The following is a 72,089-nucleotide window of genomic DNA, read 5'->3' as shown; positions in this document are numbered from 1 at the left end:
GTTTTCAGAGGACGGAGGTATCAGGAGGGGCCCGGAATAAGCTCCCTGGATCATCACAGATCATTTATCACCTGAAACACTGAGCACAAATTATCATCAGCCAGCATATGCCCCTTAGGAGAACTCATCTCTTCTCCTGAAGTCATTGAGGAGATGCCAGATTTGAGTAGAAGAGCTGAAAAGTATTCCTGATTTCTGTAGATGTTCTATACTTACTCAGTGACTCAGTATATTGTTCATTAGCAAGGGAATTCTGACAAAAGTAAAGTTTACTGTTTTTTTCCAGATAGATTTCTACATTCCCTTTTAATTCAGTAGTAGTTATCTGGAAGTAAAGAAGAAAATTCTTAAATTTAGCTTCATAGGTCTGCATCACCTCAAAGAAAGGAACCAGTGACTGAACTCTATTTGCTCCTTTGCCATACAGACAATGTGATGTTGTTGGCCTCCTAAAAAAACCCTCTATGTAAGAGTGAACGACACACTTAAAACAAAATAACGTTCTGCAGGAAATCTTGTATGATCTTATTCCCAGACTAAGAAATCAGATAATCTTTGGACAGGTTGTGGGGTGTGATTTTTCTGTTGTTCTTACTATTGCTGGCTTTTAGTCTAACGTAGTCATCACTGATGTCACTCCTCCCTGAAGCGTAGCAAAACTTCTAGTATATGGGAATGTGTCATAGGCCAGAAAATCATCCATAATTAAAAAAGCCTTGATAAAATGTTGTGATAAAAAGCAGACTGAATTTTGCACAGATTTGCATAAATAGTAGCTTTATCACACAGAAAAAAATACTGTTGTCTAGATGAGAACTTTGCTTCCACTTTGATACTGAGATTGCATAGAGCTTTTCTGTTTGAAAATATATTATGCTATTTTAAAATGTCATTGACTTAGGAAAGTGAATTATAGAAGGAGAAGACAAATATGAAGTTTTCCAACTTGTTTTAGTTTTTATGAAAACGCATGTTAAGCAGACATCTGGGTCATCTTGTGACCTCCCTGTGGGGATTATGTGAGGAGCATGCTTACCTTGCAGTGAATGAAGACAGATGGGTTTATTCAGAACATGGCTCCTGGGTGGCCTGAATCACTTTCTAGAGCCATGTCCTTTCATGGTCTATAGATGTAAACAGTGGCAACCATGCTCCATGCTCCTAGCCAAGGAGTCCCAGCCAGGTGCTGGAAGCCGGAGGGATGGAACTGAGACACAGGCCTGGCTGGTTGGCTGGCTGGCTGGACAGATGGAGGTTTACAATGACTTGACAAAACAGTCAGATTAAGCTGGAAAACATTTGCAGAAGGAAGTGAAGTACCACAAAGTTTAATACTTGCAAGTCCGGTACAAGTGAGATCCCTCTAAAACACTATAATGTCCTTTGCAGCATTATATGTTGTCATGAAGTAAATGTCACCTGTTTAAATGGAACAAGGAGAGCTGTGACTCCCTTGAAGACAGCTCTGAGGAAGACATGATGGACCACAGAGCCCAGAACTGAAACTGAGTCTGCCTTCAACATTTTAAGAGTCCTGTTTACCTTGATTATCTTGGTCGAGGAGTATTGAGTTTGAGATCATTTAGGCAAACTTGACATCCACAAATCCATAGGTCCATCCATGGGATGTACCCATGAGTGCTCAGGGAACTTGCAGATGTTATTGCTAGGCCATTCTCAATCATCTTTGAAAGGTCATGGAGATCAGGAGAGGTGCCTGAGGACTGGAGGAAAGCCAATGTCACTCCAGTCTTCAAAAAGGGCAAGAAGGAGGACGCGGGAAACTACAGGCCAGTCAGCCTTACCTCCATCCCTGGAAAGGTGATGGAACAGCTCATTCTGGGGGTCATCTCTAAGCATGTGGAAGAAAAGGTTATCGGGTGTGGTCAACATGGATTCACCTAGGAGAAATTATCCTTGACCAATCTGATAGCCTTCTATGATGGCATGACTGGCTGGGTGGATGAAGGGAGAGCAGTAGATGTTGTCTACCTCGATTTCAGTAAGGCTTTTGACACTGTCTCCTATAACATCCTCATAGATAAGCTTAGGAAGAAAGGGTTAGATGAGCAGACAGTGAGGTGGATTGAGAACTGGCTGAATGGCAGGGCTCAGAGGGTTGTGATAAGCTGTGCAGAGTCTAGTTGGAGGCCTGCAGCTAGCGGTGTGCCCAGGGGTCAGTACTGGGTCTGGTCTTATTCAACATATTCATCAGAGACCTGGATGAGGGGACAGAGTGTACCCTCAGCAAGTTTGCTGATAATACAAAACTGGGAGGAGCAGCTGACACACCTTGCTGCCATTCAGCAAGACCTGGACAGACGAGAGAGTTGGTGGAGAGGAACCTAATGAAATTCAGCAAAGGCACATGTAGGGTCCTGCACCTAGGAAGGACTAACCCCATGCACCAGTCCAGGTTGAGGGTTGACCTGCTGGAAGGCAGCTCTGCAGATAAGGACCTGGGAGTCCTTGTGGACAACAAGTTGAGCATGAGACAGCAATGTGCCCTCGTGGCCAAAGCGGCCAATGGTATCCTGGGGTGCATTAAGAAGAGCATAGCCGACAGATTGAGGGAGGTTATCCTCCCCCTCTACTCTGCCCTCGTGAGGCCACATCTGGAGTTCTGTGTCCAGTTCTGGGCTCCCCAGTTCAAGAAAGACAAGGAACTCCTGAAGAAAGTTCAGCAGAGGGCTATGAGGATGATGAGGGGACTGGAGCATCTCTTGTATGAGGAAAGGCTGAGAGAGCTGGGTCTGTTTAGCCTGCAGAAGAGAAGACTGAGGGGGGGATCTTGTCAATGCTTATAAATATCTAAAGGGTGGGTGTCAAGAGGAAGGGGCCAGACTCTTTTCAGTGGTGCCCAGTGACAGGACAAGGGGCAACGGGCACAAACTGGAACACAGGAAGTTCCAGCTGAACATGAGGAAAAACTTCTTTACTTTGAGGGTGACAGAGCAGTGGAACAGGCTGCCCAGAGAGGTTGTGGAGTCTCCTTCTCTGGAGAGATTCAAAACCCATCCAGATGCGATCCTGTGCAACCTAGGTGATCCTGCTCTAGCAGGGGAGTTGGACTAGATGATCTCCAGAGGTCCCTTCCAACCCCTACCATTCTCTGATTCTGTAATTCTGTGATTCAGTCTACTGCTCATCCTTTATGTAGCTTCCAGAGATAGACTATAAACTTTTGTAACTTCCAGATGATAAACTTTTGTTACTTGGACTATATTTACATAAATTTGCTCTCACTTTGCTTATTAGCACTGGAATGATATTCTCCTTTTTTGGTCAAATCCCATGCTCCTACTTCCTGTAAAAAACATTCCTCAGCTCTGTGTGAAATTTCTCCTTGGTGGATCCACTTTTACAAGGTTCAGACTAGAAGGGTACCAGCAAAGCAAATGTGAGCAGGGCAGCAGATAGAGATAAGCAGTGTGAAAAGGTTTTTTGACATAGCCACAGACGTTCTACTATGGTTATGTTTTGAATTTTGTAAGTCTGTTGCTCCCAAATTCTTAAACTGTCATTCATTGAAGCATTGTGGCACACCAAAATTGTTTGTTACATAGAATAATGTGTTAGCTTGTGCCTTCTGCAGGACTGGAATTTGTTCCATTTAGTCCAAGTTAAATTATAACCTTGCCCATACTTTCTACACATTTGCAAAGCATGTTTGCATGTACATTCCTATCGCTTTATAAATAATTATGTTCAGTGTGTGATAGAAAATTTCCAGGGAAAGCACCAGGATTATTATTGAAAAAAACTTGGAAAGGATTAAGAATAAATTAATTGGGTCTGATTTACAAATATTTGCTTGTATTTTTATAAGCTCTGTGGAGGCATAGGGAGTATGCTAGGTATGTCTAGTACTGCAAATACAGAGTGCTTTCACTGTATTATTTTTGCCACTGAGTGGTGAGAGGCAACATTAAAATGATTTAGTAAAATTTAGAAACTTGCAGAATCTCAGTTAATGAGATCTCTGTTCATTATTCTTGGCCATGGCTCAGTTTACTATATGATGTGCCTTGTATCATGAGACTATGATCTAATTATTGAAGTCACCAGGCATCAATTTCAATTTGGCCTGATCTCTTGTTTTTTCAGGAAGATGGACTCTGAATTAATAGATCTTTGCTTAATCAGTTTGGTATCCTTAACTCCACACCTATAGCAGAAGACATGTGCTGTATCTAACCTAATATTCTAGTGAGCATTTCCTCTGCAATAGACCCCAGTCTTTTTTTTATGCTTTTGTACTTGCAAATGTAGTTATTAATTAATCTTATTAGTGAATGATTTTATTAACAGATCCTGCAATAAGCCTTACAAAAGCTCTATCAGCCTTTTCCTTTTCCCCTTGAAGTCGTGCCACAACTTCAAAGAGAGAAGAAAACAGGATTTTATGCATTTGTAATAGCTAATACCACAGCATTGGATCAGCACAGAAGCTAGTGAAGATATCTGAAAAATACAGAGGGACCCTCTTTCTATGAATATGCATTAGATCACTGATTTCCTAGGTGTTCATTTTTACTTCTGTCAACTGTATTACCTCTATATTTGTAGGCCTCCGCTGCAAGAAGTGGGAAAGGATGAAAACAGCCAGCTTGGGTATTAACCCAACATGGGTATTAACCATGATGCTCTACTTCAAAAGATGTCAAGATGGTTCTGTAAATTGCAAAACTTGTAGGACCAGCTGCTTTATGAAAAACCAGATCCTCCCAAATATTATTAATTCTGTAATATTTTCACAACACTGTTTAATTTATTACTAAAGGAAGGAATGTGATATTTTACTAGCATTTACTTAAAGCAGCATGATTTTTTTTATGGCAACAGCTGGAATATAGTAAGTAACAGCCTTCTATCATGCTTTTCAACAGCCCAGTGCTAGCTTTGCACGAAAGAGAACTTTGAATATAAACTGTGTATATCATACTTACATGTCTATCTTTGGCTCTTCTTGCTATGTTATGCTTTGCAGGTTCAAGAGGATGTGGGTAATGAAAGCTGACACTGAGATCAAACAAAGGTGAGCCAGATTCAATGTATAAAATTGATCAGTGACTGTGGTTAATTTATATACATTTTCTAAGAGGCGCAATGGACCTCTCAGTTTTACCCAAACTCAGAGATGCTTTTGGGCACAATGCCTGTCCTGGGGAGTGGAAGGAGCTAGTAAAGTATAGTGTAGTATAGTATAGTATATGGTATGGTATGGTACTGTATTATACAATAGAGTAGTCCTGCCATCCTCTATGGTTTAAATCCACCAGAGTAAATCTTCTACAGGTTAAATCCTGTTTTCTGGATAGTTTGTGACAAACATAGCCAGAGCTGAGTATTGAAGGTAAATAAATAGCATGAATGTGCTTCAGTGAAAATCTGCTCAACTGAGCATAATGTAAGAGTAGTTTAACTTTAAACCAGGTCAAACAATCTGCAGTGGTTACACTGAGCAGATGAAAAGTCTCTAATGAGGCAGCTAAAAGACATTGCAGGAATATTCTCCAGTACCCAATAAAAACATGTAGGAAACATAGGAATGTGATTCCCCCCCCCCGTTCCTTGCTCTAAAGAATTAGATGATGATGTAACAGAGGTTTTGATCCATGCCCCTTCCCCCCCCCCCCCCCCCCCCAACCAAGAATTCTTAAAATGGGAAATCAGCAATCAGTTTACCAAAGAGTTATAAAATGGGCTCCTCTGAATTTTGGGTGGGTTTTTTTTGTATATGCTTCACATGAGAGGAAGATGGTGGTGCACCTGGCAAATTACTAAGTCAGCTGTCTACCCTATGGCAAGTCACTACCATACAGATCTGTATTGCATTGAGTTGCATGTATCACCATGCTTGTGTATAGCTCTAGAGCTCTTCTAAGAAACCAGCATCCACTCAGATAATATAATCTAAACATCATATGCTTTTTTCAAGTCATTCTCCAAAGACAGAATATTTTCAAAATTTGGATTTGTTCTTTTTGCTCTTCTCAATACCCCAGAAAATCATGAGCTGTTCCCAGCAATGATGAATATATAGCCATGCAGCTGACAGGAACTCAAAACAGGTCCCTCCCTGAAAAAAACCCACAAAAACTAACCAAATGAAAACACTCATATAAATCTCAGGCAAACCGTATCAGTGATACAAGAAAACACATCAAGAGCTCATGAATACCTGGTGAACACCAGAAAAACCACATCAAGCATATGTACATAGCATGAGAGATGTCAGACAAGGGGCAGGGAGGTTTTGAGCCATGGTTATATGGTGTCAATGTAGACATCCAGAGCTCGGTAGTGAAACAGTGAGGTTTAGTCATGCTAAGTATATACTTATGAATTCCTTTAAGGCAAAGTTTTGAAACTCCCTGTGGCATATTTATTTATCTTAATATTTGGAAATGCTTTTACTGACTACTGATAAGAAAAATATGGATTTCCGAGGAAAACACAACAGAAATAGTGATTAATTTTTAAACATGTTTACTACTGGGAGATAATTCAGGAAAGAACTTAAATGGATTGCCCACATACATGCTTGTTATCTGTAAGATAATGTTATCTATGCTTCAGCTGCTCAGGGATGTCACAGTAAATTAACACCATTAAATCTATGAAATGCTTAAGACTAGAGTCTAAAGCTCTTTAGTAAAGAGGAGTATTAATGCAGCATTAGGTATGATTCCCACTTTAGGGAACTGTACCTAACAACAGTGATTTCTGTGCTTATAACACAAATACTAATACCCCTCCCTGTCCTACTGGAACCTGATAGGGTGCCTGCAGCCCTAATACATGCTATCCAGCAGGATTTGTCTTGGGATTTCTGCCGTGATATTCAGGGAAAAGTGTAATAAGGGTGTGTTGAAATCCCTGCCTCAAATATTGGCTTCTTGTTTCCTCTTGTGCTATTGTCTGTCCATTTCCTTGGAATATAAACGGACACAGGAACACTCTTTACTCTCTGTTTGTATTGCACGTACCACAGGGACACAACACTCTGGGCAGGTAAACGTTCTTTTATTTTTATTCTGTTTTTATTCTTTTTCATTTTTTTGTTGTTACTTATTTAAACAACTATTATAAAGTAGACAACTAAAACAACTATTATAAAGTACATATGGCTGCAGTTGGATTTGTTTCTATACAGAAAAGACTGGAAGACAAATCTCCCATCTGTTCCACTGACAGAGCCCATATGTAGCTGCCATGATAGTCCATTATCAATTAAAAAAATGCCAGCTCTATTTGTTAAAATACAAAGAGCTCCTCTAATGCAGAACTTTGCAGTTTGATTGGTGGCCTAGCAACCCTCTTAGTTTTTCCTTTTAATTGTTTATTCATGTACTTTTAGAGATGGCTCTTGCTACATATGTGTGACTACATTTTCTATCCTCCTCCTCCCATTTAACAAAAATAGAAGCATTATAAATGTCATACTAAAGATAAACATTGTTCTACTTCATGAGGAGTTGACCATCAATGTGAGGACACATAATCATGCAACAGAGTTGGCTTGGTAAGCTTAAACGTCAATTGAGACCCCAGGAAACTGCTGTGCCTGAGTTCGTGAGGTGAGGAGCCCTGGAGACTGCTTGCTTGACAAAATAAGACACCTTAGGGATGGAATAGCGCTATTTCTGTGCTCCTCAGCACCTGGACATTACTTTGACACAGGACCGTGGGATCATATGGGCATTTTGTCAGTGCTGGATAGGAACAATGGGAAGGTGAGAGGGCAACTGAAGAGCAGGTCACCTACTTTGCGGTGGGCAAGTGAAGATGGAAGCCAGGGCAAGGGCAGCTGGAGCAAGAAGGGAAGGTGTGGGTAAGGAAGAGAATTGTTCCTTTTCGCTGGGCTTAAAATTCCAGCTTGGTTTTAGCAACCACAGGGATTTACTGCCCTTTCAGTTGGTGGGATGAAACCCAGTTGGTGTCCTCTGGTGACCCACTTTTGGGTCATGCCCCAATGCTTGTACGCTGTTGGTCTGACAGATCTCAGCAATAGGAAGTTTATTCTGATGTGGTTCTTGAATGGTTTAGGAGATGTTTTGGAGGGAGTTTTGATGTAGGTCATGGAGCACTGATGTGGTCTGTCTGTGTTTTTCCATCTGTTTTTGTTCAGGGAGGGACCTAGTTTGAGTTCCTTTCACCACATGGCAAGCTCCTCATTGCACAGATTTTTGCATGATCCCCCTGCATTTTAGGAATGTCTAAAAGCCAGACTTGACAAAGAGTAGGAAGTGTCTGATCCTGAAGAGCTGCTGGAAAAGTCTCGCCCAAGATTGCATGCCACCACCACCAGCATTGGCACACCAGCAGCTAGACTTCAGAAGGTGTTGTGTAACCAAACTGTTCCTTGCGTTTTCAGAAATACTTAAGCCTTTGACCTGTTTCAGTATGTTTGAAATTTCTATTGGTTGCTTTTTGGGCACCACCGAAGTGAAATTCAGTGCATCAAAGCCGGGACCCTGCTCCATTACCTTGGAGCAGGCATAACCGGGGAGCTGGATGCCAGGTGATCAGAAGTATCTACCATTTTCTTTCGGTAGAGGTAGACACCCTCTGGAAGCAGACTGACTTCCTGAACAGGGAACGGGGAGGGGAGCACTGAAAGGAGGCTGTGTGGGTCTAAATACCTGCAAATGCATCTGTCTCTTTCCAGCAACTGAATAAAGAGGATGAGCATCTCTACTCAACCTCACCAGACCCTTTTGAAAATCTGATCTTAGTTCACTAAAGGACAATTGAACTTTCTATCTATTTCCTTCAGTATAAGATTCGTTGATCTCTGCAGAAGAAATATTTTTAAAGGATTTCTTTTTTTTTTCTTTTTTTTTTCTTTTTTTCTACTGTTCCCTCTTCTATTTGTTCCTGAATGAAAAAACACAGTGCATCCTAACTTAGAAAATTTCACATTAGTGTAAAATACAGCACAAAAGCCACTTCTGGTATACTGTCAGGAAACTGTCAGGTTCACTGTAAAGATGAAGTCTACAAAATGTTGTATCCTGTAATAACAAACAGGAGACAAAAATAAAGTTACAGACAGTAAGCCTTTTGTAACTTTTTGGACAGCAGCTGCTGTCCTCATAGTGGGGCTGTGAAACTGGGAGAGGAGCTAGATAGGGTAGTATGTGGTAGCAGAAGAAAGGGATGAAGTAACTAAGATAATTATGATATCCCATTTCCTTGGTGAGTGACTCAAGAACTCATGACTCGTGCTTTCCGTGATGAACCTAACAGCATGTACTGACTTTTCCTAAACTTATGTGTAGGCACACATAGTGAACATAGGGATTCTTGTGTTTGTTTTTTTATTTCCACTTGTACCTGTGTATACAATCACATTGCCTCCTTTTCCATAGACCACATAATTGACCTATGGCTAACACCAGCTGTGGTAGATCTCTCATAGATTGGCTGGTAGCAGAGTAAAGAGCTGGAGAGGAAAGACAAAAGATCTAATGATAGCTTGCCAACCAGATCAGTAGTTCAACTCATAATTCAGCCTCTTTCTTGTAGCGTAACAGTAACATTTCAGTGGCAAATAAAAATGATTATACCAAGAAAAATATTAGGAGATAGGCAGGGACTTTCTTTTCCAAGGTCTGGAGATACTAAAATTGTGTTAGAGTTTTGATATAGTTTAGTGTGTTTGGGGATGGAAGGCTGAGCAGGTAACTGAGAAGTTCTTTGATCTATATAGATAAAAAGCATCGTATGTTGTGGCAGTGACAACATATAGCTTAGTGTAGATGGTTGTGTTGGGTTTGCATGGCAAGGTTTTGGTAGTGGGGGGGGCTACAGGGGTGGCTTCTGTGAGAAGCTGCTAGAAGCTTCCCCTGTGTCTGACAGAGCCAATGCCAGCCGGCTACAAGACAGACCCACCGCTGGCCAAGGCCAAGCCAATCAGCGCCTCTGTGATAACATATTGAAGAAAGAAAAAAAACAGTTAGGGAGAGCTTTTGCAGCCAGAGAGAGGAGTGAGAAGATGTAAGAAACTCTGCAGACACCAAGGTCAGTGCAGAAGGAGGGAGAGGAGGTGCTCCAGGCGCCGGAGCAGAGATCACCCTGCAGCCCCTGGTGAAGACCATGGGGAAGCAGGCTGTCCCCCTGCAGCCCATGGAGGAAGGATGAGGGGGTGTAGAGATTCCACCTGCAGCCCGTGGAGGACCCCACGCCAGAGCAGGTGGAGGCACCTGAAGGAGGCTGTGACCCTGTGGGAAGCCCACACTGGAGCAAGCTCCTGGCAGGACCTGTGGACCTGTGGAGAGAGGAGCCCAGGCCAGGGCAGGTTTGCTGGCAGGACTTGTGACCCCATGGGGGACCCACGCTGGAGCAGTTTGCTCCTGCAGGTCTGCACCCCGTGGGAGAGACTCACGTTGGAGAAGTTCGTGAAGGACTGTCTCCCATGAGAGGGACTCCATGCTGGAGCAGGGGAACGCTGAGAGGAGTCCTCTCCCTGAGGATGAAGAAGCAGCAGAAACAATGTGTGATGAACTGACCGTAACCCCCATTCCCCGTCCCCCTGTGCCGCTGGGGGGGGGAGGAGGTTGAAGCTGGGAGTGAAGTTGAGCCCAGGAAGATGGGAGGGGTGGGGGGAGGTGTTTTAAGATTTGATTTTATTTCTCATTCCTCTACTCTGTTTTGCTTGGTAGTAAATTAGATGAATTCCCTCTCTCAGTTCAGTCTCTTTTGCTCGTGATGATAATTAGTGAGTGATCTCTCCCTGTCCTTATCTCGACCCATAAGCTTTTTGTTACACTTTTTCTCCCCTGTCTAGTGAATGAGGGGAGTGATAGAGCGGCTCTGGTGGGCACCTGGCCCCCAGCCAGGGTCAACCCACCACAATGGTGTAAATTTAAGACTATCATTATTATTTCTCTACTGGGCATTGCCATTTCTCTACTAAAAATTACTAGGTTCATGCAGCACAATAAATAAATAAATCCCTAAATACTGAAATAATCCAAGAAAATCTTGAGCATTCTGGCATGTTTGCACAGCAGGCTTTTGGCCCATTTGTGGTGTCACCAGTCTTAAAGATTTTGTAGACTTGCAACACAAAAGGAAAAGATTTTTAACACTAGAGCCTTGAGGTTTTGCAGGTAACTGGTGTTGTAAACCACCAAAGGGACAACAGTTGCTTGCTGAGCCAGAATGAACTGTGCTAAGTTATACATAGCTGGATGTTGTTGTTGTACACTGGCACAGTAACAGTAAACAGAAAGCAGTACTCAGAAGCCATTTACCTGACCGCAGAATCAGTACAATGTGTGACAGGAAAGAATGGCTTGGCAACCAGACTTGAACCATTTGTCAAGAGCAAAACGGAGACCAACCATGATTCCAAATGATGACTGTATAGAGGCTTTTTTTTGAAAACAAAGGGTATGTATTACAAATAATTTTCTGCTGATCCTTCTTCTTTTATGCAAGATTATGTTTAAAGTTGAATCTAAAAGGGAAAAAAAAAAAGGCATGTTCACAAAAACAAGCTGAAAATAAAGTGGTTTTGATTTTGTTAACCACTGCTTAGAATGGTCCTTGTCATGACACACAGTGTAATTGCTGCTATAGGTAGTTGTACTGAGGTCTTCATTTCACACACTATTTTTGAAAGGGGTAGAGAACTAGATGTAACAAAAATTTTCCCTTCCTAACTCAGATGTCTGGGAGAAAAACCCGTCAAGGATGATGTCAATAGAAAGATAGCATTTTTGATTCAAGAGGTGCCTGACCACAAACTGTCATAGGGTGGCAGATTTTTATAGGAAAATATCTCTGTTTTCTTCCTCTGCTTTTATACTTTTCTGTGTTCATCTGCATTGACCGCTGTTGGAGAAGAACATTGGCTATATTGACCTTTGTTCTGACTCGTATGTGTCTCCTTAAGTTCTGTCCTCATTCTGATACAGGAAGTGCAGTAGTAAGAGGCATGATGCAAAACATCGCTGCTTTAGTTTTCACAAACTGAAATACTGGTAGTACTTATATCTTTTCAAGCATATAGAAAAAAAATTGACCTTTTCTAACCTCAGAGAAATACAAAATGTGTATTACAGCTGTGGAAACAGAGCCAAAATACTGTCGATAGCCTGGAAGAAATGGTGAAGTGATACCTCCTTAACAATAGAAGATGTTCACATCTGACCATAGCAGTGGGTCTTTCCTTTTGTAAAGCTGATCAAAATGAGAGATTGTTATTAGTTACCCAGTAATCTTATGAAGTGGGTGACATTTCTCACCAGCGTCTGACAACAGAGGGGGCATGCATGGTGGCCGTGTTGTTTGGATTTGGGCTAAAACATGGCAAAGCAGCATGTAGAAACTAAGTTTAGCATTCTGTACTGTGGCAGTTTCATCTTTGTTGTCATATAATCTTCATCTAGTTTATGAGCATTTTTAACCCATGAGGAAAAGGGTTTGGTAGTGAACTTTCCTCCTTAAAGGAACCCCAGCTACTGTTATGTTTCCCTAAGTAAGTGGCTAGTAAGTTCACATACACCTAGTAGGTTCACATACAATTGGTGAAGGTACTTTTTTGAGGCTACATGTTGTCTTGTCATTATTCATACCCTACTTCTGCTCCAGCAGGATGCAGAGGTGTCAGTCATATGCACTGGTCCAAAGCCCACCTGTGGAGGAGAAGCACAAACATTGAAACTGCCCTTCCCTGAAAATCTATGGCCATTTTTAGTGGGATTCTCTTGAACAGAAGGAGGGACAAATGCTAATTTAAAACCAGGTACAACAATTGTATATGGTGAGCTGCTATGATCATGAACTTAGACTGTGTTAAAGCGTGTAAGCCTCAAATGTTGAAAAACGTGCATTTGCAATGATTGCAACTCCCCTGCCTACACTACCTTTTCAGAAAGCTTTTTGCCAATTTTTCTTCCTTCTTAAAAGAAATAGCTATTGTGATTTCCCCTCTGTATTATTTCATAATTCCTGGGCAAGTTGCATTGATAGAACATTGCAGAAAAGGTAGAAAATGGAGAAGGAGCAAGAAGTGGAGTACAGGACAAAATGGGGAAAGAAGTGTTGTGAACTGAGATGAGGAGAGTAAGTAATATCTGAGAATTTCAGCAAAAATATTTCCTAGCCACAGTGGGAGGTCTCAGAGAGGGTTGAGAGCCTTGCATGTTTGATGGAGGTTGCAGGAAAGACATATCTTCACTCCAAAAAAGATATGTCAAATCCTGTAGGTTGAAACAATGCTGAACTGCACATGCTAGCAGACTACCTAAATCTCAGGGCAGTGGAAAAGCCAAGAGAAACATCAGGGAGTCCATACCTCTTTTAGGGAAAAGCTTTTAGAATTTAATGAAGTACTACAAGAATGATGTAGGGATTTCCATAATTCACAATTAAATCCTGGAAGGATATTTTGAATACCTGGTAGAGATGGTATTGTTTTCAGTTACATTCTGAAGTCTTTAAGCTCAGATGCAGGGAGGATCAGGCAAACTCTCCATGAGAGACAATGCAGCAAGAAATTAAACTCTATGGACATTTCCAAGCTGACACTGTGTGTGCTCTATTGCTATATATTTCCATCCATTTCATTAGGCTGCTCACAGCAAACATACAATATCTTGAACAAGTTTCTGCTTCCTCCATCAGCACTTCATGGGTAAATCAAATTTAGGCTAGTAAGAATACAATTAACAACATCTGAGGTACTACTCCAGCTAGGATTTGATTATGACTGATTATGTTGCACACGTCAAGATCACTGCTAATCTTTGGCATGAGGAACTGATTAAAAGGGATTTTTTTTTTACATCAATTAAATTTTTCTTTAAAAACTTCCCACAAGCAATCTGTTGGCGTAACAACATGTTTTCTAATCGTTGATGGAGGTTGGGCTGAAGGAAATGTTTTGAGTGAAAAGATGCCAGAAGTTTTCCTAAGTATGATGACATTCAGCTAATTATATGCAATCTTCTTTTCCAGTCTGTAAGAAGGATAGGTAATGCCCTGTCAAAACACTCACCCATATGCTCTTTGCACTTTTCTGGAAAGATGATCATACTCATACTTGCTCTCACAGTCCCAAAGATGCTGAATTTATTTCAAAGACAAAAAACTTAAGAGGAAAATTGGCAATTCCTCTGCTGCTGCTTGTTTTCCAAGTGGATTGTCATAAGGCAGAGCCAGGTTTGTTACAAACAACCTTGCTTTTCCCTGTTCCTTGGTCACAGATAGGCCCCGGCCCAAGAGTCAGGGATAGTTTTGCCAGCCACCACACCACTCACCTTATGTAGATTTAACACTGGTAGTTGGAAGCTCTCAGCCTTCAGGGATAGGGTTTTGTACTACTTTTGCATAATGGAGAAGAGAGCATCTATGGTCTGAACCTCATGGTGAGAAAGGGAATGAATTAGAGCAGTGGCATCTTGTTTTTGCTGTAGGAACACAGAGGTGTCACAAGGGCTCAGGCACAGCTCCAGATAGGTCCCATCATTTTTTGGTAGACTCTTGCCCTAAAAAGGAATTATTCTGAAATGAAAAATCTAAGTCAAATTTCTTGGTTTTGCTCCTATCTTTGAGGTTTTTGACCACCTTTATAGGCTTCCTCCCTCCTCTTTGTCTAAGCCACCTGCTGCAGTCTGAATAAACCGTTGACAAGTCTATGTCGCAGACTTGCTTGGGAGACTTCCTGCCACAGCATGCGGTGAGTCCAATGTTCCTTTTATGGCAAATGTTTTTTTCACAGAATCAAATGATCATCACTGAGCTACAGGGTTCACCTGAATATTTGTGTGAACATTGTCATACATATGCATGTTCATTTCTAATTTCATTTTTTAGGGACAGCCATTTTACAAGTTTCTCCAGCTCCAATATGCTAGAGTTGATTGAACTTCTGTTCTTTGAAAAAAATGCTAATTTGATGCCATAGCTCAGTTTTGCACAGTTACCTTTCTTTTGCCAATTTATTCCTGCTAGGGAAAAAAAAAAAAGTCTTCCTAAAAAGTTTATTCAAAAACATTAATTTCATTAAGAAATTAAACAAGTCTTAAAAGTACTCAAATGCTTAAACATGGAGTAGTTTTATCTTTCAAAACATTCGAAATATTTTATTTGACTTAACATGAACTTCATTTACCTTTTTTATTTGTCAAATGTTTCACATATTGATTTTTTTCATTTTGGTTTTACTAAAAAATATTGGGTTTGTTTGTATTTAATTCCAAGGGACTTACTTACAAATCAATTATGCATGATGTATTGGAAATAATAAATCAGACAATCTGTTTAGTGCCTTCACTGCTAAAATAAACACAGCTAATTAGATACAGGTGATGACAGCAACTCTTCTAAAGCTAAATATTAATCCATTGAAAAGGATGGTTTTGTGATATCACCACTTTGTCAGGGATTGTGAAATCTAAGTTCGATTCCCAGTTTTGCTAGGCACATAATCTCATTTAAGTTATTTCATCCCACTTAAGCTCATCACCCTGGCACAAATAGACACTCCCAAAGCTGAATCATCTTTCTTGTGCCAGATGCCTGTCTAGGATAAGACCCCAGGGGGTGGCTATTTCTCTGTACTGACTACAAAACTACTGAGATGAATCCCTCTTTTTCTGGCTTTGGCAAGTCCTTTATACTCGAGAGAAGGGAGTCTTTGGACAAAGATCTATTTTTCTTCATTACCTTCCAAAGGTGGCTAAGGTATTCTGCTCCCTGTCCAAAACTATACCAGAGTTTGCAAAGGGCAATGATGTGGGTTAGTGCCAAAGGGTATCAGTGTCATTATGACGGAATGGCCTATCCATCTAGAGAATGAAGATACAAGTCTCAAAAAAATTGTCTAGCGAAGCTGAAAAAACTTGCTGTTTCCCCTTCTATGCTTAAAATAATGTGGCCGCTGTGGACAGAACCATGCCTACCTCAGCTGTAGGACTTTACTTCCTTATCCATTTTATTCAGATGCCTTGGTTAGACCATTGTATGGCCCAGGCAGTTAGCACGAGCAATTGTAATTGATAGGAAGATCTGCACTTAAGGTATGGAAGAAGACATGGGTCTTTGGGAGCTACATGCACAGTGACAATGAAATTGCACCAAAAAAAAATAAAAAATCATATGCAGTTAACTACAGTGCGAACAATGGGACTTCAGCACTGATAAGCACTGATATTTTGGGGGGTTCCTTCCATGGGGATACTGCGCAGGAGACTAAAGACCTGTGGTCTCTCATGAGAAGGAGCGAGGCAACATCTCACGGGACTGGACGAGATCACAGCCTCATTTTACTAGACACAGCCTGCCTGTTTACCAGCTCATCTCCTCAGCCCATCCCAGGGGCAAAGGCCAAATATCAGCAAGAAGCAAGTCTATACTTCTGGATTGTAACCTTTAGGGCCACAGCATGTAAGAGCAATTATTCTTCCATCAACCAAAGCCAAAGTGTTTAACACAGGCAGAAATAAAACTGCAGTCTATGCACAGGTTCTGGAGTGAATACTCAGTATCCTCTCCTGGGAGGTGGAAAAGGAGAACTTTAGTCAGGATACTTAAAAGATAAGTATCCTGTCTAACCTAGTTGTCTAGGTGCTATTGAGTGGAGAATGATTGACACCTACAAGGAAAACGCATCATATCCTAAAATAGGTGTCACCAAGAAGTCTTTCGTACAGTCTAAATATAGACTTGCCTCTCTTCATTGATGACAGAGGAAACATAAATGACCAATTTAGACTAAATCTGTTCCTTGAAGATGGCTGAAGTTAGGTGAGATGCATCCTACTTCCAACAGTCTCAACCCACACAGAAAGTCTCCACTTTATTCTCCACGGTTACAAAATGCAGTTTCAAGACATTTTTCTAAAATGTCCTCCCTCAAAAATGCTCTTGGTTTCAACATTTCAAGCTGTTGCTGCCCAGGGCTCATTAGTCTGGGAAAAGCGATCCTAGCACTTCTCATAGATCTGGGCAGAATTCCCACAGATCATTGTTCTTTCCAGTCATTATTTCATGAGCTGCTCTTGAGTCAGAGTCTGCCTTCATAGATCACACATGAACTAATTCAGAGTATCTTGCCTGCATTACAGGGCAGAACAGTTACCATGAAAGTAGTAAAAGCGGCATGCGACATACTTAAGTACTAAACAGATTACTGATTTTTGGCATCATTACTGATTAAGAGAAATTTTGGATTTGGGGAGAAGTTTGTAATTTGGCATTTTCCTACTTAAATCCTAAGCTAACCCATGGTGGTTATATGGTACCCTTGCTACTCAAGCAATTGGAACTTCATTTTATTCAAAATGGCAGCTGTCTGAACATGGTCTGCATAAATTGGCACAATGACAAATTAGTACACTCAATGTAGGTGCAATTGAAGGAAGACACATACTGAGATTCCCAGTACCCGAACTGCTCAAAACTAACTGCTATCATTCTTAGCAATTTTTGCTATTGTCATTGTTCACATCCAAAACCGCATCAGGCATCTCTTCCTCTAGAACAACTCTCTTGGCAGCTTCAGCAAAGGAGCCAAGAGTTGAATTGCCACAGAAACTGGACTGTCTTCTCATAGCTAAGGATGTTTCCACAAGAACAGATGGGAGGTATGTTGGTAGTATGAGAAAGCATTGCTACTGCAAGTGCTTTTACTATTCTGGGAATTTATAAAGGACTTAATGCCTACCACTTCAGTCTTATTCCTGAGCACAACATTCACTTTAAATTATGCGTATACCCACAAGTATGTATTTGCCTACTGAACAGAACTATTCTTATTGCTTAGAAAGGGGTAATGTAGTTCAGGAAAAATAAGAATTGCTCCAGAGGTCAAACATTGAAGTTTGGAACATGTATATAACCACGTAACTAATACCAGTTGTAGTAGTAATAATAATGATGATGATGATAAAATATATCATATGTTGCATCCATCTGTCTGTTGTCAACCAGTTACATGAATATTCAAACACTCCAGTAACTCTTTTTGTATAATTTCTGAGCTGGCTGAGACAGAAGATCCCTGGAACACATTCAGGAAATCCAGATCTGATGAAAATGTCTGCCTATTTCAAAACCAGGGAGGCTTGTTAAATGCATCTAAGCTTTTGGATGCTTAACCAAAACAGAACTTCTTCTGCAGTATGCCCGTTAATGATTGATACCATCTGAAATTGTCATTGTGAAATTCAGAAGTATGAAAAACTCATCTGGTTTTACTATAAAGTTTAAATTCAACCCTATTACATTGAAAAACTTATGTTCACATTCTTGTTTACCCCTAACACTCAGGGGAAATTATACCTCCTGACACATGTAACACCAACTAGGAGAGTTCCTCATCAAGGTGAAAGTGTTCCAGCAAAATCAGATTCAAAATCTAAACACAAAGTCTTTTTTAAGTCTTTTTTTTTTTTTTTTTTCCTAGAGGAATGGCAAGGTAGACAGATGGGAGCAGTGAAATATGAAAATAAGATTTACATGAAATGCTGAATGCTGAATATTGCGATCCCAGTGCCTCTCTTCTTTCTACAGACAGCTTTAACCTATTTTCACTTACTGACATTTTTCAACATCAGCAATGCTTGCAATATTTGCATGAGTCAGATCATGGGTGGTCTTTGTCTTGTTCTCATTAACTGGAGGTCAACAAGAACTCAGTGGTGGAGATTATAATTGAGATGGGTCCTCAGAATAAGGGAGAAGCTGTTGACCATTACAGAAGAGAGTAGGAACAAAAGAGAGCAAGTTCTCAAATAAAACAAGGAATGTGAAACAGTGTTGTTTCCTGGAGTCTCACATTGGTGCTGCTTCTAAGCTGGAGTTGGATTCCTTGCACTCCCACATCTCTTCCAGGAGCATCCTGTGCATCACTTCCCCATATCCTGGCACTTCAGGAACACCCTGAAGGTCTGATAAGTTCCCACAGATCAGACAATCTCTTTGTCTTAAATTTCTTCTCCCTGCTGAGGTCCTCTCTGCTTCCTTCTTCTCTGGTCCCTGCCATGAGAGGCAGCCTGGGTCTCTCACACGTTTACACCCCTCAGCATCCTCTGCGTGTCAGTGGGTTAACGTGTTTTGGGAAGACAGTCAGATGTGAGATGGGAAAACTGAAATGCATGAAGATGTTAACAGCTGCTGTAAATCGGTTTTGCTAGAGACAATACTAAGCTACATTGGAAGCTGGTACCAGTACTAACTGCATGACTTCCTTGCTTGCCTCTCTTGGCTTTCACCAAACCCATTTGAGTTCATCCCACTGACATTCAGATTATTCTCTGAGATTTTGGAATTGATTCCACTTACTGAAATACAGAAGTGTTAAGAAATGGAGATTAGGGCTTAATTGCCTTCAGCCAGTGATTATTTCAGAATTTATAGGACTAACGGAGACCTCACAAGGACTGAGTAAGACCATGGCTCCCACAAAGGCTCTTAATATACCCCGCTGTATATTGAGCTTGCAGGATCTTCCTTCTACCTCTTATCTTAAAACTAAAAATTTATATTTATATCCATTCTAGGTTTCTCAGGATGTTGTCTCTGTGGCTAATAGCTCAGCTTAGCCTCAGCAGTACCTCTTCAGTAGCGGATCCAGGCTGGGTTCCATTCCAACTGGGAAGGCCAGCCTGAAGGTCCCCCTAGGGCCCTAAAAATGTTTTGAAGGGACTCATTATCTTCCCAAAAGTGCCTACATGGCCTACCACCCCCTTCAAGTTCTGTTTCTACCAGTGCAAAATGGTTATCCTGTATTTTGTACACAGGTTTCTCTTCTAATAAATGATCAGGCAAGATGCACAGCAAGAAGCTGGGCCTCTGGAGCAGAGGGTTACCTTGGTGGTAGTCTGTCCCTGGTTTCACTTCAAATGCCCTAAATCACCCAGAAGGTTTTGGAGGAAAATTATCTTGGTTTCACAACCCACAGAGGGTGTGACATTTCTCTTCTTCACAGTCATGTTGTGAGGCGAGTTGAGCAACTCTTATCCAGTACTTTGGGAGTTACAGTGGAAAGTATTCCTATAAATGTTTCCACAATATTTTTCCTTAATTAAACATTTCACTTCTCATACTAAGAAATTCCCTCGGCATTAAACAATAGAAAGAACCTGAATGTAACTTTGGTCGTGGGCAGAAAAATACTGTAAAAAAGACAAGATGTTCTAACCTTTTTTTTTTTTTTTTTGGTCACTTCCCACTCTTTAAGCACAAGATGGAAGTGAGTGTTGAATATCCCAGCAGATCACCAGCAGGTTTATATGTTAGCTGCTACCCTCAACTGCGGCAAACATGTCATTCTGACATCTTGTGGGTGAGAATGATGACGTTTTAGTGACCAAGTGTTTCCCTTGCTTTCCCTTCTCGGTTTGTGATTTCCTTGGTGGGGCAGCCGAGTACAAACGCAGACAGATGAACACTAGATGGAGACAGATGCTCCTGCCATTGGGTGTAGAAGATTTCCTGTGGAGAGCTGACATTTCCTATCAAACAAAGAGCTAAGGCTAATGAGGTGCTGACTGTTCTGAAGCAGCAGGAGGATTTAAGCATTAGAGAGGTTTTACTCCCCCCACGTCATCTCAGACCTCAGCAAGCAGCTTTTTAAGGGCTAAATTTGAGCTTTGCTGTCATGTGAATGTCGCATTAGTTCATAGCAGAGAGGCAGGGTATATGGGATGTTGCATAAATCATGTGATTTCAAAGGGGTGAATCCAAGGAAAGGGTAACTTTCATTAATCTCTTTCTATTTTGTCTATGCCTGCAATCAGAGGTCTTTGCTAAAACCAGAATTGTATTTGTCTTTTGTGACCTACCTTCACTTTTTCATCATATATCCTGAAGATACATACTCACTGCAGCACTGGAAACAAATCATATGAAAGAAGAGGTGGGTGAAAGGTTTGGAGTTGGGAAGAGATCAACATCTTGAAGCTTAGAGCTTTTTCAGAATGTATCAAACTGTCCACCTCCCTGAAACTTTCAGCCATCTTGGGGTAAAAACCCCATGTGTAAGCAAGGCATGACAAATGGACATATGTTAATAATTCTGGGTTAGAGATATCTTGTTCTCCAGATGAGCGTCCATGAACTTTTTGTTTTGAAATTCAGATCTGGGTTTGAATACTATAGTTAGTACTTGATAAAAAAAATAAAAAAATAAAAAATTAGTTATTACTAGAAACTAACAACCAAGCACTTCTAATATCAAGGGGATGTCCAGTTTCCAGAAGAGTCCCAAAGACTACGCTTGTTTGTTTGGGGTTTTTTTTAAAATCATCTCTGATTGTGATCATTGACAAAAAAACTGAAAGAGAAAATGGTCTCACCTGGAATTGCACAAGAGCTGGTCTGTGGGATGCAACAGAGCCTGGTAGGGGAAAACAGGGATGGTGCAGGACATGAGCCCCCAACTGAGTGGGTGTGAGTGACACACCACTGCAGCTCCAGCAGCAGTCTTTCACCCTGAGGTCACTGGGAAGTAGCTGACGCCTACATGAAAAAAAGGCAGATATATTGCCAGGCAAGGATGTAAAGTGAATAGATGTCGTCTACCAGCTTACACGGTCTGTCACCCAACAAGGTCTGTGTGCCCATACCTGAGACTCAGCTCTGAGCTGTGCTCTGGCCCTGACCAACAATGTGACTTTGAGGAAATCTTTTCATCAAGGTGAGCCTTCACTTGCCCAGAACTAGAAAAAACATAGTAAAAAAAAAGTCAGTTCTGCCTGAATAAAAATGAAATAAAAACAGTATAAGGATTTCTCCTGAGGAAAATGAAACCTCATGAAATGTGGTAGACAATGATGTACCTCATGATGACAGATAAGAGAAGGGCATACAACAGAAGGGAAGAATTCACAAAGTTGAATCTTTCTTTCGCAAATTATTTGTTTTTCCAGACTCCTCTCCTTTCCTTTCCTTTCCTTTCCTTTCCTTTCCTTTCCTTTCCTTTCCTTTCCTTTCCTTTCCTTTCCTTTCCTTTCCTTTCCTTTCCTTTCCTTTCCTTTCCTTTCCTTTCCTTTCCTTTCCTTTCCTTTCCTTTCCTTTCCTTCCCTTCCCTTCCCTTCCCTTCCCTTCCCTTCCCTCCCCTTCCCCTTCCCCTTCCCCTTCCCCTTCCCCTTCCCTCCCCTCCCCTCCCCTTCCCCTTCCCTTCCCTTCCCTTCCCTTCCCTTCCCTTCCCTTCCCTTCCCTTCCCTTCCCTTCCCTTCCCTTCCCTTCCCTTCCCTTCCCTTCCCCTTCCCCTTCCCCTTCCCCTTCCCTTCCCTTCCCTTCCCCTGTCCGGAGGAAGGTGATGGCATGAGTATGCATTTCTGTAAGCATGCCTGAGCCACAAGATTTTGCAAGTCTGTCTTTTCACAAACAAGTATAGCTACAATAATCACCAGCTAAGAAGAAAATGATGCAATGGGGAACAGCTGATATCAGAACTGGTCACATCATTGAAACCAGCACGTTTCATGGAAACAAGACCAATGAAGAAAAATGGCCTGGTTGTAAACAAATTATCCAGATATGCCAGGGTTGAAGTCCATTCTCTGCCTGATTTGAAAGCATTTGGGATGAAAAACTAAATGAAGGTTCGATTCAAACAAAATCAAAGACTGGAACAACTCCGTTTTGTCAGAAATATGGGGAAGATTTTGCTATCTTTCTGCTGCAGAATAAAAACCAGTTTCTGCTATATAATTAGACATGATATCTTCTGAACAGCTCTGTATGTTTTTGACTCACTTACCCCTTACCTCCCCCATTCCTTGACCTTATGAGCAAAGAAAGCATGGTGAAGCTGTCAAGAAAACACATTAATTCTTTGGAAGGAGCACTCCAGTCCACGCAAACACCTGCAGCTCAGCTCTGAATTTCATTCATGCACTCAGTAAACAACTTCTCTAGCACTTGTGTAGTGAGGTAGGTTGCTCTGACAAAGCAGCAAAGTAAGGGAACTGCACTGAACGTAGAAGTAAATGTAGAATCAGAGGCTCTGAGGTAAAATCCTTCACAGTTGATTAGTACTAGCAGGAGAAAAGTAAATGGAGCACTGGCTTTCTCAAAAAGCTGTCATGTTTGCCTCTCTTTGGCTTTTTAGGCACTGAGAAAGATGTGATTTCTCCTAAGAAAAGGCTCCAAGAGAAAGTAGAAGGGAAGCATTATTGTTGCCCATGTTATATAATTTTAGATACAGTGCAGTGAGAGTTGGGGCCTGCACTTCTGATTTCGGAAAGGACAGGTTCATGTATGGGCAGTCACCTGCAACTCTAATACTTAACCCTATAGAATATAATGTTTGTTATGACCATATCTTCAAAAGCAGGGACTTATTCTATTAAATAAGGCATCCTATCTTTTTTTTTTAAAATGTATTGATAAACCTTTTTTTTCCTTTTTTTTTTTTATTCATAGTAATTCTCTGCCTTGGCAAATTGCATAAACCCAGCTGCATTGGCTTTAGTTCAAGGGATTAATTAGTTCCAATAGAGGCAGTTGAAAGTTTTCCGAAGTTTGTCTTAGATAAGTATTCAAATGACTGATGCTTATTCAAAAGTTGTCCAAACTATGTGAACCTGTTTGGCACAGAAATACTGAAAGATTAAACCTGAGAGCTTTTCACAACATCCTGGAATGACTGTCCTTCTTGTAATGAGAGATGCCTGATTGCTGCAAACACAGAGTTGGAGAATATTTGTTCACATTCCAGCATACAATTTGTCTGTAATTCTCTCCCTTGACCATAGTCACACAGAGAATATTTTTTTTTTTTTTTCATGTCACTGTTTGAGAAGTGTCAGTTCTTCACTTGTATCTGTAACTGAAAAAGGGTGCTTAAGCACCAATAATTAATTTGCTTAGAAACTTTCAGCAGTCTGGTCAGAGACCCAAATGTAGAGAACAGATCCCACCCCCTGAATAATGAATGCTGAACAGGCAAAACCAGTATTCCTGAAAATTCAAATACCAGCAAGACTATCAGCATTTGAACTGCTATTGCTAAATACATATGCTGCAACAGATTTTTGGCCAAAACGTTTAAATATGCCAGATAATTATTTTTTTTATGTTTTTTTGCCATCTTTGGTAATGCAGACCTACTTTAGCTCTTCTCTGAACCTGAGAGTGTCAAGAGTTACTGATGATGGAAGTTTATGTTGTTGTTAGTGATGTTGACCATCACTAAAGTATAGTTCCTCTAGCTTTTAGATCGCACTGCAGAACACCATTCTTTGCTCTTATGCTTTATTTTGGGTTTTCAAAGTAAATTCATATTTTAAAAACTGATTATCTCTGCCAGTTTTGCTGAGTCAGGAAGGGCCTTCTCTGACCTTACCATATCAAATCCTTAGAGAAACATCGGGGAAAAGTGTTGAGCCACAGCTCGTCAGCTTTAATTGCAACAGCATAGAAAGACAGGTACCAAATGTAAAGTTTCTTTACAGCACCTCAAAAGCAAAATAATCCATGGTGAAAATACTCAAATTTCCACAAATTCAACTTATATCAGAAATTTGGACCACTTAATGGGCCAGTTGTTGGAGTTTTGAGGAAACCTTGCATGATGTTGCTGTTTTTTGGGAAAGAAGGTAGTGTTAGGGAAATAACAGTTTGCAAAACACCACCCCTCCATGGGCCAGATGTACTCTGTACTCAGGATACAGTGCTACCTGCTTAAGGACAGGGCCACCACAACACTCTTCTTGTTCACAGAAGGACTAAGGAAACCACTGTCTCCCTGAATCCCAGTGTCTTTTAGGACCAGTCCTGGGGTGATGCACACAGTCCTCTGCCCAGGACAGTGGCTAAACACGTAAAGTGCAAGTAGGACAGACAGAAGACAAACACAAGTTGTGTAAGCAACAATCAGCACTTATTCATAAGTAAGTTTGTTTTTTCTTACAGATTTCCCCCTCTTTAATGTGCAATTAGACACAAGTTATTTGGCAGAGAAGAGGGGGGAGCATGGTTTGTAAATCAGAGAACCTGCTTCCTCTGTCAAGCCATGCGTCATTGCCTTGGGGGACTGTTACCATAACCGAGCTCTGAGCGAGTCAGTCCTGTTGTCTAGCCACAAAAGCTTTTTAATACAAACACTGCTGAACCCTGCTCCTGGGCATGGCAGATGTCTGCAATCAGCTATTGACTGACTACTGTGTTTGTCTCGTGGGCTGGCCAGTACTTTTGGTTAACAGTAGATATCTAGGCTATGAAGTAATGCTGCTGAGAAGCAGCATATAGACATGGAGATTGGTACTGTCTCACAGGAGTTTACTAATTCTTTGTAGCACAGTCAGAGACAGCAGACATGAAATCAGCAGTAGGAGCAAGCTCTGGAAGATTTGGTTATGATTAATCTTTCATGGGGGATGAGCGTCTTCCTGTAGCTCCTTTGCTTCTGTGTAGTTTTGATAAAAACTTCATAGACATGTTATAGTGTTCCCCAACAACCTGATAGGCTATTTCCAGCTCTCATAGCTTTAAGCAAAATACCAGGCACCTTATCCAGTTTCCACTTAAACTTCCTTTGGAGTCAAGAGAAGTTTGTCTGAATGAGAACAAAGAATCTGAGTATCTCACTCTCCTCATCCGGGGGCTGTCACCACTGGCACCTGTGAGTGACCGTAATGTCACTGATAGCAGACAGCTTAAGTTCAAAACCCCTCTCCCCTTCCAACTCAACTGCTTTTCCCATTAATCCCTGCTCTCACTAACATACTGAGCTTTGTATTGCAAGGACATTGTGCAAACAGTGGCAGAGCAAACACAGGTTGCTCGGGTGGCAGGTGCGGGGATTTTTGCAGCACCCAACTTACATCAGCAGCCGTCAGGCAGACGTCACTTGGTGCTTGTTTCAGCGTTGCTCAGTAGTACCAAGCCAGATTCCTCTGTGTCCTCTATGTCTTACATGTATTTCAGTAGCTCCTGAAGGTCCCAGTTAGGGTCCAGGCCCTGCTGTGTTGCAGCAAGGCACATGGCCACAGTCTTTATACTGCAGAGATTACTCTAATTTGTGGTTACTATCCGTGTTTCCACTCACCGTATTTTTCTCGGCTGACTGACTGAGTAGCTTAGTGCCTTTGTTTTGTAGTGGAGCAGTTCAAGTGATATAAACCTTTGCCTGATGGAAACTATCACCACTTCTTCACAAAAGGTACATTTCTGTAACTTTTTATAGGCAATGAAAGCCTTGTAACTAAGGTACGGCTGTATTTCCATGCAATGGCTTGTGTTCCATCTTAGGAAGAAATTAAAGCTGTCTGACTTACTCCAGTTTCATCTAGTTTCTAAAACTAAGTTATTCATTGCAGCAACTGAAGTAATATCACAGGATTTAGCTAACCAAGAGGCGATTTATTAATAGCAAATGCTGAAAGCAATGTATTTCCAAGGAATATATTATGTAACCTATGAATTCACCTTGTAGCTTAAATAATAGGCTTGCTGATGAAATGGAAGCCTCCCTTAGGCAACTTGTAAATAGACAATAGTGTTAGATCAAATAGATCAATAATTTGCCCAGCCACTGCAGAAAATTATTAGAGACACAGGAAGGGGACAATATTATATTTTCAGCTGGTTACGTTTCTCTTAGTTGTTACACAATTATACTACTGTTATACATTTTTATATTACTATTATACTATTATACCACTATACCACTATTATATTTTGAGAAGAACAGAGTGTGCTCTTTGGCTCCAGCTGCCTTCTGAGGCAATTGTAATCCTGAGTGCTCTGTGCAACCAGCAGACCATGGAAGCAGAGACAGCGCAGACCCTCTTGCTCCAAATACGGGCTGTTCCTTTAATATGCTTACTGATGCAAATCAACAGGTCACAGCTGACTCCCATATATGCAGCCCGTGTATATGTATCCCACAGAAATAGTGAAAGTGTTGAGAGTAAGCTGTAAGGCTATTGATACAACTGCACCTATGAAGATCTTGTAGCTCTGCATTATGACACAGTGTGTTTTAAAAAAAAAAGATGAAATGTGGAATTATTAATTGGAATTACTAATGTTGATATTAGGAATAAAAAGCAGAGGATACTTGTTTGACCTAGCATTTCCCAATTACCACTTTGCTTCCCTACCGCCAATCTCACCTCCCTAAAATCTACTCCTTTTTATGTTTTAGGTGTCATTTTTTGATTAGCATAGAAGTGCACAGCTATCACCACAGTGCTGTACAGACATCTTGTTTGATGTATTGAGTACATAGGAGCAGAAAGCCTCTTCCTGCCAGAAGTACCAGAGAAAAAATGAAATAAGTGAATTGCCTCACAGGTTAAACACTGTGCAATATATATCCAGTAGCTCCTTCTGGGTCTTTCCACTTGCACAGCATGTTGTGCAGGCAATGGTAAGAGGGAGGAAGAAAACAATAAAGGTGGTCAAATGTATGTAAAGTGAAATATCAAAATTAGGGCTAGCATGAAGAAGGCAGAAAATTGAGAAGAGAGGGAAAGGAAAGGAGTAGTTTTTCAGGCAAAATGCTTTTGGGAAAGAATCTTTTGAACAGTGAGCAAATGCTGGTTTATCCTGCTTTGCCCATCTCCATAATCAAATTTTCTTTCTGCTGGGATCCATCCGCAAGTTAGGAGGAACTTCTGAGTTGTTAGACTAACTTTGCAAGTCAAGAGGGGTAACAGTATGTTCTCAGCATGCTGCATCCTTTTCTGCCTTTTGCCTCATTAGCAACCAAATCTTTTAGAGCACACTGCCTAGGAGACCTCTTAACTTCTTAATGTATCCATTGCCTTTTGTGCAGTATTTCCCATGCTGAAAACATGCCAGAGAGATTTCTGAGAAATCTCCATCTGTCGCTTGACATGCCGAACGCCACGAGGTAGCTAAATCCCTTATCCAGTCTGACTTGCCAGTGAGATGACTCTGCAGACAAGATGTGAAACTGTGTAGGCTGGATTTCTCCTGCAGGCACATTTCCGCTGACAGGAAGTTGCTTTTAGATGAACATGGGTCCCTGGGATGGCAGAGAGACAGTTCCTCCTCGAATCCTTGTCTTTGCACTGTCCACGACCTGGGTTCACACTGGGCAGTCTGGTAGCAGACGGTTTTTTCCTCTCGGGGAAAAGTTTTACAAGATGAACTGGAAGAGTTAAAAATTCCAGATTTCCCTGGATGGGAACAACTATTTTTCTGCAGGAGAAAACTGCCTCTCAATACTTAATACTTGCTTGCCCATCAGCTGGTAGAAGAGGACTCTGAGCCAAATCAAGGACTTTGGAGTGCTACTACTAGTAATCAGTAGTCACATAATCTCCCAATTATGAAAACAGTGAGACACAGCTGTCCTGTGTCTTTGAAAGGTGGGTAAGATGTTATCTTTGAAAGGTGGTACCAAGCAGATGTTAACAGGGATCTATCAGATTAATTGTTCTCTGAAAAATCACAGCCCTGACACATCTTAAACCAGATTTTTGCTTGCCTAAATACAGGTAGAGAGGTTTGAAAATGTTGGCCTGGATACCGTCAAGTTCTGCATATTAAAGACTATGTGAGATACAAAAACCACTCAAGATCTGCTGCTATCATGCAGATGACTTCCAGAAAACCCAAGTGAAAATATAGCCTTGTATCTCACATTTTAGTATGTCTTATTCTTTCCTTCTCCAGCTGAGTGGCTGTCTCACACAAATGCCAAGAAATGAAGTACAGTACATACTGTACCTGTAGTTTATACATCTATTATTTGTGCAGATTTTTTCCAGGAGTAGATCATTTTGGCCAGGAATTGGTTGCCAGTTAGGAAAGGAGAGAAAGAAAAACAAAATAATGATGTCCCTTAGGGTGGGTGGTACTAGGAAGCAGAACATTATTGGTCTGTGCAGGCAGCAGGATCTTGGTTTGGTGGTGTCACTAACATCTTCTCTGAGCATGGCAATAGAGGAGAACTATTATGGGACCCACAAGTCCAGCATGCAATTAGGGTTAGGTAAAGGGATTGAGTAATCCTGCAATGGTTGCTGTTATATAACTTGTAAGACTGTGCCCAGGGAACAGAGATGTAACTTAATACTACAGCAGCAATTCTTAACACTGTGACTGCCAAGGGTCAATTGCTATTGCTATTCCCATTAAAAACCTTGTTTTGCAGCTAATTTAGAACCCAGACACTTTAAATCACAGCAGGCTAAAGCTTGGCATACACACTGGGGTTTTTTCCACTGTGAAATCTTAAATTAATTAGATGACAATAAAAATAGAATATAATTATAACTATTGTTATCATTAATTTAGACCCAGACCATTCAAAACAGTGAAAGGAGCTTGATGGTTTTAGACTTGTATTTTCTTCACTTAGTACAGGTTCAATTTCTATCTCAAAGCATACATTAAGTCAGTCACTGTACTGGAAGGCTTTTCATTTGCAGTCTGTCTACTGTTCTGCTTAATATACATTAAATTTACATCCTATTAATTTATATTTAATCTGATACGTTAGTTCTGGTTCTCAATATCTAATAGTGGAACATGTGAAAGAAGCACTAATTTTGCTTTTTAAGCCTTATTTTTGTCTTTCTTGTTCTACAGAGTATTTTCCATTCAGGTTATTTTGTTAGCAGTGTTAACCATTACTTTAGAGCAAGATCTTTCATTTTTTAATTGTCATCTACCTAGAGATTTTTGCTACATTGCCACTCAATTGTAAAAATTCTAAGTACATGGAAAGACTTAATTTGAGCCCCAACTGAATTTATACTTCTTATAAATTACTTCATTACTTTATCATTTACCTCTGTGGCATCTAGCCAACAGTAAAAATATGAACTTTCCTGAACTTGGCAATCTTGTGTAAAGCAACAAAATCGCCAACACACAACAGAAGATTTGTTTGATTAAGATGACAGAACTGGATACATTAGATAATGACTTAATTCAGACAGATTACACACAGCCTATGGTCCTGAGCAAAGCTGCACAGTCTCAGGGGAAGTCTACAGGGTGGTGTGCTCCACAGCTCATCCCCAAAGGAAGGCTGTAGTATTCTGTGGGTGTACAATACATACCTCGTGATAACAGATCATCTACCAGAGTGTAACACCATGGGAGCTGGAAGCCAAAGTTTTAACCCGTCTCTACTCCCACTGCATCATTTGGGAAGATCAGGTATGGTGAAGGCATAGGCTAAGGGATGCTTTGTGCTACTCTTCTCAAAATAGCCACGAACCTGGACACAGAAAATAAAGACCAAGGACATGGCTCATTAATCCTATATTATTGCTAAACTATGGGACTGCAAGGAAAACACTTGAAAAACATGGAAATGCAAAAATTCATCAGTCTACCACAAAGAAGTACACTTTTCTCCTCTTTCTCAGATAGCCTCATTAGGCTCAGCAGCACTTTTTTCAGAAAACATATGGAGTAGGACCATAGTCTCTCTATGGCAACGGTACCAAGATGGGCTTGTAAATTAGAGGTCATAATCACACATACAATTTTTCAGCTGAGTTCGGGTGGGTAATTTTATTCTCAGTGTTAGCTCTTGTCCTTGAGAATTGTTAAAAACAAAATGAGCTTTGTAAACATGACTGTTGAACATCACAGAGTGCAAAATGTTTTACTAATCAGATTTTTCTTTAACTGCTCTGCATGTTTACACTTAATATTCTGTGAATTTACAGAAAAAGGAAAACCAGGCACTCAAAACCTAAGAAACGGGCTTTGATTGCTAGGTGGCAAATAGCAAGGGGAGAAATAAAGCGAAGAAAGTTAGTCAAAACCTGTTGTAACCATTTGGCCCCAGGAGACACTTAATTTGTTTTTTGTTCCTATTCCAATGTATTATAACATTATTGGAGTTGACTTCATAGGTCAAGTGTCACTAAGACACTGCGTATTTTATTTAGCATTATGGGTTTCAAACCTGCCAGAGAGTCAATATTTATCAGGGACACTCCGTTTAATATTTTGGTTTTCTACATAGCCCAATCCACACTCTAAAATTGAGAACTTAGGCAGTGGTCTGCTCAGTCTACCTCTATCTGTAACTGCTGGCTGCCAAAAGCAAGACAGAACTAGAGTCTTATTAACTTACTATTAAATGTTGTGATTTTTGCAGTTATTGGACTATCCATGACCAAATTCAAGTTTTGGTGGTGGTTCTGGTGCTATTTTGGGACTGTCAGTCCAGGAAATGAAGAATTTACATGTGTTTTTTAATATGCATTATTAAGAAAAAAAAAAATTGAAACTGTTCCATCTGTTTCATGACTATAATCAGGTGAATTCTATTTATTTGCTCAGTCACAGAAATATCAATGGCACTTCCTTTTAAATCTACCACAATTTTGAAATTATTTATTTTTTAGGGGTAGCAAAATGTTTTTAGAAAGAACAAGAATCTAAATTCAGCACCATTCTGATTTGCCTTCATCTTGGTTTTCATTAGCTGCTCCATTTCTTGGGTTTAAGTTGTATTAAAAATGCCAGAAAAGGCCAAGATGATAGAACCTAGTTCTGAGATTTCCAAGTGACCAGATGGAAGAACTAGAAATCTCACCAAAATGCCTGTCCCTTGCCCAACTAATTTTGCAGACTATCTCTTGCCAATACTTACCCAAACTCAGCTGAAATTCCACCTGAAGTCTTTGAAGTCCTTCTGGAAAAGTAATTAAAAAGAGTGACTTGTTAATCACTCATTAACTCACAAGTAACTACTTGAAACCTTATATTGTCACTTGGTTGAATGGTCAATAGGGCTGTTTTCATCTTCCTTGACGTTAGTGTTTTGACATTTGGGATTCTCAGAACCCAACATCAAGATCTAAATTTAAATAACTGTTCTTGGGGTATTTTTCCTCCTGATGAAACAGTCATGTATTTTGACTTCACGATGTTCAGACTTAAAAACATTTGGAGTTCAGCAACTGCATGTCAGAGCTATCTTTGATTGTGCAATGGCAGAACAGCAAGGGCTTTTAGGAAATGGACACAGCACAGAAGCAGGGGAAGCAAAGCCAGTATGGAACTGCCCTGATCCAACCCTTTCGTTGATGGTTTCTTTCAGTGACATGCTGCCCAAAGGAGAGAGAGAGTCTTTGTTATGAAGAGCCATAAGCTTCAAGAGCCCTTTTTTTTTTTTTTTTTGGCTTTGTTTTTAATAGATGTTATCTGATACCACTCAAATATAAGAGGTGAGGGCAGGCAGGAAAAGAGGGTATAAGGATGAGTCATCAGGCAAACATGCCAGCCTTCCTGCCGATCAGAAGAATTCCTCTGAGGTCAGCCACAGAAACCCTCCATCTGTATCAACAGCCCAAGAGAGAGCCAAGAGCACATGAAAAGGGCACAGGAAGGACCTGCAAATTGCAAATGGTTCCTTTTGAGACCTGTCAATACCTTCTCACACAAAACACCATGTGGAAAGGAATCCACAACTGGTGACAGCAGTTGTTAGAGGCAGCATCTTCCATACGCAGCATTGAGGAGAGCAAGAATGCTAAGCAGATGTGATGGTGGTTTTCAAAATATGGGAAGTTATAGAAAAAGCATGTGGGCTCTCATATTTAGCCTTTTTCATAATACAAGAAAGATGATGTGCTGATGAAATCGAAAGGCAGCAGATATGAAAAAAATGGACATATTTTCAGAGTTCCTGATTAACTTGAGGAACTCACTGTCACTACACATCACTGACGTCAGCAGCTTAAACCCAGGCAAATTAGAAAAAAAGTGAAAAACCTGGTAGCTACTCTCATGTCTAGCTCCAGGGACTCCCCATTCTGCAGAATGCATCTGCTCTGCTGAGTGTTTGAACAGCAAATTAGTTAAGATGTTCCTCATAATGTAAGTAAGCAAGGTCATGCTTGCAGAATGGGATCCTCAAGTAGGATTAAAAACTCACTTTAAAAATTGTTATAAAAATGGCGAAGTTATCTGTGAAGACTTCTTTTAGCACTTTGCTACCAAACATTCATTGGACATTGCTGTTGGAAACTTTATTCTGATTTCCTAGGGCAGCCCTTGCCTTCCTATGCTGTTGGATTTCAGGTAGAGGAGGAGTGCTTCTGCTGCTCCTTGCGTGAGTCTAGATGAACAGGCTGGCTAACTGCACAGACATTTACTAAAATCTTAAGAAAAACAAGAGCTGAAATCTATGTTTAATGTTCCAGCTGTGTGCAGATTGAAGAATAAAGTAAAAATTTAAATGAGCTCACCAAAATAATGAAGTCTGGCTGAAAACCAGCTGGGCAAGAACAGTTTAAAATCTGGAGTTACTCTGAGTACTGAATCTGATTCCAGTAAAGCTTTAGTATGATTCCAGCAAAAATCCAATTTCCCTGCTGTTGTTTTCTCTGGGAACTACTTTTTAAAACCAGTTGTACCCATGCCATCCCTTCCAGAAAATGGTTTGAAGTGGATATAAATAAGGATAAGATTTTTACTACCATTTTCCTTTTTGAATGTCCTGATAATTGGTGCAAGCTTTACAAGCACAAGACAGAGTTGATCCCCCCACCCCTGCAATTGCTTTTATTTATCCAAAAACTCCTATCAATCAAAAGAAATGAAAACAATTACTGGTATCTAAAAACCAATCTAAATATAACACTCCTCTGCAAAACAGAACAACAGGGGGTTGTGTTTGAGTCAAATTTGGGCCTCCAGATCACAGTAAGTAGGCACTGCCCTAAGATTAGGCACGTTTCAGAAGGAGCACAGGTGCTGACTTACCTGAAATGTTTGGCATTGGTTTGAAATGAAGGATATATACAAACAGGTGAGTTCTATGCAGTTAATGTGGATTTATGCACCAGAATAACTTGACTAGGACAAAGCTGAATGTCAAATCCACAGTGTACTAAAAATACTTGGATACATCAGGGGTACTTAAAAACATACTGCGTGTAAAACCCCTGATTTACCTATGCAGAAGAAAAAGTTCTTTGTAAAGTGAGTTGATGCAATAGATACTTCTGCCAAGAGGATCCCTGAGCTAAGATTGAGCAACAGATTGGTCTCAAGAAAGTCCCATTAACATGATAAAGAACTCATTTTTGATGTCCACAGTACATGAAACTGCAAGGAAATATCCCCCCAATAACTTCAAATCAGTATATTGTTCAGTAGTGATTACAGGGTGATATGAAGCATTCCAATAAATTGTGAAAATGTTGGCAGACATAAAAGTGTATTAAACAGAAAAGCGAAAAAAGAAGAAGGGAAAAGTCTTCTTTTTAATGTTGTGATCACAGAGCCGACAGAGCAGTGCAATAAAACTTTCAGTAATAACAACCAATGAAACGTTTGTGAAAAACTATTTGACATGTTGTAGGTCAAATGACAAAGACAACACAGAGCACAGGAAAAGAAATGCCCGATCTGTGACGTTAGAAGAATGTTGTTACAGTTTGTAAAGCAAGAACAAATAGGGGGTGGAATAAATTAGCCACACTGGAAAGGAAGAAAATCCCATACAGCAAATGGCTTTGAAATATGGAATTATTGTGACTGTCGCCAAGTCAAAGAAAAGGTGACACGGAGTTATTGCATAGCCGGTGCAGAAGTGGGAGTTCTCCTGAAAGCACACTTAGATATGAGCTGACTAGAGAATTCATTTTATTCCAAACTAAATGAATGCCTAGTACAACATAAAAGACTACGAAAATGAAGCCCTTTTGATAAATCACCAGTGCATGTTGTTGGTAGATTAGACCATATGCTCACATGAAGGAAAAACATTGCCCAGAACTATTTAAATTGCTACCATTACATCAGCCCCAAATTATAAAAATAGCAGAGAACTCTTTATAGATAAAGTCATTCTTAATTCAGCATAAGGAAAATGGATTGCACAAAAAAATTATTGCAACAGAAAACGGGCTTTTATTGCCCCCCCAAGGTCTCGGGATATTAGCAGGGGCTTAGTGAATGCAATCATGGAACAAAAATGCAAGCAATATATTTGCCAGGAAGCATCCCATTGACATTGCTACCAAATTTGGAGATGGCCTTGGAGCAAGAGCTGGAAAATTGAAAATAAATAAAAAGGAAACGTCATTCTTAAAAAGAAAATGTCTGAAAATACGCAACTGATTGGAGCCATTGAAAACACTCAGAACATCACAAAATGGTCACATGAGAAAGCCAAGGTTAGTTTCGATACTTCAACATTTTAGAGAAAGAGATGCTCTTTTACACAAAGAGGCAGTGATGACACAAAAATCAAATGATACTACATTCGAATACAATAGAGATAGTGATTTTAGTCACATTTTCCACAGAGAAGTGAAACAGAGTTGGAATGAAAACAGTCCAAAAATGGGCCATTTAAAAAAAAAAAATAGTTTTTGCATCCATTTTATATTTATTTTTTCATAAAATAGCCAATGACATTTTAAACATTATTTACATTTTTCCTTTAAAAATTTTCATAACTTTTAGAATATTAAATTATTTATTGGAAGGGTAGTTTTCATCTCAGAAAAAATAATTTTTGGCTGCACAAAATGTTAAAGAATTTTGGAGATAATTTCAGGAGCCATGTAGACAAATATTTCATACAATGTTATGGGGAAATAAAATGGGTCATTTAAGTAGTAGGAAATAGGGAACAACTTTATCACTGCTCTTTTCCATGAAATATTCAAGGAACTCTAGCAGACAAACAAGAGGTGCATTCTGTTCTCAAAATATTACTCTGTTCCCAAAGTTTCAATAAGTCAAATCGTCACTCTGTGATTACTTCTTCCCCCACCTCTTGTCTGCGTTCTCGATATGGATCATATGCTCTGAGACAAGATTTGATCCTTATGAAATTATACGATATCTGTCACAGAAACCCTCCAATATTAAGTGCAAACTAAAAAGATGACAGCAAAAGAGAGTCATAAAAACACCTTCTTCCGTATGCCAAATGCCAGGTGTGCAATGACAAACATGAAAATTTCCATTGGCTAGTATTGTATTGCAGTTGCCCTCATGACAAATTCCCCAAAACCCTGTAAAATATGCAGAAAATAGCCAGTGCCTTAGTAAATAACTCAGTGTAAACACTTTCATTTGTGAAAAGCAGATGTGTTTCTCACAATTGGCATCATGGAAGAATAATATCAGACACCTAGCCATGAAGTGGAATTTCTTCAGGGTTTATCAAGGCAATTGGAAAGAAGCAGCTTTTAGAGTAGGACATCAGAGCGGGCAGTAAGATGAGATCACAGGGGAAAACAGGTATTTCACTGCATTTTCTGCAGGGCACGTGTGCAGAAAACAATTTGAGGAGTATGAGCCTCAGGACAGAAGGAGGCAAGAGGCTGGGTACTGCTCTCTTCATTGCCAGTGAGGGAACAGAAAATAACCAAAAGTAATTGAAAATACTTATGTTAATACACAGCAAACCCTGAGAGCTTTTTGTAGTCTAGTATTTATCAAAAGAATAACCCCATGTGCTTTGCCATTTTGGCTTCTCTGCCAAGTTTAGCTGAAGCTAGTCCAGAAAAGCTAGGGAAGCTCATATCTAGTACTTCTAGCTGTCTTTCTTGACGATGAAAGAGCAAAAACAAGAGCAATGTTCTGACATCAAGAAAGGCTTTTTTATTTATAGACTTGTTTGTTTGTTCCACAGGTGCTACTCATGTAGCCATGTCTCATCATCAGAAAAAAAATATGAGAAAGGAAAAAAGGACTCCTACTGATGAAAATAATATTTTTTCCCTTGCAGTAGCTGATTTTCTCTGAGGTCAGCCAGGTATGTGGGACTTTTTGTTTTTCCCACAGTACTGTGATTTGCTTCCCGTTGACAGGAAATGTTAACTTTTGTAGTAGAAATACAATTTTGCTTTGGAAATTGTAATATAACTAGTGCCCTGAATCAGATTTTGTTTGAATTGGTGTAAATCTGGAATAGTCCCAGAAATAAAAGGCTGAAAAAAAATTACAGAGAAAAACATATTTGCTACAATTTGGAAGTCTCACCTCATAATTTGTTAATTATGTGCAGTAGTTATGCCATGTGCAGTAACCTGAGCTATAAGTCAAAAGCAAATAGTACTTTTTCAAGAGCAAATAGTGCTTTTAAAACCATGCATAGGGACTTAGTTTAGTAATCTTGACGGTAGAGAGGCTCTAAAATATTCACCACCTCCATAAACTAAATGCATATTTAACAAACAGGTTCTACAAATATCAGTAAGTAATCATGTTCAAATGAAGGGAACAAAATAGATTAGATTTATCAGGATTTAATAAAGAATGCATAGCGTAGAAAGCTGATGGTTTTCCAGAGCCAGCCAGCTACCGTGTATCCTTGATGTCTGTCTAACCAGCGCCATTATAAAAAAAGCTACAGTCTCATCTTCAAGAATTTAGTGGGAATGTGTCAAGAAAATTTCTCAGGTGTTCCAGCCACGCAATGCTCTGAAAAGATCTTTCCTGGCAGTCTGGAAACACAAACAGGAAGGTATTTGTGAGAGAATGGGATAGCTGCTGGTTTGTTTTTTTTAAAACTCTCTTTACTGCACATGTTCAGTTTCCAATTTGTGAAGCCAGCAGCAGACAATAGAGGAGCTACTCTACTCTACAGAAACAGAAAGGAAAGATCCCAGGTGCTAAAATGGGCATAATGGAAACCAGAAACATTCACGTTCCCAGATATGGTAATTTCTCTAGCAGAGGTGGCATCTCTATCAGAGCAAACAGATCGATTGTAAAAACAAGGCCTCTCTTTAGGTTGCTGCACCTGGTGGTCATATATTTTCTTCCACACATTATGCTGGTCAGTACTTTCATTCCACACAGTCATTATTTTCATCACACACTGCAGTTTTTTTCCAGGGTGGCTAGGCAAGGTGTTAGTTGGGACACATTATCAAACATTTTAGACTAATACATATTTAACATATTTTTCATTAGTCATTGGAAGAGATCAGTAAAGATCAGTAATTTGGAAGGCATGTTTTTACTGTGAAAATAAAAGAAGATATTCCATGCACAGGAAAAGCATGTTCAAACCTTTGCCTTGGACTTCCCCATGCTACCTTGAAGCCCCCTCTTCTCAGATGCTTCTACCCCTCATTGAGCCTCCTTGGCGGCCCCTCTTCTCCCTTTGTCCTCCTGTAAGCAAGGTAGCTTTTCTCTGCAAGTTCCCAGCAGCTGACTTATTTTTTTGGCACAATTCCTGCTACTGATTTCACTCAACAGCTATTCTGCACTCTTGTTGCAGACACAATGGGCATGTCTCAAGTGAATTTAAACTTGCAATGGTTCCTGAAGCACCTAGGGCTTAATTGGTTCCCTATTTGAAACCCTCAAGAGGACAGAGCACATTATGAATCACCTCAAGATGTCCATTGCTCTGATCCTCAGCCTAGGGCTGCACAAATCCTCCACGTGAAGCTCTCCTGAAATAGAAAGACAGTTTTCTGTGCAAGGCGAGCCACACAAAACCCAAGGAACATATCACCACAGTCATTGATTTCTTTGGCATACAAGAAAAACTTTTCTCCTGTATCTGTACAGTTCTCAACATCCTAGTAGCTTTATAAGACTTTTTTCCTTTTTGCGGGAGACTGTAGTCTACAGAGAGAATTTAATATAATGCTGTCAGGTTTTTACTAATGAAAACAAAATAGTGAAGCAGCCCTTCCTCCATCTTCGTCACTCAATGATTTTTTTATACCTAAATGCCAAGGTGAACGCGTCTGAGATTAGGTTATTTTGTTGTTGTCATTAGTTGACTACCACTTCATTTTGTCTATAACCCCTATCCAATTTGCTTCTGTCCCAACTGTGCTTCACCAGTCAGACGCTCTCTGCTAGTGAAGACTTCTCAGCCAACACAAGCAGTCTGCAGGGTCATGTTTAATATGCTTGCCCTGGTCTGCTTCTCATTACCCAGGGAAAGTAGTTCAGGATAACTGCTCTGTGATGCATCCCAACAGGAACCGGCTACATATTTGTGCTTCAGCTCACGATCTTAATTTCACCATTTTAAATATATTGTGCTAATATTCATTCCCTGAAGACTTGTTAAGTTGCCCTCCAAAGTTTCAAACTACTGCTATATTAGATTGTTCAAAATTACATGAAGTTCGTATTTCAGATACTTCAGGGTTTTTTATATATTTAATGTAATTAGCACAAAGAAAAAGAGTGAAAATACATCTCTGGAGAGTTTAAAGCAGTTACACCAGAGATGAATTTAGGCCCAATTTCTCCAGGGAAAACTGGTGATGAGCAGACAAAGAGTGTGTTCCTTATACAAATTCTTTGACGTTTCACTGAACAGTCAGCTATATGGTTCAGAATGCAATTCCTGTTTAAAGACTAACACCAAATCCTATTCTGTCCTGTAAAAAGGTGAGGTTTTTTGCAAAATTTTCCTGAAATCTAGAGATATTAGTAGAAAACGAGCCATTTAAGCATTTGTGTAGCAGTCATACATATGCAATATGTATACAGAAAATACCATGTATGTATTCTGAGGGAGACAAATTGTGTTTTCTGCTTTAAAATAATCTCTCCAACATTTTTGACATGCCAGGATGTTAAAAAGTGTTGCTTTTTCTGATGAGCAAGGGAAAGTACTAAATGGATGCAATGCCCTTCTCCTAACTGTTGATCCCATTTATTTTGTGCATAAGGTAGAAAGAAACCTGTTTTCAGAAAATGATAACAGCTTTGGAATGGAGTTCAGCTGCTAGTCATGCTTACCGGCTGAAAGAGTTTTCAGTCCATTTGATACAACAATAATAGTCAAAGTTAGGGAACCATTTTTCTCTCTCCTAAATATGTCCTAGCACCAGCATGATTTTAACAAGACAGCTCTTCGTTTTTATTTCTTTCACTCATTCCTTGGGTTTGTTGCCAAGAGCAACACAAAGAATGCACCAGGGTGTCATAATAATCCTCCATTAAATCCCTAGTATTTAAATTTTAATGCTATAATTCAACAGCTGACAAAAGCCCATTGAGCAGGTCTAAGGAGAGGAAAAGAGCTGGTCCCATTTTCTCAGGGGGTGATGCTATAGCAACATGGAATGAATTTGGGGTCAGGGAACAAGCTGTCTCCAAGCTTTGTTTGCATTTCCTGGCTAAAAGTAGAATCTGGTGTTATAAATTTTACCAAAATAAGTGGTTATTTGGAGCTGCATGAAGATCGTTCACTCTGTAAAAACCTTTGCCTTGCAAAAAAAGAGCGGAGACAACAAAACCAGCAGCCAGAAGGACAACAAACTAACAGACTATTTTAGAAAGTGCCAGCCTAAGAATTATTTCACAGTCCCTCTTCCTTCTCCGGTTTCCCTACCTTCCAGTGCAAACCCTGCACCAGAACTTGAAATGATGCAACACACTAAGTCCATTTTAAAGGAATAACACAAAGACAGCAAAGTCAATAACGGTGGAACAGAGACCTCTTATAATCATCAAAGACCTCGGGAAGTCTGGTATGTCATTTGTTATGCTTAGCTGTCCCCACACTGAAGGCTTTTGTGCTCTGGGGAATGTTGTTTGGTGGAGACAAATGAATACACCTGGAAGACAATTGTCCATTGTGCAAAAGGCTGCTCCTCGGCACCCCGCCGCTCTCCCCTCCCAACACCCTCCTCTTTGCTCAGAGCCCACATTGCTGTGCGGCAGTTTTCAAAGTTGGTTTTAGTGGGGATTAGAGCTCAGGGTGTCTGTAGGTAATACTGTATACTGGCAATTTCTGTGGGTTTCACTGTATTGTGAGGTAGATTTTAAAAAAGAGGGCTGATGCATTCTTCTTCTCATTTAAAATAATCAGAGATTCATTAAATAATAGTGATATAATGAGATATAAAAGATTAGAAATAACGAGACATACAATTCTCTGTGTGGCGATACAGATTTTGTCACTGAAGAAAACTATCAATGTTTTATTGTATTTGAGATCATTGAGCTTCTTTCTCTGTTTTTCCACTTTGAAATCCATTGCTGATCACCTGTACCCAGCCAGCTCCCTGGCTGCTCCGCTGCTGGAGCTTGCTGCAAGGACCTCTCAGCTCTGGCACTTGTTCAGGCTGTGAGATAAAGGACACGTCAGCACGGGGAGTACGGATGTTAACAGCCTGATGTAAGGTGGGTGGAGTGTGTTTGGTAGGTGAAGTGATGTGATGCGGCCGGGGTGGATGAAGGAGGAACTGCTGTGACAGTAGGGAGGAGAAGCGAGATAGATGGTTTTGAGGCCTTTGAGAGGCATGTCTATAGGAAAGAGCAGGATGAGTAGGAACTGGCGGAGCAGCAGCCCCGCTTGCAGCTGGTGTGTCTGATAGCTGCTTGGTCCCGCCGGTGTTGGCGGTGGAGTACAAGACACCTGGAGTAGGGGGGAGACTGCCTTGAACCGCAGTGCCTGCACATCTTACCGATGGAGTGGCATTTTCTATCTTTCATGCAGATCCCTCTGATGAGGGTTTCATGCACAGTGAGAGGGTTAGGAAGCCTTTCTCCTTCCACCCGCCACCTCCAGAGCTCAGTAGCAAAGGCTTTCTACAAGAAAAACAGGGCTATGTAACATCTTCCTCTGTGATTCCCAACCTTTCCTCCTGCCTGCTTCCAGATGGGGGAAGCCACCGGGGAGTCAGTGAACCACTCCTCTCTTCAGCATACCTCTGTGACAAAACAGTATCTCCCTTATTTTGTCTATCAACAAATTCATTACATCAAATTATTGTTTCTCCAAGACTGCATTTCAGACTTACATAGGCCAAACTTGCATTACAGGTGCTACATGCAATGCATGTGACTGTCACTAGGCTGTCTGTAAGTGGTACATCTGTTTCTGATCTGCACAGTGTACACATCCATTTTTTGTCCACTGTTTTACCAATATTATTAAGCTGCTCACTCACAGTCATTTAAAAACAGAGCACCTTGTGCCTGCATTTTCTTTCCCATGTCTGTGAATTGCTTTCTAGTTTGGTTTTGCTGTATCTAAGATGAACAGATTTTATGAAAATTCCATTCTTTCAGCCTATAAAGAACTGTGTTTCAATAGAAAAGCTGTGAGCACTGGAGCCCCACTCCAAAAGAGTTCAGCTCACTTGACTTCAGGGTCTTTAGAGCAGGAATGATTCCTGTCAGCCTGCTGGATCTAAAAGGGAAGCAGTTCATGTGCAAACAGCTTTCCATCATTATCCTGGGAAGAATCCCACTGGGAGAATAAAGAGTAGCCATAGGAGAAAATTTTTGCAGTAATGGCATGTCATTCCCTTGACTCTCTGCTGAAGTGTTCACTTCTGTTATAGCTCAGGCAAGAAATATGATATCTTATTGTCTGAGATTTCCAGGCAAGCATTCCTGAATGGAGTGCAGTTTTCATTGGGTAATAATCTATGGGACTATCCAAGAGAAAACAAAAAATTCCACTGTCATAACTTTAAAGCCTGGCAAACTATAAACCGTGAAGATCTTTTGTTATATATTTTTTATTTAATGTCCTTTGTGTGACTGAACTGATCTACATAGAGACCTTACTGGATTTATATATTACCCTCACTGATTTCGGTAATTCCAAGCAATGAAGAAGAGAGGCAGAGTTTTGGAAGGTTTACCAAGGCTTTGGAGCACCTTTTCTGTTCTGGAATTGTGGATTCTGTGGATAAAATGAAAGTCTCTCAGTCTGAATCAGGGAGCCCCTGATCTTCTGCAGTAATCACCTGTTGCTCTGAAATTACCCCATCGCAGTATAAATGCTGCCACAATGTGACTAAACCTGGGATTCACTCCGAGTCAATTCTTCACTGAACAGCATTTCACTATTTAAGTGCAGATGCTGGTCTGCTAGTCTTGGTGCACAACAAGGTGCTTGGAGGAGCGGCGTGCTCAGGCCTCCAGGATGCCGAACACACATATGAAACACTTACTGAAAATGCCAGCAATCAACCCTTAGAAAAATGCTGCTTGAAGACTTCCTTATTCTACAGCACTGCTGTTGGCAATAGCTTGTAGTATCAGCAAATACAAATGGCTTCAGTATAAACCAGATATACAGGTGTTGAAGAAGGAGAGTTGAAACTGAAACAGAATGGACCAAGATGAATCAACACCGAAAACAGGGCTCACTGCATTTATGACACTGGCTGTGTCTATTAACGGCTTTAAACTAAAAGAGAGTAGATTTAGATTAGATATAAGGGAAAAATTCTTCACTGTGAGGGCGGTGAGGCACTGGAACAGGTTGCCCAGAGAAGCTGTGGCTGCCCCTGGAAGTGTTCAAGGCCAGGTTGGATGGGGTTTTGGGCAACCTGGTCTAGTGGAGGGTGTCCCTGCCCATGGCAGGGGGGTTGGAACTAGATGGGCTTTGAGGTCCCTTCCAATCCAAATCATTCCATGATTCTGTGATTCTATGCTCGTTTTACACACCAGGATTTGTTATGGCGAGACATGCATCAGCCTCAGTCTAAAGGGACCTAATTTTGGCAGTACAATATTAGACTCGTGCTGAGCTGTAGGTGCAGAGCTGAGCTCTGAAACTGCAGTGGCTGTATTTCAATTACCTCCACTTCCAGTTTGTGCAGGGTACAAATATCCTTTCATGCTAAAGACAAGTCTGCTCCTCACTGTCTGTGGAAGTCCCTTTTCCCATCCCATGTGTATTAATTTTAGTTCTGTTTAAGATCTCCTTTACCCTTTTTTAAAGGTATCAAGATTTGGCTAGGGAAATGAAGTGGCCATAGCTGTAAAAATTTTTTCTGTGGCTTTATCCAGGAAATTTTATCAAGTAATTCACTGTGAGGATTTAAAAGAGAAATAGAAAGATCTGTTAGAACTAATCAAGAATATGTAGGAGCTCTTCTTCCTCAATAGTATTAATAATTTCAGTGTCAAAGAACAGTGAGCTCACTGTCACAGATCAGTCTCTCTTGTGTAGGTACATAAGCATTAATAAGAACATACTAAAAATGGAGAAGTAGAAGACGTAAGACAGTTCCCGGTGTAATGCTTGGTCGTATAGAAGGCTGGCATTAGGGCTCACAGTTACTGTGACTGCAACACTGCTGATTTCTGCAAATGACAAAGTCCAAGTACTAAAAAGTCTAGAACTGTTGTACTAGAACTCAAAGGAAAAAAATCTTATTATTCTTTGAACATTTTCTTCAGTGCTCACATACAGCTTCAGAAGAAAATCGTGCATTTATGAAGCATTTCCAAAACTCCTGTCATGGTTCCATGATACTGACCCGTTCTTTGGCTGCTCCTATGAGGTGTTAGCTCTGGGTCTAATTATTCCCAAAGGTGTTCCCATCAAAATAACTGATTTCTCTTTTTGAAAGACCCAATCTCTTTAAGAGAAAACAAGTCGTAGGGAAGACAATGGATAGTATACATGTAAAGAAAATGATGCCCAGAATGAGGGCGGCTCGGAGTTCACAGTCAAGGGCTCTCAGAATCTACCTAAGTGGCTTCCTTCAAGTTTTCCATGGTCCACTACATATGGTTATCAGAGAAAAGAATCCTCTTGCTAACAAAGGCCAACTAGAATCAAATCTGTAATCACAAATATATCCTTGTGCTTTCTGTTCTTTATTTCCAATCTCCATGACAAGCTGACTTACTTCTTTGGGCAAACAAGTGTGAAAATCTAGCTGGGAGACAGAAAGAGACCTCCTTCACTCTGAAGGTGCTGCTGAAGCATGTGGATGTTCCCAAAGAAAGACTATTCTCCTTGTAAGTTCATGTGAGAGTGGCTCTGTGCTCTGACCCTCCCCAGATTCCCATAAAGAAAACTGACCGAGTCTAACTAATAGAGATCAGAAGGTATCAATAATATCTTTCTAAATTAGAGAAAGCAAGGAGGCTGGTGAGATTAGAGGCAGGACATTTACCTGGTGGCACATAATCAATAAACATGTGGTGCTACTTTGCTCAGGAAGTCTGACCTACTCTTTAACATGTGGACCAGCTGAGAAAAATCCATAGTGAGAGTGATTTGGGGTCTTCTAAAAATGCCAGAGGTGAGAAGTCTGGAAATTCATAGTCACATAGCTTGCAGAACAGAAGATTGAGAGGAGATATGATAAAAATCTTCAAACAAATCTCAAGTTATTGTAGAGAGGAAGGGGATATTCAGTTGTCCATGCCATTGCTAGGCTGAAAAAAAATCTGTGACTTCAACTGCAGCAAGGGAGTCCATACTGGAGATACACTGAATATTCTTACAATAAGGCTAATGAAGGACTAAACCAGATTATCTGGGAAGTTTTGGGAATCTCCATTAGTGGAGGTCTTAGAAAACATAATACTCAGACATTTGCCAGGTGGGACATAAGCATACCTGATCCTGCCTTGAGGCTGGACCAGGTGAATTCTCTTCCTATGATTCTATGCTGTTGTGGGTCTTTTTAACCTCAGCATTGAATAGGTGTTTATATGGTCTGCATTGTTTAATGGCAGGCTTGTAGCTTAGAGTACCTCATGCCTTTATTCAAACAGCAGAGCCTTTCTCTAATCATTTTCTTACTATTCTTCTGTTTTAACTCAGTTCCTCCTGGTTAAGGCTGGAAACAACATTACTGTACTTTCACCATCTTGGTGGTTACATAAATTTTTACATTTCGGGAATGAATTTGGGACCTTCCCGTAGCCTGTGGATGTGAAATACATAATCCTGATCCACTTCCTAAGCCATCAGAGACCATTTTTCAGGGGAAATATGTACAAATTTTTCCCAACTAGAGATGAATGATGGCAAAGGAATAGGGTATAAAATATCTCAAAGAGAACAAGAAGCATATTACCCCCTTTTTTTCAGTTTGTTTGGAATTTGTTGGTGATAACTGTGGCCAGTTAAACAGCAGTCTCCTGATGTTACTTTTCTGTCAAAGAAAAAGAAAGTTATTTCCCATTATGAAATGAACAGATGCAAGTTGCACCCTGGAAACTGAACCTCAGGTCAAACAAGTACTTCTTCAGAGTAAGCAGTACAAAAATTAAATAACAATAACTTAAATTACATTCCTGCTTCAACAAAGCTGGGATTTTTTTACCCTTTTCTCAGAGCCAATGCATTTGTTAGCTGACAGTAAGTTTCTATGAGGAAGATGCGAAGTTTTTGCAGTATTGCAGGCACGTAATATTTTGCTATGTGTTAGCCCTGTTAATGAAAGCTGATTTGGTTCCCTGTCTGTATACTAAGGGCAATCATGGACTCAAATCACTCCTAACAATGACTACTCCTGTGTGGCTACAGAAAGTGCTCCCATATTTCCATCTGGGAAATCCTGGACTGGGATATATGCACGCATGCACTGCGCAGATGGCTAACAAATGCAGTCAGAAAGGGGTTTGGCTTCATCAGACTAGACGCAAAGATTGACTCCTTAGAGTATGTGCAGTGACCCCAGGGTGTCTGTAGAGTCAACTCACACCAGTGCTCCAGCCACTGGTCCAAGACCTCTGTTATTGGCTGGATGGTTGCACTCAAAGAGTTGTGGTCAATGACTCAATGTCCAAGTGGAGAACGGCGATGAGTAGTGTTCCCCAGGGGTCAGTACTGGGACCAGCACTGTTCAACATCTTTGTCAGCGACATGGACAGTGGGATTGAGTGCACCCTCAGCAAGTTTGCCAATGACACCAAGCTGTGTGGTGTGGTCAACGTGCTGGAGGGAAGGGATGCCATCCAGACGGACCTTGACAGGCTGGAGAGGTGTGCCCATGCAAACCGCATGAAGTTCAACAAGGCCAAGTGCAAGGTCCTGCACATGGGTTGGCGCAAAACCAAGCATGACTATAGGCTGGGTGAGGAATGGATTGAAAGCAGCCCTGAGGAGAAGGACTTGGGGGTATTGATTGATGAGAAGCTCAACATGAGCCAGCAGTGTGTGCTTGCAGCCCAGAAAGCCAACCGTGTCCTGGGCTGCATCCAAAGAGGTATGACCAGCAGGTTGAGGGAGGTGATCCTGCCCCTCTACTCTGCTCTTGTGAGACCCCACCTGGAGTACTGCATCCAGTTCTGGGGGCCCCAGTACAGGAGAGACATGGAGCTGTTGGAGAGAGTCCAGAGGAGGGCCACGAAGCTGATCAGAAAGCTGGAGCACCTCTCCTGTGGGGACAGGCTGAGAGAGTTGGGGTTGTTCAGCCTGGAGAAAAGAAGGCTCCAGGGAGATCTAATTGCGGCTTTCCAGTACCTGAAGGGGCCTACAGGAAAGATGGTGAGGGACTGTTTATCAGGGAGTGTAGTGACAGGACAAGGGGTAATGGGTTTAAGCTGAAGGAGGGTCGATTTAGATTAGATGTTAGAAAGAAATTCTTTACTGTTGGGGTGGTGAGGCACTGGAACAGGTTGCCCAGAGAGGTTGTGGAGGCCCCCTCCCTGGAAGTGTTCAAGGCCAGGTTGGATGAGGCTTTGGGCAACATGGTCTAGTGGAGGGTGTCCCTGGCTGCAGCAGGGAGGCTGGAACTAGATGATCTTTGAGGTCCCTTCCAACCCAAGCCATTCTGTGATTCTGTGATTCTATGACACACAGCAACCTACCAAGAGCTACTGCTGTTATCTGGTCTTGTGGCCAGACACTCCCTAGACCCTCTGGACAAATGACCACATCCCTTTTTCCCAATCAAATTACATTTTGGGCTGTGTTAAAAGAGGGAACATGTCAGACAAAGCAGGGATAGCTAGTTGCCCTAGACAAAGAGGGGAAAAAAATGTCTGAATTCCTGCTTGACTGTATGTGTCTCAGCCTACACAGTAATTAACTGTCACAGGGCCAAAAAAAAAAGTTCCTATTTTCACATCATTGCACAAATGTCCACATAAATCATGTATTACTTGGTTTTCTTTGGAGTATCCTTTTAGAGATCAATTAACTGTTTTTAAAGAGAACTGATCAGAATAAACATTCTCATCTTAAATGGTGAGCATGTCTTCATAACAAGACCTGAAACTAGTAAGGAATAATATAACATTGTCAGCTGAAAATGACAGTCTTTAACTTAATTTCTAACAGTAGCTCCCATTCTCCCCATCTCGTCTAGAGGCAGAAAAAGAACTGGGGTCTTGCCCTCCCTTTAACTCATCTCCATTTGTAGAAGTACTGCTGGAGCATAATAAACATCCTACTTAAGTTCAGTAGGAAAACTAGTTTTCTGTGCTTTATATTGAAAAAGTCATTGTGACAGTGTGAACAAGCAAATGAACCTGCCAGAAACCTAAGAGAGTCTGTTGCTGTGATGTTGCAACCTTTAAAGCCAAGTGATATGTTTTTCTTCAGCTTGGTCAGTCCAATTATCAGATTTTAGGAAGTCTTCAGATTTTAGTTTTTCAGCTGCTGTCCAAGCTTTGCATGTTTATCCTTACATAGAGACAGTTGAACCAATCATCTTCTGAAATGAAATTATGAAAGGAATAGTCATGCCAAGTCAGATTCCAAGGGTTTCTGGTTTGTTGGTTGGGGTTTTTTTTATAAATTATTTTCACACACAAGAAAAGATGAGCCACACACAAGAGCTGTACTCTGCAGCTGGATCTGCTTCCAAGTCTGAATCTGAAGGTGGGATATGGACTCTGGATATTTTTAGCCACAAAATATGCGAACCACAAAAGTATGTAAACTACACGCATATATTTGCCTGTTCTTTTCAAAGGAATTCTCTTCATTGCAGTAAAAAAATATTGCCCACAGAAAATTGGCAGAGCAGTAGCCCGTGTCCCAGCAGATGCCTATGGAATGTTCCTGACTGCTTTGCATGCTAAAATGTGTGGCTTTATAAACAGTGTTAAAATATTCAACTCTAGTTAAAAAAAAAAATAAAAAAACCCCAAACATGAATATATTCCTCCAAAGCACGTGTAGTATGGACAATAAACAATGTGCTAATAACTTGGCCATTCCCTAAATGCTTTTCTCATCTGCTGCTTTAAAAATGCAACCAGAGTGGGCCCAGTTAGGTCAAACAGGACTATTTGCTAATTAAAGTAATACTGGGGGAGAGTGTGCTTGACGCAATATTGTGCTTATTCATCAGCAACTTCATATCTAATTATGAGCATAGGTCTAGATTCAGGAAAGCACTTAGATGAACACATAGGCCAGTTTCTCTTCAAGACAGCGTATAAATACATGCTGTATTTTAGCTAGGTATCGGTGCCTGGTTTTTCCTATTAGCTAATTCTAATTACTACTTTGCTTAAGGTGTAGTTTAAGCTCTTTGAATGATTCTTTAAAGCATGCTTAGTCCTCCTAGACATGGAGACTTAAGGAGAATTCAGGCTGTTTGAGTATAGTTCAGAATGATCAACTTTAAGTAGGTACTTCAATCAAATGAAATTTTAAGATATGCTTAAAGTAAATCATGTTGTTAGTTATCTTTCTGAAGAGATAATTATTTTTATTAAAATAATTACACACACAACTCATAGAGCTTTCGTTACTTTAATATCTTTCATCTGATAATCTAAAAATATTTTTTAAAGGAGTGTGAATTAAACTACTAAATATTGCTCTGAAATGAATAATTGAAAACCCTGAATTCTTAATATTCTTAACAAGGGGTACATTAAATTCCCCTTGTCTTTGAGGAATAGTAGTGATTGAATCTGCATTTTCTGAAATTAGCTATTTGAAAGTATTCTACATTTGCTCTGAACTGGGTTAATCTTCATCACACCGCTTGATAGTCTAGGTCCTAAATTCAACTACTTCCTAAATAAAATGGTTTGCTGCAGTCATATGGTATTTCTGTACCTCAATGGAATGCCTGCCTGTCATACACAATTGTCAGTTGTGAATGGTCATCCTCTTTCCAAGGTTTTTGTTACTCACCACTTCTTGCCCCCCCATTCACCATTTGTATGTCACCGTTTGTACAGATTTACCTATTAACTCTGAGCTGACAAGTCTGCCTGAGAAAATGTCTCCCTTTTTCCTTCTCCAGCTTATTTCAGTTTGGCATTTCTTTTTTTTTTTTTTTTTTTTTTTTTTTTTTTTTTTTTTCCCCAGACTTTGCATCCTGAATGGCTCAAGGTCAACTCAGGCATAGTCTAGCTAAACCCAATCCTTTTTATCTTACCTCCAAAACCCTTTCCACTCCCATTTTCTATGGCTGCCAAGAACACCATTCTCCTTGTCATCCAAACACACAATCTTTGATTTTTCTTTTGACTTTGCTCCTCAGACTCTGACTATAAGTAAACAGTCAGCCACACACAAATTATTTAGTACAACTTTGCCACAGGGTACAAATATCTTTTCCTGAAATTAAAAATTTTACATAGCTTTGTCCTGCTTATATTTTTAAAGTATCTCCTTTAGTCTTGTTTTTAATTTAATAGCTCACTTTTAAGTAAAATTCCTCATAAAATTATTTTTTTCTGTCACTTTTAAGAAGAGTTTACTACAACAGCAATTGTAATAATGATGGCAATAATAATGGAATCAATATATAGCAATTCCAAACCCATCTTCATAATTCCTTTTCTTCCTCCCACATTTCCCTTAATTATTATTATTATCTTTCACATAATAAAAATAAAGATTGTTGAAGGTTCAGGTCAGGTACTTTGTCTTTCTTTTCATTCAGCAAAGTTCTGGTAATATGTGTGCATGTGAAAATACAAACAATATAAGAAACTCTTTGGCAGCTAGGTTTCAGTGGTTAGCGTGCGTCTTTGGAGCTGACTCTGTGCCAAGGGAATCTGTCCTTGATGTGGAAACAGTTTTGTTGACTTCATAATGCTTCTTTGTTTTGGAGGGAAAAAACCCCTTTGAACTGGCTTTAAAAAATGTGTTGCAAAGATTCATGAAAGAAATAGGTTTTTTTATTGTCAGATTGAACAGGTCAAAAGGTGAAAGTGCAGCAATTTCAGGCTCTGATTGATAGACTTTGCTGTAGAGTATCTGCCCGCGTGATTCCCCAGGGCTGCTCAGCTGAGAAAGTGCTGTGCAATCAAACCTGCTCTCAGTGGCAGGGGTAACAACAAGGGGTGTCGGGGGATGGATGGTAGCTCAGTGCACTTTTATTTGTAATAATTCTTTGGGTTTGTATTGGGTTTTTTCTTAAATCCCCATTTCCTGAGAGGAAAAAGCCACAACTCAACTTGGACCTAACCTTTCTTGAAATTAAATGCAAACTAAGTTTCATGACACTTTTCAAGTATACCTTTTCTATCCAAGGATATCAAAACAAAGTCAGTAGAAGATATTACTGCTTCTCCTATAATGGAAGTAATTCTGGAGACTTAATATGTGATTCACGTTATTAAAGCTTCAGCATTCACTCTTCTGCAGTCTTAGTCTCACACAGAAAAGAAACCTTGACAGAGGAGTGAGGTTTCTGATACGAAACCGGGTACAAATCTTGCTGACACTTCTGCCAGAAGCAGGGCTTTCACCAGATCTCCCTTTTGTGTGGCTTACTTGGTATGTAGCTCACTGCAGCCTCACTCCGATGAGCGCTCTGCTCTCTTCTACCTCTACATCATATCCCTTTTCAGGTCTGCTGAGCTTGGTTGAAATTGGCTGATGGGTTCAAATGTAGTTGGACTGAAATGTCTGACAGAGATACACACAGCACAAGCTCCAAATCCTTAGTGCCTCAGGCAAGAAACCAGACTAAAAGATTATGAAATAAAATATCCACCCCACCCTGCTCCAAAAATTAAGGCATAAACGTAACAATCTTCTGCAAGAAGTTTTTTCTCTGAAAAAGAAAAAAGCTCTGGCAAGTCCTGGATGCCAAGTATGGGTTCTGATACTGCTCGTGATTTGCTGTGACTGTCCCTCCTATCAACTGTGATAGCTATCAGTACAGAATTGTACCACAACCCCAGGCAGATAAAACACAGCCTTGTCCTGGTTACAATTACTCAAGACAATTACCAAAAAAAGTTATAGATCATGATTGTCGCCTGTATATTTGCTCCACTACCTGCTGTTGATGTCAAATATCAACATAAATCAGCATAAACAGAGTTGTATAAATATCAGCATCACTGTTTAGGCAGCAGTAGCTGTTATCTACCTCTTCCACTTTGCATCTTAAAAAACACATAAAGGGATTTCATTTACTATTTAAAAATGCTCAGCCAGTTTAAATTCTAAGCAATACTTAAACACTGAAAAATCATTAAGTGCTATAAGCTGTATTTATCTTTGAGCTGTTGCACTGCCTCCATGCTCATCCTCATTGGAATTGTGCATGTTGTACAGAAATGAGAAAGTGCTATGCAGTTTAACCATACGACTCTTGAAAAACAAGATTGTAGGGCATTAATTTTGTTTCCCTCTGAAAGGTTCTCCTGTATTTCTGCATTACATAAATACTGAAGAAAAAAATGAAAGTTTTAAAACACAGGCCCTGTCATAAAAGTTTAACCAGCCAGGTGAGAACTTGTTCTAAAAGCAGGTCTCCTCAAAGAGATTTCAGATTTAGTTTGTCCAGGTTGTATAAACTATAGAAAAGTAAAACTGCCTTTCCATAGTTTACGGGGTTGTAAGTACATTTTCGTGCTGTAATTTAGCAATTAAATATGTAAATTCACAAGGCCAAAGTTGAACATGAAGATTTGGCCCTTTGATGACTCAGTTAATTGGCATGTTACCAGTTCTGCTTTAGCACCATCATTTCCGTGATCTGTGAGCTGGCACTAATTGCTTATTGCAAATACAGCAACTGTATTTGCTTTATGTGTTGCCAGTGCATTATGAGCTGCTCACTGATTCTTGAATTTCACTGTCCCAAAAGACAGAAGAAGAAAAAAGCATGCCAGACCCTCAGTTCATTCTACTTGATACTCTATAAGCTGGATTTTACCACTGCTCTGCTTCATATTATCCCATGCAGATGACTATTGTACCGGGGTTTCAAGCCATGTATGTATCTATATTAACACATATTGCAGACCAACAGAGGAGAATTTGTAGAGCTAACTAATTGGTGCTGAGGACCTGACATCCAAAATTATATACATTTCAGGGTTTTCCAGACTTCAGACTAACCCTCGCCTGGTGCCAGGAACTAAAGGTCCGGCTTGAGCTGGAGGGTGTCAGCTGTGGTCCTATTTTCCAGCTACGGGAGTAATCAAGTTCATTAATCCTAAACCAGCTCCATGATGCAAATGAAGGCACAGGAAGCAAGTAGGACTGTGACATTCACTTCAGAAGTACAGTCCTGGTTCAGTCAAACTCTAAACCAGATACACGTCATCTCAGAACAAAGACCTGGCAAGACCAATATCCTCTCCAGTAGTTTAGGGGAAGGCTGCAAGAAGCAGGGCATGTACATGGTGATTGTTCCCTTTGCTTCCAAAATCCAGTTTTTAATGACCCTCTGATTAGAATTGGATGCAATTGTACATGAACATTAATGTGCTATATAGGATCGTCATGTTAATCTCATAACTGACATGATGAAGAGCAACACTACACTCCATGAAGAGTTTATGTGGGTATGTATAGCCAGGAAGAGGAACAGGTACAAGTCCAGCTGCTGTTGGTTAAATACAGCTTATGTGTTTGCATGAAGGGCTGATTTATCTCTATCAGTGGTTCTTACTTTCCCCTCTGCTAAGTACTCCTATTGAAAAGGTTAAATATGTTGCATTTCTGTGATAAAACATGTCATCTCATCACCATAGCTTGATTCTGAACTTGCACATGATGAAACATTTGTAGACATGATTTGTACCTGTTCATACACAAAACGGAAAAGAAAGATGCAATAAGTGTGGAAAACGATTAAACTTCTTCCAAAATACACGGTAGTTCTGTGCAGAACTAAAGCTCAAACTAGTTTTTCTGTCATATGTCCCTTTCCATTGTTGTATTAAAACACTTTTAAAAAGCAGATCTTCCCTTGACCCTTTCAAGGACTAATATGTGATCTCCTTCCTGCCTTTTCCACTTTGGCTTTATCTAAGGAGCAATTAGCAGCTTATGTGTGTAGATAGCTGTGAGAAGGACAGCTTTGGTGTACAAAGGGAAAACAGCTGTAATCATGTAAGAAAGAAGCAAATATGCAAAAGGGGGAAAAAAAATCACTGAACTTGACAAATGAGGGTGGCAATGATGGTTATGTACATCACTAGGCCTTGAGTCAACGCAATAAAACTCCTGTACAAATGTTATAATTTTCCATGCCATTTCTCTCCTTTTATTCAAGAATAGCATTTGTCCATGTAGACGGATCTTAGGTACAAATCAATCTAAAAATACAGACTTGGAATTTCAGTGGGATCTTAGCATTTCCACTGAAATCAGGTCTACACTGTGCTGGGCATTATATGCATAGTAAGGATCTCTGTCTTCAGGAGCACAGGGACAAGGTACATAAAACCTGGGCACTGTTCCCACTCTGCCAGAGCAGGAAATGGAGGCACAGAGCTAACTACAGAGGATCGTCCAAGGTGATGCAGGAATTCTGTGCCAGAAGTGAAGTCTGCTGCAATTAAACCCGTATATTTTAAGATCCCTATTTTTGTGCCTCACTTCGCAACAATTCTGTTTGCCTAAAATGCAATGATATGGTTTGGGCTTTTTTTTTTTCTTCCTTAAAAACCCCCTTCTTTCTCAGAGCAAGAAAAACTTGTTTTCTCAGGCTTAAATGGTTATACTGGGCATATGGTAAGGAAGCCAGGCCTCCTGGATTGAAAAGCAGAGCAGTCTAATGCAGATATGAATGTTAGATCTTAGGACAGCGCAGAACAGCATAGTTACAACTTGTTCTTACAGAATATTGGCATCCATAGAAAACACAGATTCACTAAATGGCAGATCCTGAGTCAAAATTTGTGGAGAGGCCTCTCTGTGAGGGTTCACAGGTCCCAAGACTGATACTCCACATTTTTGTTTGTAATAGTTATTAAATTCAGCCTAACAGCAGCTCTGAAGATATATAAACACATCCAAATGTGCCCATTTGTGGAGATTAGAGCTTTCACTTTCACTTTTTTCTCTCATATCAGTGTTTTCAGACATTTCCACACAACGATGTGGGCAATGTACCTTGCATGGGATCTCTAGAAGGAAGCAGACCAAGGATCCACCACCTTCAGTGTCATATAGCTCAACTGTGGTAACAGAACAATATTTGGACCAGAATGCGCTGGAGTGATGCATGTGGCCTCCAAGTCAGGCATGCCTCATCTTTTCCAAATAACATTCTTGTACAGATTAGAGGATAATCTGACAGGCAGGCCCAGCCCATTAAAACAGTAATTGAAATAGCTGAGAGTGTTTTATTTGGCAGCAACTGATCATTCTGCTTTGTTTTTAATGAACAAACAAGCAGAGTCAATCATAGTAGCTTGATTAATTTAAGAAGTCATTCTTCTGCTAAGATAATTTCCTATCTTGTGTTTCTAAAAACAAAAACAGAAAAGACAGACAGAAATAAATGATTCCTTTCGACCTTTGGTGGGACACTATAAACATGAGTCAATGAATAAAATCCTGAAATGATGGTGAAACCACAAAAAGCAAAACAGTTCCCCTTTTGACTAGAGCTAGGCAAAGGTATTCCAGATGCAGGGAAGGGGGAAACCTCAGGAAGCCCACACTCATTAAAGGATTGAGGTTCATTTTCCTGAGTCTCAGAAACATTTAGGAAAACAACATTAAACAAAAAGCAAACTAAAACTTCCCCCGCAACTTCTATAACCTTATTGAGGCTCTTGCAGAGAGCTAGGATTTTCTTTCATTCCACCCGCTTTTGACCAACCCTGTACTATAAAGAAAAAATAAGAAAAAAGAACCTAGTCCGAAAGCAAAATTTCAGTTAGGAAAGTCAATGTAAGGCATATTTCAAACAAGCAGCACACATCACTAATTGGCAGTTGCTTAGTGATTTACAGTACCAAGTAGCTTGTTAGCTTTGGTACAGTGCCAAGTGGTACCCACATCACTGAAAGCATCTCAGCTGGCATTTGGGCATGGATATCTCAGACTCTCCTTCCTACTGTTCCCAGTTTAGGAAAGCATCACTATTCATCAAAGTACTTAGGCCACATGCCTAATTTTAAGCATGCACTTTCCTCAAAAGGGGTACATTTAAACATGTGCTAGGGATTTAAACATGTGCTGGAGTTATTTATGGAATTGCTCCTTCCAGGAATGGCATACATCTGAAGGCAATATGGGAAGTATTGACTGCCAAGACGAAGACTGTGTCTTTTTTGTGGGTGAGTTGCGGATTTGAGTCCTCAGACCAGCTAATTTGGCACCTTGCAGAAGGAATTTAAAGTTGTCAACTGTTTCCTGAATATAACATGCGTAAGAAGACATTGTGTTCAGTCAAAGGCTGGAAAGATGCATTCAGTAATTTTGACAAAGAATACAAACACTGATCCATGTGATGGAGTCTGAAGTGAGGGTGGCTGTGGGAACCACAGTGTATGTTGGATTCAGCAGTTAAGTACCTTCAAACATTTTCATCTTTTTTAAGCATGTGTTAGGTTTTGCAGTATGATGTGAAGGCAGAGGTAAGTTGGGCTAGTCAGGGATGTCACTCCCAAGTAGTGGAAATGCCATCCCATACCTTACATTATATTGCAGATACACATTAAAGACTGTCTTCTGGGAACTTATCTTTCAGCGTTGTGAAAACCCATGCAGACTTTGTCCATTGCTCCTGTTTGCGATTTCCTGATAGCAAGAATGAAAAAGGTATTGAAGAGCAAGTAGCAAAACTCCTTTTCCTTCACAGTCCCATTGTTATAAAGGATTTTTTTCAATTTAGCTGTAAGAAGAATTAATCACAGTAGTACTGAAAATATACTTATGCACCATTTTCCAGTTTTGTCAGTGAGCTGGAGTGGCTGGTCCGGGCCATGTTACATGCAATGAAATGAGGGCACATGTCTGGCCAGCTATGAACCCTCCCCTCCTCTTCCTTGCTAGTAGACCATGCCCTTACCTGGCTTTTGGGCAATAGCACAGCTGCACCAGCTGCCTACTCCATAGGGACACTGTATTCAACGTAGATGCCTCCCCCCAGAAAAGAATTTTGTTCAAATAAGGTCCAGGATTCCGGTGTGCTCCACTGTAGAATAGTTTGAGGAGATATGCTATCAATATATTGTTGCTTCCTTCTTCTTTTCAAGTCCTAGAAGGACAGGATTCACAGAAGAGGTTTCATATAAGATGCTGTCAACTAGATCAGAAAACTCCAACTTTATGAATTGCCCTAGATACATGCATGTAGCCATCCTCCTCAGTTCTTCTCTCCTAAGGACCATATATGCCACCTCCAACCTCTCTGAACAACAGCAGGCTATCCCCTACAACATGTCTGTAGGGCCTGATAGGAAACAAAACTGACAAATTGCTTCACTACTTCCCTTGGCCTTAGAATAAATCTATATCTACCTCATTTGCCTTCCCTCACAGCAGACAGGAAGGTCAGGTTGTTGAGTCCTGGCACACATATTTTAGTCTCAGCAAAACCAGAAAATGTCTCATGGCAGCATTTGCCAAACTCCACATTAAAGGTTGCACAGTGGCAGCTCATCTGCGCTACTTAGGGCAGATCTGTGCTGCTTAGGTTTACTGTGAAGTCTGCATGGGACTCAACTATTTTTAGTCGTTCCTCATAACTGAACTGGCTAACTCAATATAATACAAAGCCCGATATCTAAAGTACACTTTGAATTCAAGTTTCAGCACCTGAAGCTGCCGCCACTGGTTCTCATAGTCAGTCCTTGCTGCAGCCTGGCTTTATCAGCCTGTTGGCCATCCAGACTTAAAACAACATCTGAGATGAAAAATTCTGAGAAGAGACACTACTAAAGCACTTGGAAAAGTAGCATGTTAATTATTCTGTAGACAACAAAAACGTGATGTAGGTCACTGGCAAGTGTTTGGGCAAATAGATCTTGTTTCCAGGAAATCTTATCTGTTGCTTCCTTGGCTTTTTTGCTTGCAGAAGCTGCCACGCCTGCCATTTCTGCATCACTTGCTGAGTCAAGAGTTCTCACAGCTGGAATGCTCTGAGGCTCTGTAGCCATCTGATATGGGATTTTCCCTCCACACCTGTCTCCTTCTGCCCCTTTGCATTGGCTTATTCCAAAGCCTTTTGCTATCTTTTCAAGATGACCAAGGGTCAAAAGTTCAAACACTGACAAATTATAGTGCAGAAAGGCTGTAAGTAGGAGTGTAAGCAACTGTCTTGGCGCCTTCATTTCCATCTGGTTTCCATGTGTGGTGACTGCAGCCAAGTTTGTTAACATTCTAATCGCTACTCAAAGGCCACAATTCCATGCTCTGACTGAATTAATGCTGAAGTTTTGGATCTGAGAACCATACTCTATTTATATAAACAGCAAGGATATAACTTTGTGCAATCATTTTGCTGATATCTTATTAGGATACTTAAACTCTCTTCCCATGCTCAGGATGGCTTAACAGGATTATCTCATTGTGAAAGAAACATTTATCCACAAGTTCAAGAGGTGTGTATTAAAGACTCGTGTACTACACCACAGAATGACCTTTACTTCAGGATGTGTGTGGCCTGTGTCACATACAATTTGTACTGAAAATATCATCAGATTTGCCTCCACTTGATAAAACTGGCTTTTCTGGAGACATCAGAACAGCAGCTTTCTCAGCTAGCTGCGCTTGTTAGCTTACACTTGAGAGAGTTGTACCATGTTTGACATTTTTCTAGTAATACAGTAAATACATTTTATAATGCAATAAAGTAGAAGTCATTTTAATCTTTTAAATTGAAGTTGTTGCATACCATAGCATTTGAATCTGGCAGGTGGAAAAGAAACCGCATCAATAAATTGTACTATGAAAGAATACTTTGTGGTTTTATAACGCCTTTCATCTGAGGATCCCAACACACTTTATAAACTTACATTACCTTTCATAGCATGTTTGTGGGTATCATCTGAAGCCTTTTCAATTCACGTGAAAAATGAGACATAGATAGATGAACCAGCTTGGCCAAGGATATACATATTTTATACTCTGTGAATATGAGAAAAGTCCAAAGAAGTGTGATCCCTATTTGCCTGCTCTAAACATAGTTTTAGGTATTGTTTTCCTTATTGAATGATCAAATGGACTGATTGAATTTAGATTATATCTGAAAAGAAAAAACAAGTTCTGCATTTTACCACCATGATCATGTGCTCTTGTAATATTTTAAAACTATGCAGACAACTTAATTTCTAACAATACTCTCCAGCATGTGGTAGCATCATTCTGTGTCAAAAATTTTAAACCAAACATTTGTGATAGGTTTCCAGTCTCTGAAGTAAAAATTGCATGCATAGAGAGATTTTCTGCTGGTTCAAAAAATCTTATTGTGGAGTGTAACCGTTGAGCAAGCGTAACAAAATGGGCCTGGGAGCTCAAATTCTTCAAGCTGCCTCTGCTGTCTATAAACTACTTCTGTACATATAATGATGCTGCTACTAAATATTCCCCCCATGTGTTTCTTGCAGATAATAATCAGATGGCAAACCAATTAAAAAGTCTTTTCAGCCTACTGTGTTCCCTGTTGCCCAATACCCTTCTTAAGGCTAGTAGTTAATTAACCATGAACTGATGCTGCAGTATTTGGCTAGTTGGTAACATCTGGTAAGATCTGAATAGCCTTCCCAGCAACTTAAACTTTTGCTGAGAGGACAGTGAGTGAGAACTAAAACTCCAACATCGTTGTATGTTAAAGTTATACAAACACAGAAGGGCACTTCATTAGGTTTGATAAAAATTTCATGAAAACTAGTCATATATTTTTATGCAGTCAATTTGGCCGCTGAGCAAGTTATGACTGTCCTAGTGACTACTGGATGCTACAGAATTAGAAACAATGCCCAGCTACTTCCAAGTATACTGCTCATCACTTTAACCAGGGAGCCAACAATGTCTCTTCATTGCTGTGTATATTTGAATTTGTAATACATATTTGCAGAAATGTGACACTGTGTCTCGTAGAAGACAGGCTATGTACACCCCTGCTGAAATGCCACATACTCTGCTTTAGCAGACAATACATCAGGGATACATGAGGTTCCTACGTGGTATTACTGACAATTACGATGGCAGATTTTGAGCACTGCTTCAATTTCACAGCTACATGCAATGATGGAGTTCAGATAGGAAGAAGGCCCACCTTCAGGAAGCCAAAGCATCAGATCAAGGTTTGCAAAAAGTTCTGTGGCTTTTCCCAAATTTACTCAATGGAAGTTTGCAAAGAGCATGATTCACAGTTAGACTGCATCCTTGAGACTGCTGCCTGCACAGCTTGCTTTCACAGAAAGGCTGTCTTCCATGTAATTACAGCCTACAGGAGAAATGTCAGTCTCAGATTTACTTGCTTTATGCGTGTGTGTGGTATTGCCCGTCTTCTTAAGTCACCATGTCCCATCATGAAGAGACCATCTGTGTTTAGTTAAACAGCGTATTTCACGGGAGCTATTTCTGTCATCCTGCACAAGGAAGATGCCATGGCTCTGGTTCCCAGAGTCCATCTGTCTCTCTCAGGAGCAAGCAGTAACTTCACCAGTAACTCGCATTTTAAAAACAGGTGCAGAGTGGTAAAGGAAACAAACTGAAGGAAAGGAAAAAAAATTGAAGGAAAAAAGAAGAGAAGCAGTCCTGTATTTCTCTAGGGAGTGGGAGCCAGAGGCGAGGAGACAGCGGGGAAGGCACAGAGGTTCTCTTTGTCAGATAAAAGTCGGAAAGGTCAGTTCATTCCAGTTTTTGTGCCCACTCCTGCCAAACTGTGGAATAAATGTATAAAGCTTTCAAAACTTTCTCATTCAAGTAAACAAATACCTAATGAGAGAATCTGTTGTATTTGGTTTTCAGAAACTGTCTGGTGTCCCCAAATTATCTTAACTATCTGGAGACTATCTACACTCTTCAAGCAGAACCCCAGACTTGTGTTACTGTCATACACAGGTTTAGCATGAGACAGATGTTTTGACCCAAGTGGATTACTTTTAAGAATATTTGTCGCTACAAGTATTTTTTAAACACAGAGCACTCATCATTCAGTGATTTAACCTATTTTCTGGTGACTCAGAAAGTCCACATTAGGATGCATCATTTGATGGCAAGCTCTGCTTATGTCTATGTGCACTACAGATAAAACTAGGTATATATATGTATAACTGGACTGATAGGAAGGTTAACTCTGCAGCTCCCCACCATCCTGCTCCCCCATCAACTGGATTTGGGGCCTGGACAGTGACTCTAATCTGGACTGTGAGACTCAATTTCCTCCTTATAGGGAGCATGGGGCTTACAGTAGGGGACAATATGCTTCCCATCCTCATCCTAGCATGGAAAGATGAATAGAGCACTCACTTGGGTACAGATACTGCTCTTGTTTCCAGGACCCACAGTTTCTGATACAGTCTCAGGGAATGTATGTGGGGCAAGGCCTTTGAAAAGTTGTGCTTTAATAATGCTTGTAAATATTAATCAGTTTGATGGATGCAGTCCTGTAGATTGCTCCGCTGTGGTATCCACAGATTGCTGCTCAAGAAACTCCATACCTCACATTCACTAATATTTTAAGAAATTCCTGAATTCTTGGTGATCCTTAGATCTAGAGGACAAACACTGAACTTTTTGCTCATCTAGCTGTCATTGCATTTCCTCTGCATTTCCTTCAAAGATATCTGTTGTTCTTCAGGAAACCCCTGAACTACAACTCTCTCAATTTGTACACTATAGAAGTACCACTGTATGTCTAAAATTTCATAGGTTCCTGGGTAAGACATTTCAAGACTGAAATTCACTGGAAGCAGATTTGTAGAAATAAATCAGACATTCATGCTTTTTAAGAGATATATGAGCTGATGAGTCTTCTGAAGTTTGCTAAATGAATGCAGTGCACAGCAGAGCACGGGCATGCTATGTGAAGAGCTGTATCCCTGCCCCTTTGTGGGAACAGTCCCATGGGGCTGCACTAGCCCCTCCACCCTGCAGGCTGCTGTGGAGCTCCCACAGCTGTGGCAGGCATGGCCCTACTGTACACCTGGACCCTCTCCTCAATTTGCCCAGGAAAGGCTGGGGGTGAGGCAAGGAGTACACAAGCTGGGACCCATCTTCTATCACTCGACAATATGCATCATACAAATAACACACTCTCCCACCATAAGTATCAAACACCTTTAATGCTGTTCAGGAAAAAAAGACGTTTGCTCCTTTCACTCAGACAGAATGGGGGCAAACCTTAAACCCTTTCAGTCTCCCTTTACAGAGCAACACTCACAGACCCTGAAGTTATCTCGAATTCAGCCAACACAATCTTCTCACCCAGCCAGGAAGGCTCTGGAAGGCTGGCACAAAGACTCAGTTCTCTCACATACCACAGATATCTCCAGATCTCCTGAACTCAACTGACTCTAGACTGAAAGGCCCCAAAGTCTTCTGAGAGCTCAAGATATGTCTCCAGACATCACCATTTCCCATTCCCAAAAGGTATTTAATTGAATCAATACTTTTCATACTATCATATCCCATGCGTGTTGCAAATTTGACTATTTGTTTCAACCTGGGCCTGCTACCTCTTACTGTGTTCCTCCAGGGAGACTCTGCCTCCATATTCTCTCCAACCACCTTTTAAGCAGTGGTAGACACCAGTTAGACACTCCTGAGCCCTTTCTCTTTTAGGCTGAGCAAATGCATCTCCCTCAGCCTCTTTTTCCACATCGTGTGGTCCAGGCCCCTGAAAGCTTGGTGAACCTACACTGGACTCTCTCCAGTATGTTCATGTCTTTCACGTACTGGGGAGCCCAAAAGTGGACTCAGCACTCCAGGTGCAGCCTCCCAAGTGCCGTGTAGATGGGAATAATCACTTCTCTCAACTTGTTGTTTTAAACCCAAACTGCCACCAAAAGACCAGGTCCTACCTGTCCCTCACCCTTTCTTTTCACATGACCTCCTCCTGTTCTGGTGTTAGTATGTCGATATATGTGAGCCAGATCACATCCTATACACACTGAAGTTTATTTTCTGTACACACCACTAATATATGTTGAGTATTTTTCACCCCTGTAAATGCTGCCTGATGCCTCTGCCTTCAGTGGGTTGGATTGTCTGAAAAACACATTATGAAGTGTGAGAGAGCCTGGGATGCAAAGAGTGAGAGAACAGAAGTGTAACACAATGATTCATGAAGCAACAACATCAGAGGCATCAACATTTATTCCCATTAAGCTGGTTCCCTTTTATAAAAGTGTTCCAATTGTTTTGGGAACATTTAGCTGAGAAGAAGAATCAGGCCTAGTCCAGACTTCTTACCTCAGAAAGAAAGGAGAATTTTGTCTCTGACTTCAACAGTAGTAAGTCCACAGACCCTTTGCCAAACCATGCAGTGAATACAAAGGAGGATGTGTCACAGCCACTGCTGTGTAATGCATAGCTGCTGTGAGCATCCCCTGCTGTAATAGTCATAGATAGCCTTCTCCATGGATTAAAGTCCTTTTGCAACTTAGGCCAGAGGAAGAAGAAAATACTATATTGTATTTGCCTATCCTATAAGGCAAAATGAATAAGGGTAACAAATAAGGTAGGATTTAAGCCCAACCATAAACTGCCAGTTTTTTGGAACAACCTAAGAGTTTCAGCTGCTTCCCAAACTCTGGAATCTGTGTTGGAGAATGGAATTTGCAGAGCCAGAAAGAAGAGGCAATGCCACACTGCCTGTCCTTAGCAAGGAGGGCTGGAGGGGGTCCGCAAAATATTTCTTATGTCAGGGAATAATTATTTTGTAGTGAGACAGAAATTATCTCATTTAAATAACATTTTTCCTACAGTACTTTCTCAAAGCCCAAGGGCTGCTCTTCCAAAAAATGAGATTTTTGGCAGCCCCAGAGCTTTTCTCGTATTTCTGTCTGTCCTACTCATACTATAAACAGTATTCTTACAAAATAATTTCTAGACTACAGTTTCTTCATCAGCCCACTGGAGGAGGAAGGAAAAAAAGCTATGTTTTATGTAACTTAGCAGCTGCAGACAGTTACTCAGTTGTGCTGTAAAAGTCTACCATTCGTTAGTCAAACAATCCAATTCTAAGGCCGGGATTATATGGGAAGTCAGACTAGATGTTTGAATAGCCATTTTTGGCATTGAAAGCTATGAAAACAACTATTATTTCAGTATCATAAACAACATTATTAAATACAAACGTAAAGTGTCTGCATGCTAACAACCCCTTAAAGTTTTTATGTTGTATTGGAGTCACTCATCAGACTGAATGTAGTTTATGATTTGGGGACAAATTCAAGCTTCCTAGAGGCTGGAAAAGACTGTGTATGATAACCAACACATGCTAATAATAACCCATCAGCAACAAAACTAGATTTGAGGGAACTATGGGAAAAAATCTTTGTGATTCTGTATTCAACTTCAAAAGCAAATATCAGTTTCTGTTCACTATATTAAATTTGCATCTCACAGGCCATCAATCTAGTCTTGAAGAAAAAAAATAAAGTATTATATTCAAATATTCACTGACAGACCATTTCAGAGTGTTAAATCCACTTTGGAATGAGAAGTTAAAGTTGATTACTTTCATAAATCATGTGAGGACCATCTGAATTGTGATAGGTAATACTGAAAAAATATTGGTTAGATTGAGAGTATTCCCTTTACTTTTATTCCTGTACATTTGTGAATAGCTGAAGTATAATCCTTGTCCTGCTAAAACTAGTCAGGGATTTTGGTTGAATTTGTGAGTTGTTTTAGTACCTAAACCAATGTTTTTGTCATTAATTTACCACTTTTGAACATTTTTGCCCTGCATAATTCTCCAGGGCTATCTTGGATGTGTACTGAATAGAAGGAATGTAAATTGCCCCTCCTTCTGGCCAGGGATGGTGCCTGTCTATTTAGCAGTCCTGTGATGCTCTAAAACATCTTGGGGAGAAGTAATTCCCCAGGAAACCTTGAAACTGCGCGCAGTCACTCCACCTTCTGCCCTGAGCACAGCTCTGGCAGAACCGTGAATCAGAGGCATTCACCCAATGCCCTAAGCTCCATAGCACCCCCTCAGTCAATTCTTGTTAAAATAAAATAGAAAGAGATCCGCCAAGCACTTTTGGACTTTCTGGAGAGGAAAAAAAAACCCAATTGTGCAAGCAACTAGCTGAACCAATTAGGGGATCTGTGAATTGCTCCACCAAACAGACGGTTGGACGAACAGACTGTTTTCCCGTAGGTATTTTAAAGAGTATTTTTGTATTTTATATGTTCTATAAACAATTTTAAATGCAGTGGAGTTACTGAGGATGAAGGGAAATGTAAGAAGTGAGCAGGGTGGGAGTGCAGGATGAGGAAGGATATGAAAGACGAGCTGTCTGAAATATGAAGATCTTAAGTACTGGCGTGTCTGGTTATTTCAGTGTCCCTAGCAGTCAAATAATGAGCCTTCTTCATGTTTTGCCTTTCTGGACTTGGCTCACTTTTAGACAAATTTGTAGGCATTAGGGTCTGTCTGGAGTTAGTTCCAAGATCTTTTTTTTTTTTTTTTCCTTAACATTTTGCAGCTGAGGCAGCCTTGTGAAAAAGATGCTTTGAAGAGAAACATTACCAAATATGTCTTTTCTCCTGCCCATATCTTCTATTTCCACAGGAAAGGGACGCAGGCACAGGCAGACCAATGGAAACGCAGGAGCAGCCACCGTCACTGGAGGAGAAAGACAAGCCCTGCCTGCAGCCCCGCTCGCAGAGAGGAAGCCGCTGAAGGTAAACGTCTTTGTCGGGAAAGGGGACGCTGCCACCTTGACATTTCTGCCATTTTTGCAAAGGTTTTACTCAGCGCTTCCTCCCTTTCCAGCCACCCTTGGCCACTCCTGGCCGACCACCTCCGAAGATTGTTTCACTTCCCTCAGCTGCTCTTTGCGAACTGCAGACAGCAGGGTCTGTCTATTTTTGTCAGGGGACACCACTCACACAAGCAGAATAACTGAGCCCTGTGCCATTAATGCTTCCTGCCAGAACCTCAGCTGCAAATACAGCTACATAACCTGCTGCCTCCCCCGTGTTTCCAAAGACTTCAGGTAATCATGGCATGAGAGTGGGGCAAGAGCTACTTGTTCCCTTCTACTGTTACTACTTTTCTGATACAAAATGTTGTCACTAATAACAGCTGCATGTAAAAACCCTGAGTAAGGAGGGTCTGCACTGTGCTAGGATGCATAAAATAAAAACAGTTCTCAACCCCAAATGGTTTGCAATCCTGTTCAGTGCTGCTCACTCCTACAATTTTTTTAATTATTTTTCCCCCTGAAAGTCGTAGCCTCTGGAATCACAATCACTTAAGAGTCCTGATGTACATGTACTGCCGCGCCTCTCCCTTTTCCCCAAAATGCTACTGTGAGCTTTAACACAAATTAAACCAATCTTTCTTAGTAATCGTCTCCTTCATCCCCTCACCACTCTTCCCTGCTACTCTCCACTCGCCCTTTTCTATATCCTATGATATCCATGCCAGACTTGAGACAGTATGGAATACGGTTCATCCAGAAACACATAAATGGTGGTTTCTTGGCTGGTGCCTCTTCTGACGGAATGGGCAGCTGATGCCTGGTAAAACCTCCTAAGGCCTCTGCCTCCCTCTCCTTCTGAAAGGAACTCATCCAGCTTCCTTGCTTCTAACCAGCTTTCACAGAACTTGAAAACGTAAACTTTGTGACAGGTTGAAATTAGTGAATGCGTTCAAAAGATCCCAGACGTGTTCAAATAGATAGGCCAGGTAAATAATATGGTAAGCCATTTCCCTCAGGAAAACATACAAAAATCATTCTAGACCTTTCTTGTAGAGAGGGGGAAAATCTTGAAATTGTGGCTATTCCATTTCAGACTAGGAACAAATCGGTATTATTAGGATAGCAAAGTTCCCCTAAGTGCCCTGCCTGCAAATTCCAGTTTGAATAGAGATTTTTTTCTGCTTTCTGTACTGCCTTTTTTGTGCCATTGTATTGAAATATAGTCCAAATCGAGCGAGACTTGTGAAATCTTGATCTCCACAAAGAGCTGGAGGGACATTACATTTTGACAGCCCAAGAAGCTGTACTGAGACAGAGTTTGGACTCGGCTGGTAGGCAACTTTTTGTTGGAGTTAACAGATGAAGCTGCAGATAGGATTGGGACAAATAAAGAGCAAGGAGTTAGGAATAAAGTTATGTCTAACAATAACCTTGGGCTGGGGTTCACAGGCAGTAGGTAGCCTCTGCGTAGAGTTTCAGGCAGAATCAGTATGTGGCTGAGTGGTAGGTTTATGGTTTATTGGTCTCATTTGGTGATCACAGGCTAGCAAAGAGATAAACCATAGGTGACCCACTGGTAAGCCATCTGAAGCTTAGCTTATGACCAGTATGAAACCTAAGATTGGATGTAAGGCAATTTGAAACCATTAGGTGGACATCACATGATAGTTTTGATTAGTTTTAGTAAATACCTACGGCCCATGACTATGATAGATTAGATAAGAACTAGAAGGAAGCAGAGAGCTGAGGGTAGGTTTGAGCGGCTGAGACAAATCAGTGTCGTGGGTGGGACAGGGAAGTAACTGGGGTCCAGCATGAGAGCAGAAACTATTAGGAAGTCTTGCACTAATAAGAAGTTTTGATTTTTCTTAAATCTAGCTGGCAGGGCTGAAAGTGAGGCCTCTGACTGAACCCAGTCACACATTAGGTCTTGGGCCAATGGGTGACTTCAGGTTAGCAAAAGTTGAGTGAGATTATAGTGCTACGGGTATGGGCTAATGTGCAGGACATGAGGCACTGCTGGCCTGCAGTGGGCCACCTCAGAGGGTGGCCTTGGGGCTGGGGGAGCTGCAGGTCAGCAGGTGGCTTTGTGCCAGGGCCACCATCAATGGTTGCTTGTGGTACAGACCAGGGAGAGCCCAGAGGGGCAGAGGTCTCGGGGTCTGGTTAGGACCTGGCACAGTGGGCACCTCGGTGGGCAGGCCACAGTAAATGATCTGAGGTTCAGGCCTGGGGAGTGGTTTTGGTTAAACTGCAGACACTGGGTAGATTAGGATTATACCTATATGTGACTTTTTGGCTAAAATAGGGTTCGAGGCAGTAGGTGGCTGTGAGCGAGGGGTAGGTTAGGAGTCAGTCAGCGTCTTGGGGATAGTGCTCAGGCCCAGGGCAGATAGTGGCTTGGAGCTAGGATTAAGGCTAAATCCAGCAGATTAATCTGGGAACTGCACCCCTCAAAATGGCCAGCTTTATCTCTAGGCTGCCGTCTACCAGTCCTTGATTCAAACTCAAGCTACATTTATACCAGTACCTGAGACTACTTATCTTCCTGAACTCTAACTCATTCAAATTTATTTAGAGGAAATAATCATAATCGGATTTAGTGTTACCTATTGGCTTCAATCCTAATCCAACTCACAAGTGCCTGCCTACATCAAGAGTTACCAGAAGGTACCATCCTGTTTACGTCTGTCCTAGTTGGGATCTGAAGCTCAGTACCAGCCCAGTATGCTCTTAAGATCTTCACAGGTAAGTTTCACCCGAGACAGCTTGACCAATATAATTAAAATAAAGGTGGAAGCTATATTTCTCCACTGAACACCTGCAATTATTTTATTAAATTTCTGCGGCTGCATGTTATTCTTTGGTAGAACAGAAGAAAGCACAGGGACTCACAGTCTTGCACCAGCCCATGCGAGGTGCAGAGCTTCCTTGCAGAGATTTTCCAGCATTGCCCTGAAGAGAGAGATCACGTCTGCACCTCGGGAAACACTGAGGCTGCTGCATTGCTTCTCCTGAGCAACACCTCATGAAATGCCATGAGCTTCTGCAGACATCTGTGATGTTTTACTGTACAGTAATAAATGAAACTATTAAAATAGCAGAAAATAAAATGGATGATGAGAAGGAAAGATATGTTCCTTTTTAACAAAAAAATGTATAGACAACAAAAATGGAGGCCTTTGCATTTTCAGGTATAATATTCCCCCTGGCCCTTCAGCTGAAGCATATGGGAGAAATGATTCATTGGCTTTCTACTAACTGCAATCAGCAAATAATTGTTAATCATCTCTAACCAATATTCTTTCCCTTTGGAATAGCAGTCAAATAATGCATGATACTCACTGTTTACTTCCTGAGGAGACGGATAACAACTGCCTCCTGTTATGACTGTGCACAGATCCAACCCCTCCCGCAAATCCCTTGTGTCACTCATCCCCCTCTTCCCACAAAGTCCTTGTGCCTACATGGGTAATTACAACCATTCTGAATTTTTGATCTCTTGGATTTTGGGGTTTTTTGCTTCTTTCCTGCTCCCATTCCTCTCTCCAGCCTTGTAATACTCTGCAGACTCTGAACAATGGATTAGCTGTTCCCTCCAGTCAAAGTTTCCAGAAATAGTCTTTAGAGTTTTGCCATATGTTTATCTTTCTTAATACTCCAGTGAGCAGCCCCCTCATGACTCACGGACAAACAAAGGTCTTGAATGGCTTGTTTATTCTTCTGAGCTAGATGGCACTGCCTGGGGCTCACCATGAGGGCAGCAGAGGAGCTCGGAGGAGGTGCATACTGTTGCACATATTTAATTACAAACAACATAATATTTACCCTAACCCAAACTGAATGAAAGTCAGAAAATCTAGCCACCTTCAGGTAGCCCCACTCTGACATTGTTCCTGGAAAGGGTTGGTCCCATGTGCCAGCGTGTTCCTACACGTACACCCATCCCCATGTGGAGCCGCTGCTGGGAGAAGCAGAGGAGGAGTGGGGAGGAAGTCACCCTAAATAACTCAGCCTCTGACTTTCTCCCACTAAGCTCTCTCCCACTCCTGACACAGTCTCTGAATGACTCTTGTCCGTCAGCGGTAGGGTATATTTTGGCTCACAAAGAACAAAGGCAACCAGCCTAAGAATTCAGTATTAAATAAATAAACAACTTTACCATGCATGACAAAGACAAAACCCCAACAGCCTGTCACAGAATGACATTCCCAGCAAAAATAAAGGTACCCAGAAGACCTGAGCTGTGTGGCTAAGCAATGCTCTTCAGAGTACTGAATAGACGACTATCTCTCATGGCCAGAACTCGTTGTGCAAAGCCATGCAAACCATTCAGGTATAAAACTTTAAATCACCTCAAAGGCTGGAGAAGAAAAGATGCAGGTTAGTCAGTTATCCATCCCCTCAAGAGAAGGGATCAAGGTGAAAGAAGTCAGACGTGAGCCAAGCAGGTGCTCAAGCAACTGGTTTTCATGCACTTTTGAACACTCTGTGGTCTCTAAGGGGACTGGGCTGGGCTGGCAGCTCTGACTGGGAACATCTGGGAGCCTCAGCTTTTCCAGAGAAGGTGCTGGAGGATGGGCACAGGATGCTATTTACAGGTCTTTCAGGGCTTAGAAACCACTGCCAAGGCCTATCCATTTAGTAACATATACATATAGTCGGGGGTACACCATGACATTGATTAAGGCTGTTGGTTAAGACAGAAAAGCAACAGGCATTGTGTGATATTTTGACAATCATCTCCTCATGAATTCTGGGAAGGTATGCAGATACAGCTGCTATTTTACATATGAACATGCAAAACAAAACAGTTAAAAGGAAAATATCTAAATATGCAGCAGAGTTCCCAAAGTGTTCATGGTCCTCATTTAGGGAAGGCTTGACAGGAAACCTTGGAACTCAGCACAAGGGTGAGCAAATGGCTTGAGATCTCAGGAGCATGTTCCACAGGAAAAAACCCTACCAGATCACCAAAGGAGAAAGATGAATGGAAACAATTGCATGCTGAAAAGGAGAAAAAAAAAAAAAAAAAAAAAAGACTGAGACTCAGGTATTTGGCCATCAGTGTCTAAAATGGCAGGAGGGTACCCAGGTGTCCTACCTGGTATCCAGCTCTTGTTTGAGAATAACATGTGCATCCCATGGATATAAGCAGTGCTACGTCTCAGGTATCACAGGACATCTAAAATGGGACAGGCAACATGTTCAGTCATCTGGATGGGTCCCAAACTGCCTGCCACCTGTGTGAGAGCTTAAAAGTCAAACTAGGTGAATAAGGATGTCTGACCCTTCTGGAATACAGAGAAATTATGAAAATTCAGTACATACAGGATGATGCACTCTGTAGACAAAGTTGCAAACCTTCTCCAAATGCTTGCTCACTGAGGTGGGCTACCCCTGGAAGATCGGCATATTAAAGGTTTGGGGGCCCAGGAAACTGGTGAGCTCCAGCAGGCTGCTGTGGTGAGCACCGTTCCCTACAGACAAGCACCTTCTCTTCAAAAAGACTCTGCTGATCCCAGCTGTGCAAATAGGGTAAGAAGGAAAGCTTAGGGAGGATTTATGTCTTTCATAGGTCAAGCTCCATCTGAAATCCAGGGATAGACCAGGGGAGGCAGTGAAGCATGAATATAATATATACACTTCAGGATAGTACTTATGAGATCTTTGTTAAAGATTAAGAAGGGATTACTGATATCTTCCAACATACCTTGGAAATACTGCCAGATTTCCACGTTTTCATCAACAGTAGATGAAAGATGAACTCCTTTTCTTAAGGGCAGAAAAGGGAGGTGAAGGAAGAAGGCTATAATGTTGGCAAATATTTTGTTGCTTTCTCCGAGCCACTCTAATCATCACAAGTCAAAATATTTTGCAACAGGAAGGAAAGGATAACTTGTACACTGAGGTCCTTTATAAGAAAGGAAGTTCGGTCAAAGTGTGTATTTCCTAAGCATCAGAGAAACAAATACTTTCAGTATCAAAAAATAGAAAAACAGAACAAGTTTTTCAGGCACAGCTCACCTCTTCTCACAAGGCAGGTAGAAGCCCTACAGAAAGAGGATGAGACACGAGATACTGGAGAGCTAACGCAGTTTCATTCTGTACTGAATGAAGTTGAATTCCACCAATATTCTGAAACTAAGGCATAAGGTCTGCAGGTTTCTGTTGTCAAGCCTTCGGGCATGTATTTCTGTCTTTTTATTTAAATATTTATTTTCTACAATATACTACCATCATACACTGCATTTTTTCATCTTATATGAATTGGCATTGGCTGTACTATCTTGGCAGCACACTACCAGGTGCACTGAAAAGAGAACAGGTCCCTGCCTAGGTATTTGTAGAGTACTGCAAAGGCCACAGTTTACTGCAGGAGAGATGGGTTTGCAAAGAAAGAAGCATAATTTTTTTCCTGTTTTGGAGATGTACAGATAAAAATATTTTTT

The 72,089-nt window shown here is 40.8% G+C and overlaps 3 long non-coding RNA genes across 3 annotated transcripts; 1 reads left to right on the top strand and 2 right to left on the bottom strand.

Annotated features, from left to right (window-relative positions):
- Nucleotides 1-20,324: 20,324 nt before the first annotated feature.
- LOC142600995 (uncharacterized) lies at nt 20,325-28,831 on the bottom strand. Its single transcript, XR_012834538.1, has 4 exons — nt 28,672-28,831; nt 21,588-21,680; nt 21,318-21,480; nt 20,325-20,474 (listed from the first exon to the last, which is right to left on the bottom strand). It is a non-coding gene; the product is annotated as an uncharacterized LOC142600995 (long non-coding RNA).
- A 1,114-nt stretch (nt 28,832-29,945) lies between these two features.
- Nucleotides 29,946-38,288, bottom strand: LOC142600997 (uncharacterized). The gene is made up of 3 exons (XR_012834540.1): nt 37,983-38,288; nt 31,565-31,606; nt 29,946-30,172 (listed from the first exon to the last, which is right to left on the bottom strand). It is a non-coding gene; the product is annotated as an uncharacterized LOC142600997 (long non-coding RNA).
- On the top strand, nt 36,576-66,321 carry LOC142600996 (uncharacterized). The gene is made up of 3 exons (XR_012834539.1): nt 36,576-36,694; nt 40,921-41,046; nt 65,502-66,321. It is a non-coding gene; the product is annotated as an uncharacterized LOC142600996 (long non-coding RNA).
- Nucleotides 66,322-72,089: the final 5,768 nt, after the last annotated feature.

Source organism: Balearica regulorum, chromosome 3 (genome assembly GCF_011004875.1).
Source record: "Balearica regulorum gibbericeps isolate bBalReg1 chromosome 3, bBalReg1.pri, whole genome shotgun sequence".
Taxonomy (NCBI): domain Eukaryota; kingdom Metazoa; phylum Chordata; class Aves; order Gruiformes; family Gruidae; genus Balearica; species Balearica regulorum.
This window is presented reverse-complemented; position numbering and strand designations above follow the sequence as displayed.